A 72,089-nucleotide genomic window follows, 5' to 3' on the forward strand; every position below is an offset into this window, starting at 1 on the left:
CAGCAGCAATTGGTTTGTAAGTTGTCATTTAAAGCTGCCGTTTAAAAAAATAATAATAATATGTATATATATATATTTTCCCATTCAATATGCGCATCAATACAATCTGCACACTGACAAGTGATTAGCTAAGCTGCAGATCGATCCGTTCTCATGTAATCGATCGCTTGCTTGGGGCTATTTAATTCAGTTCTTGCACAGCATTGTGGGCAATGTAGTTCCTGGAATATGATTGGCTGGTCAGTTACTAGATACAATTGGTGCACTGCTAGGGAGAGGTCGGGTCTCACGAGCCAGAGCCAATCAGAAGGGTGAGGGGCTGTCACTTTGGAAATGCTTCCTACATTAGAAACATTAAAAATGTCTTTAAAACATTTTTATTTTTTTTAAATGCTACAAGTATTTTCTCGTAGTACAGAACTGATTTATTTAAAAAAAAACACACATTTAGGATATTGCTTGAATTGCTGCTTTAAAATGCTATGATTTAAAAATAAGTTTTAAAAAAGTTGAAGCTACATTATTTTTTAGTAGTTTTTTCCCTCCCTATATTTTCTTCCAGAGAGATGGAAATCGCTTTGTAGACACATAAATGATCTTATGTGATTAAAAGCTGCTCAGCCTTATGATAGTGCAGTCCTGACTAATGTAACATGTTTAAGTGGTTAAATGTGGGTATTTGAAAACTTTGGGGAAAATGGCAAAAAAATAAATAAATCTGGACACCTAAAAGTACAGTGATAGTCAACATAAGATAGGTTGGTTTGGGTTCCAAAACGGTTCCATGGTTCCTAAAAAGTTAAAGGTGACTGCACCAGACCATGAGTATTCTCTATATATTGGATTTATCTGTTTGCTATCACCTCCTCCGTTTTTTATTAATATGGATTTCATTGCTTTCAAGCACTGCGCCCGACACAGAGCCACAGTCTGAGAGCGAGTCTGCCGTCTGGTACCTCACCCAGAAATATGAAAGGGATCCCACAGAGATGGGAGAGGGGGCGAAATCTGACCAGGCCCATTCTCCAGTCTCCTCGTCGCCAGATGTGATGGAATTTGAACGGTAAATGCGACCAGCTCGATGTACCGTTGTTCAAGTGTCACAAGTGGCAAAGCTACTTTAAAAAAAAAAAAAATATATATATATATATATGATTACACGCTCTTCAGGATAAGATCTCCTTGTTCCTATATTGTTCTCATAAAGCAGCACGGTGTTAAATGTATTATTATTGTAATTATTCAAATTCTAAGTCGGAAAATATCAGGGGTGGCCTGTAGACTGAGCCACTGATTGAACCACCTGTGCTGAAGCAGGGATATCCTGAAAACCTGACCTGTTGATAGCCCCTGAGGACTGGAGTTGGCTACCTCTGGTCCATATGGGCCCTTTCTCCTGTTTCTAACAGTGGCATCACTGAATGCTACAGAGGAGAGAACAGGCATTTTAGTGGGCAAAATACCCCAAATCATAGTGTTGCATTTTCCTGCCATGAATACTTTCTGCAGTTACATGACGAGTTCCACATCATGACTATACTGTACTTTGTATGCAGATACCTGTACTTCTACAAGCAGACGGTGGATATGCTGGTGGAGAATGGAATTGTGTCCCCAGAGCAGGTCACCCACCCAGTGGTCTCCAAGGCCATATCCCACCTCCGGCAGGACCTATTGCAGGAGGGCAAAGCAGACATCCTCCAGGGTGGCAGCCAGCAGGTTAGGAGCGCTGCCTGCTCCTTGCCGCCTTACCCCAATAACACAGACTGTGCGGAGGTCTGTGTAAGTAGAGACAGCGGAGCCGAGAGCCAGGAGGCCAGTGGCTCTTTTGTATCTTCTACCCCTGAGGAGGTAAGTGGAGCTGCACCATGCATCGATACATAATATCATTACCGACAACTAGCACTGCCCTCATGAACCCCCACACACCTTGAATAGTACATTCAAAAATCCCGCTGGCCTGACATTTTGGATAAAACCCCAGAATTTTCCAACAAATTTTTATTTTTTCTAATAAATGTGATAGAGTCCAGCAAACCTAGAGTTTCCATTAGGAGAAATATAATGAGGGTTGGGGTTCCTTACAATGCATCTGATCTCAGACACACTATTAGAGAGGTTTGGGGTTCCTTACAATGCATCTGATCTCAGACGGGCTATTAGAGAGGGTTGGGATTCCTTACAATGCATCTGATCTCAGACACGCTATTAGAGAGGGTTGGGGTTCCTTACAATGCATCTGATCTCAGACGGGCTATTAGAGAGGGTTGGGATTCCTTACAATGCATCTGATCTCAGACACGCTATTAGAGAGGGTTGGGGTTCCTCACAATGCATCTGATCTAAGACACGCTATTAGAGAGGGTTGCAGCTCCTCAGAATTTCACAATAGAATTATAGGGTTCCTTAATAAAAATAAAAAAAGGTTATAAAACACAGCTCTAATAAATGCAGTGGGAAATTAGCAGGATGCGCTGCAATTAAGAATAGTGTAGTACACATGGAGATCACTGTGAATTGGCCATGCTTGCTAGGTAAGATTTACAGTACTTTCCAAAACCTTTTGACACAGGGTGAGGTTTCCATTTGATATCCTTGTTTTCATCAAGTGGATAATCTTCTTTTCATGAACACAAGAGAAAAGGCCCATTTCCCTTAACCCTTTCTTTGCCGGAGGGGGTTGCATTGCAACGCTCAGCCTTTTAATGTAAGAATACACGTCATTCATTGACATACATAGCACTTCATGCATCAAAGTTTTTCTTGTGGCAGATTTAAAGGGGAATTTCGGCACGGGGGGGAACCCTTAGAACCTGCATGATCGTTGCATGTGATGAGATTCGTCTTTCTTTATCCCACTCAGACTCTTTTTGAAGATGCGTTTGACCTGGCTGCTGGTTTCCTGGATCACGGCATAATTCAGAGCGAGTCCAGCCCCAGGTAACAACCAGGACAGGTGTCCCATGGGCTAACCTCCTCTCCTAACCTGTTGGGCAGGGGTGGGCATCTCCAGTCCTGGCGTACAGTAATATTGTTTTTTCTTGCATGCCATTAACATCTGTGCGCCTAACGCAGTGGCTTTCTGTGTGGCAAAAAGAAAGAGTTAGTACGGGTTAGTACGTAAGTGCACACAAGTGCAGTTAAAATTGTGTGTTCCATGTGGCAATTTTGCGACAAAAAAGACGCTTGCATCTCTTAGTACGTGTGCTCAACGCCGTCTCCAAGCCCCCTCCAACAGGTCAGATTTTCAGGATATCCCTGCTTCAGCACAGGTGGCTCAATCAGTCCCTGCTTCAACTGAGCCTCTGAGCCACCTGTGCTTAAGCTGGGATATCCTGAAAACCCGACCTGTTGTTGGGGGTTGCTTGAGGACTGGAGTTGAGCACCCTGTGTTAGTACATCGGCCCCAGCAACTTTTAATATTACTGTTTGGATGGAGCTTTCAGTGTCCGGCGTTCCAAAGCTGCCAATCCCCCCCCGAGAAACCAACCATGCTTTTCCTCCCCAAAGCTCGGCCCATGAAAGTTCTCCCTGGGACAGTGCAGGCGATTCTCTGCTTTACCGAGACATTGTTGGATTTCTGAGGGCCCGGCTGTGTTCCTGTCCTCAGGTAATTATATTTAAGGCTTCTCTATCACCTTGTTTGTGTGTTTAACAGAGGAAGAGACAGTGTGTCTTGTACCAGAAGACCCGCATTCCATCTCAAATGTTGCCAAAGGCTACAAGCCCCTGCCTCTTACCTTACAGATGCCCCTGCCTCTTTCCTTACAGATGCCCCTGCCTCTTACCTTACAGGTGCCCCTGCCTCTTACCTTACAGGTGCCCCTGCCTCTTACCTTACAGGTGCCCCTGCCTCTTACCTTACAGATGCCCCTGCCTCTTACCTTACAGATGCCCCTGCCTCTTACCTTACAGGTGCCCCTACCTCTTACCTTACAGGTGCCCCTACCTCTTACCTTACAGGTGCCCCTGCCTCTTACCTTACAGGTGCCCCTGCCTCTTACCTTACAGATGCCCCTGCCTCTTACCTTACAGATGCCCCTGCCTCTTACCTTACAGATGCCCCTGCCTCTTACCTTACAGATGCCCCTGCGCACACACATGGCTTGTGATAATAGGAATTACAAACACCTCTTCTCATCAGTTTGTTTTTTATCCTTTAGGAGGCAGCACTGCAGTTTGACTATGAGACAGTGTTGCTGAGATGTACAGAGACATTTGATGATGAAGACTTGTAAATATCTACGGGGTGGAAAGCCCGGGGCACAGGGAGCTGCTCCTGTGACTCTTTTTTTTTTTTTGCTTGTGTGACAAGCTACTTTGACTATTGGTTTGAAGGGGACATTTCATTGCTGTGCAGCCTACTTTGACAGTGTAGGGTTTTTTTTTTCTTTTTAAATCAGCAGCGCCTGTTTGTTCCACAGAAATATAGCTTGTCAAACATCATCCTTTTTTTTTTATGTATCAAATGACTTGATATGTTACATCAGTATTATTACTTCACAACCAGTTAAATACTTTCCTTGTCATTTAGAAAGACAATTGGGATATAGCACCCTCCATTTTCATAGACGATAACCAGTCCTTTAAACGATTCTCCCATCTCCCAAAGGCCCTGCCACCCAGGGGTTTATTTTCATTACGAGCCTCATTTTCACCGGGTGAGGGTGATTTTTGAAGGTGGTATCTTTCCAATAACAGAAATATACGGTGTATTCCCTGGTAATGGTATATACCAGGGGTAGCCAACTCCAGTCCTCAAGGGCTACCAACAGGTCAGGTTTTCAGGATATCCCAGCTTTAGCACTGGTGGCTCAGTCATCTGATTTGAGCCAGGAGTCCTCCCACGAGGGAGGAGAGAAGCGGTGCTCGACCGCATCTGATTGAGCCACCTGTGCTGAAGCAGGAACTAATTGAGCCGCCTGCACTATAGCAGGGATATCCTGAGAACCTGACCTGTTGGTAGCCCTTGAGGACTGGAGCTGGCTACCCCTGATATATACTAACATCCCAACTTCTTAGTCCTTTTTATTTTTGCACAGTAGATCTCCAGGGAGATCTGGCAACCCCTATTAATTTGTGCTAACAAAGTTTTGATGAGGCTCCGGTGCTACATACATTATTGCTTGTGAGAGCGCACTTCTTGTAATTAAGGAAGTGTTTGATAAATTCAGCCGGTCCCTGAGCAAATCAGGGTGTCCCCCGTTTACCCATCTGTAATTGGGTATTAACATTGATCTGCTTTTGTAAACCAGAGAATTGAATGATTTCACCCAAGTTGTGGCTCCAAGAATGCCTCTTGGGAATATACATATATATATATACATACATAATATATTTACAAATATAAGTTATTATATACGCATGCTGCACATGGTTATGAAAATAGTTTTAAATGGCAGTGCTTTATTATATAATAGGGCCATGCAATCAACGTTTCGACAGATCTTGTGAATAGAAACTGCTGCAGTAGGGAATTCTCTTTCTTTAAACAAACCAGTATTTATGAAAAAGGGTGGGTATGTATGTTTTTGCAACAGAATATTTATAATGTTAACGAACAAAAAAACATATTTAAAAAGCTAAATGTATTAAAGTGGTCTGTTTAGAGGTTTCTCGGCTTGTCTTCTTTGTGTGGGTGGGAACTGGCGGAGATGAAGGGGTACGGTGAGACTGGAAAAGCCATTGATACAGTGTCCACCCAGCAAAGGGTTCCGTAGCAACGCCTTGGAATCGGCGCTCTTCAGACAGTGGGGATTCCTAGCCTCATGTCCAGCATCATCATGCGCCGTACTGTGGCTATACCTGCTGATAACATCGCGTAGCAGCAAGGGATGCTGGAGGTTGCAGTTCTGTTTCTGATATAATACAACACTACCCAAAGGTAGTTGGAACCACAAGTCAGAGAATGTGCTGATGGTGTGAGTTCTTGGTAAGTCTGGTGGTTGTTTACCATGAGGTTTGTGTCTGGGAGGGGATATGACGTGGGGTAGGGTTGTTTTATAAACCTTACATTTCATACAATCATGCATATAGGGGGTTATTCATACAAACAGACTTTGATGGCAGATAAGAAGCACTTGGCCCTTCCAGCCTGCCCATTTTCCTTTCTGTTTAAACCTCGCGCCCTATGATCTGTGACTTTCTAATCATATTCAGGACGGAATAGGACAATTGGGCATTTTGCCGCAACCACAAACGGCCACCGGCGCGTAGTCGTACTTCAGCTCACCGTCAGAACACTTGGCTGCTTCACCGCTAAGGTAAGTCCCCTACCCTAAAACCCCTTACCGTAAGTCCTTAACCTAACCACTAAAACCCCTAAAGGTAACCCCTTCCCTAGCCACTAAAACCTTAAAGTTAACGCCCCTACCCTATCCACTAAAATCCCCTAACTCTAACCCCCCTACCCTAACCACTCAATACTTAACTTATCGTGGAAGCGGCGAAGGTTCGAGTGGCTGCAGCGGAGGGTCCATCTGCGGTCGAACGTTGGCGGTGATTTGATTGTGACGGCACGCCCGTATCCAAATGTCCCGTTCCTAATTGAGGACAGGTCTGCCCCAAGCATGTTGAATTCCCTTACTGCGTTACCCTCTAGCACAGGCCTGCACAACTCCAGTCCTCGAGGGCCGCAAACAGGCCAGGTTTTCAGGATATCCCTACTTCAGCACACCTGGCTCAATTAGTGGCTCAGTCATACTGAGTCACTAATTGAGCCAGCTGTGCTAAAGTAGGGATATCCTGAAAACCTGGCCTGTTTGCGGCCCTCGAGAACTGGAGTTGTGCAGGCCTGCTCTAGCACCTCTGGTAGGAGGCTATTCCACAAAGAAGTACTTCCTCACAGTGACCCTGAGGCAGTGACAGGCCGACTTTCGGGCAAGGCGGTTTGCCTGCGGCCCTGAGCCTTCGGGGGGGGGGGGCCCTCTCCCTCCCGTCAGCGCCATGATCCAACTTCCGCCCGACCGGAGGAGGGAGCGCAGGGCACCCGGAGAGGTGGCAGAGAGGTAGGGGTGTGTGTTTTGAGAGGGGGTGGGCTTCCTTTCTCCGGGGTGACCCTCTTCCTGAGCTTTGCGTTGCCATGGTGACCTACATCAAATGACGCTGATGGAGGTGAGCACCCTTAACTTTTTCAACCGGAGGGACCCCGCTGCCAGCATGCCGCCTTGGGCCCCGCTAAGGCTATGGTCCCAGTCATTACTGTGACACGCGCACCCGGCGGGGGGGGGGTGGGCGGCGTGTGCACAGCGCTAACCGCGATCTGCAGTCTTCAGGAGAGAGGGAGAAGTTGCGACGGGAGGGGTTTTTTTCGGGGGCGTAGCCATGACCTCACGCGGCTGGTTCGCCCTCATTGGCTGAACCGCCGGCGGGGGCGTGGCCACGGCTCCGTCGGAAGTTCCACACACAATTTTTTGGAGTGGGTGGAATCTTGCAGTGCAGCGCGGCTGCTGAATGAGCGCCGACGCATGTACTCGGCCCTGAGTGACTGGGGGGGCGGTGCTTGTGCGCACAGTGCACGCCGAGGCCGCTGCCTTAGACTGCCCCTGCTTCCTTTCATCTTCAGCGCATGACCACTAGTGCTAGCACTTCTCTTTCTCTGAAACATGCTTCCCTGGTATACATCTTGTTGAAACCATTGATATATTTGAAAGTTTCGATCACATCTCCCCTCTACCTCCTGTACATTTTGAGGTTCTTTAGTTTTTCCTGAGTTTTAGAATATAAACCATGGGCAATTGTAGTTGCTTTTCTTTGCACAATCTGAATTTATTTATATCCCTCTGGCACTATGGTCCCCAGAATTGAACGCTCTCTTCCTGCTGTTAATGCCTCCCCCTATACCACCCAGCATGCGGCTGGCTTTCCCCATTGCTTGTCTACTAAGTCAGCTGAAATACTGATTCCCAGTTCCCTTTACTCCTTGGTGGTGTACATTACAGCAGGGGTGCGCAAACTGGGGGGGCGCGGCGGGTGCAGAGGCCCCACGCGCTTCCCTAATGTATTTAAATTAAATGCCAGGGGACCACGCGAGGCCTCTGCAACTTCCCTTACCGTGACTCAGTCGGCTTCGGCAACCCTGCGTCAAACCAGGTAAAGGTGGACGTGAGCAGTGGGGGGGAGCTGGAGCAGGCAGTGGGACGCAAGGCAAAAAGTTTGTGCACCCCTGCATTTCAGTACCAGCCATCCTGTACTTTGCCCTAGGATGTTGGTAATCTAATTGCATGATTTTGCCCTTCCTACACATCAAAGAAATCTAGCCTTCGGAGAATTTGCAAACCAGCATTGTTCACTAAATTGCAAAGCACATGGACTTACTGCTTGGCAAATCGCTACCGAACTCCGACCTGTGACCTCATGCAAACATTTTGCACGGTTCTGATGGGCTATTAAACCACGTCCAGCCCTTGGACACCGAACCAGCCTGTTCCCTCTACGCGTTTCGCGTTTCTCACGCTTCGTCAGGAGGTATTAAGTTACATGCTGGGAGCTATCTTTTATTTCAATAGGTATCTTCCCATTGGGCCATGCTTATAAGCTAACTGTGCAAAGAGTGGACATTTCACCCCACACACATATGTAGCATAGATTGGACCAAGAACACAAACACATGGAACAATGATACATAAAATCACACTTTAAAATGTATAATTTTTTTAATTAAAAAACAATTTAGCAATAGCTAAGTACCGAACATTATTTAGATTGATTAGGACACTTTGGATTTTGATAAGAAAGTGGTTCCATAATGTTCGGTTCCATAATGTTCTTTTGGGGTAATTAGCCTTATGATTAAGACGTTTTAATTATAATTTTTTTAATTGTTAGTTTGCAGCTCAAACTGCTGGGAATATTGGCAACAAATTATCACAAACAGGAAAGTGTTGCAAAGATCTCGCACTGCTGGGGAGGTGGGATCAACCCTGCTACAGAAATCAAAGGATACTCAGTATATTAAAACTCATTAAAAATGGCATTGAGTTGAATTTTAAAATTAAAAAAAGGTAGTATCTAATACTACAGAACTGATTTATTTTAAAAATAACAAAAAAAACACATGTAGGATATTGCTTGGCTTGCTCCTTTAAGTGCAAGCTTCCAAGAAAACGACATTATTTATTTTATTACATAATTTTTCTGGTGACATTTTAGGCTTAGATTTGAAAGATTATCAAACACTTACAATGATGAAACAAATGCTGGAACAGAGAGGTTTCGTGGGCAAGTGCAACTCTAGCATATTTGTACAAAGTTGGATACATCAGAGGTTACCGTTTACATTACAATATGTATATTCATGTACAGAGTATGCATGCGCCTGTGGTCCTGCAGCTGCTTCTGATAAACAGTGTATAATGGATTATAAAGGGGCACAATTATAGGACAGAGCTGGAGAAACAGACACTCCCTAGCAATAAATGACTATTCTTTGCAATAGATGCAGGAGCATTAACTCTGGTATTGTCAGGTTACAACCTTCACAGAAGTCAGGAGCCCGTGTTATGTCCAGGGAGTGTTAGTTGATGCAAAGTCTCCCAGAAGCTGATCTGATATTATAAACTGCACCCAATTTATCAAAGATAAAGAATCCGGTCAAAGCCATTCGATTTTGTATTTATAAAGATGGTGTACAGATGTAACAAGTGTTATTACCCCATGTAACCCTAAATAACACATTAAATAGTACGTGTTACATCTATAAACATTGTTTTCACGACTGTCAAATAACACGCCATCATTAGTGCTATGTATCTGGTTAACGGGAGCGGTAATGTCTGCTGCATCTGTACATCGTTTGGAGAAAGGAGACTTTGATAAACCAAACCCCTAGAACTGATTCCCAACCAGGGTTCCGTGGGGCTCCTTGAAGCAGTCTCAGGGGTTCCTCCTATGGACCACAGACCCCCCCCCCCTGGGGGTGGTTTTTTTTGGTATGTATTTGGTAGGGTGGATTGAGAGAGAGTGGGGTAATTGACGGAAGGTAGGGGCGTGTGAGAGAAGAGAGGGGGGCAGGAGGGAGTGAGTGAGGAAAAGAGGGAGTAAGAGTGAGACGCAAGGGATAAATACATGCGAGGCGGGAGGGGAGAGAGTTAGTGAGACGGATGTGAGAGAAATACATGGGTAGAGGGTGGGAAATAGAGGTGGCTCGTGAGGTGTGAAATTTTGTGACTGACCCCTGTCGAACCTAATATGTGTCAGCCAGATAGGGGTTCCCCGATATTTTTCGAAATACTTCAAGGGTTCCTCCAAACACAAAAGGTTGGGAATCACTGCCCTAGAAGATAGAGACCGCAGTGCCGGGAGATTACTCCCCAAGTAAACAGCTCTCCCACAATGAGCCAACCGTGAGGAAAAAGGCAGGATTGTGTGGTTTAAAAAGTACAGTACTCTATATGTTATGTGCATACGAACGTCATGTATCTGTATATTTTCTCTGTATGTTTCCAATAAAGGAAAAAGATTGAAAAAGAAAGTACAGTAGCTGATGTCACGAAGAATAGTCTCTGATATTTCCATCCCAATTTAAAGATGGCATCCCCCTGACAAGGAACTACAGATGCAGCGGCCATTATTTTAACAAATCACGCGGTGTATACCTCGGAATACCCATGTCATGGTGCGGGATTTCTTCCAACCGTACCGCCTTGAGACGCGAGTGCAGAAAATGGCATTTATTTTGGATTTTAAACACCTGATATTGGCACAGTAGCACAGTGCTGTACACATTACAATTCATTTCATTGCATTTAATTGCACACAATCCATGAAATTCAAACAAAGCAACCACGATAAGCGCGCGTGCCTGGGGCGATTGGCCGCGTTCATGCCGCGTGGAGTACAGCAGCGCACACGAAAACGGCGCCGTGATGCCTTAAAATAATGGCCGCTGCATCTGTATAATAGCTCACATATTTCTGTTTTGTAGCGTGCAGGGAAAGTTCTAAACACACACAGCATTGTCTGGGCCAGGAAGCGTGCACCCACTGAATTACTTAGTTTGGATAAGATTTATTCCAGAAAAGCAATCAAGGCAAAAGTATATACTGTACACTGTTTAGAAAAGGAAGACCCCTTTTATTTTGTTATATCCTGCAGACAAATCCCTACATACAGTATTCATGAAAATGTGAACAATTATAGGTCCGTCACAGGTGATTATTACATTTAATTAATTTAATTACATTTAATGTGATGACCTCATCAAGTGCATAGTGAGAAAATGGTGTTTAGCGCAGAAGATAAGCACGTTAAAAAGTGCTACAGACAGAGCAAGAATTACGGTCCAAAACGCTGACATAAATGTGCTCCGGATAAAGGACGGCCGCTAGGAGGACAGAAAAAACTAATTCGTAAAACAACAGCGTATCGTTCAGGAGTGGGAGCAGCTGGATCAACGCGTCATCGTTTATGCAAATCAGACAGCGGCGTTCTCGTCTTCGGGCGCGCGTTTCAGCAGAAGGACGACACTATGAACACACTTTGAACCATACTTTGAACTCAAACTTTATAGTAATCTCAGTGTTTCTGATTAGATTTCAACAGTTTAACACATTTACGAGCTACGAAGGAAAAACTCCTATTTTGCGTTTAAAAGATATGAACCTCCCACAGTGTACCTGGTACTTGTTGACATAATAGTGACATAATTTTAGTTAAAGCAGCAATACGTGTTTCATTTAGAAAAAATATATAATAATAATTACTTACAGGATTGAATACACGGGTTTTCCAGAGCTGAACTGTGTTAATTTCAGTTCTGGGACACCCTGCCTCCAGAGATACTTACATCCATATGGGGTGCCGGTATCTGTTTTCAATTTAAATGTCCTAGCCACCTGGGCCAATAGGAAGCTGCACCAGATGACATCACAGCTTCCTATTGATCCAGGTGACGTGGGACATTTAAACGCAGCCATTATGTTAGGCACACAGGTTCTCTGCCTGCAGAGATACCGGCGCCCCCTACAAAGGTAAGTATCTCTGGAAGCAGGGAGTCCCCGGACCTGAAATCAGCGCGGTTCAGCTCCGGAGACCCCCTGCTTCAGTCCTGTAATTTAAATTTAAAAATTTAAAACCAGCTCTGATGACCCCCTGCTTTTAATAAAAAATAAATTACAAAAAAAAGTGAAACCCGCGTTGCTGCTTTAATCAGTTGACGGTACTTCTTATACAGTGTTAATCTACAGAGGTGTCACAGAGGAGTGCTACTGAGCATGGCGATATATATTTAAAACCAGAGACAGAACATGAAACACAGACAGAGCTCAGTGCACATCCAGTAAAACCTATACACGGTACAGTGCCTAAATATATATGTATAGATATCTATTAAATAAAATGGTCTTTTAGTTTAACATTTTGGCCAAAGTGTTGTAAGCCCCTGAGCCACTACACGGCAGACCACATCTCAAGGGTCCCTAACACTAATATAGATTCTTAATAACCTGTGCATTACCAGGAAGAATGATTTATAATAAATCTGTCAAAATGAGTTGCATAGTTCTAAGTCTGATTGAAGCTTTTATTAACCTGTACATTACCAGGAAAAGCACTCTGTATTAGATTTGTCACAATCATACTGCAAGCAGGCAAGTTCCCCTGAGAGTGGGAGATGCTATGGAGTGAGCTTTTAACCATTTAAATGTGGGAGGGGATGAGCTTCAACAAGATAGGAAGAGCCACTTTCCAATCAGCTAAGACCAGCTGAACAAGATTTATAAAACATACAGGACACCTGCAAGCTCATATTGAACCCCCAAAATATATATATATTGCCATGCTCAGTCGCACTCCTCTGTGACACCTATATGCTTATATATATGTTGTGGTTATTTTGGGGGTTCAATATGAGCTTGCAGGTGTCCTGTATGTTTTATAAATCTTGTTCAGCTGATCTTAGCTGATTGGAAGGTGGCTCTTCCTATCTTGTTGAAGCTCATCCACTCCCACATTTAAATGGTTAAAAGCTCACTCCATAGCATCTCCCACTCTCAGGGGAACTTGCCTGCTTGCAGTATGATTGTGACAAATCTAATACAGAGTGCTTTTCCTGTTAATGTACAGGTTAATAAAAGCTTCAATCAGACTTAGAACTATGCAACTCATTTTGACAGATTTATTATAAATCATTCTTCCTGGCAATGCACAGGTTATTAAGAATTTATATTAGTGTTAGGGACCCTTAAGATGTGGTCTGCCGTGTAGTGGCTCAGGGGCTTACAACACTTTGGCCAAAATGTTAAACTAAAAAAACATTTTATTTAACAGATATCTATACATATTTATATATTTAGGCACTGTACCGTGTATAGGTTTCACTGGATGTGCACTGAGCTCTGTCTGTGTTTCATGTTCTGTATCTGGTTTTAAATATATTCTGATATGCAAAGAGTCCAGATGGATTCTGGGGCTCAAGAGTAAAAGAACAGAGAAATATATATATATATCATGTTGCAATTCTAAGGGAGGTATTCCCTTCCACCCACAATAATATCCTGATTGTAGAGGGGCAGTAAATTCATAGGCTAATAGTATGGAGATAGCGTTTTTTCCTGATAAACTCTCCCTGAGAGCAACACTCCCAGGATACGTGTGTGACGCAAAGTGTTCTCCTAAGCCTTTAAATGTAACATACAACAATCCCCCGTTCCTTCATTGAAATACACTGTCTGGAGAGGAAACTCACTGTTCTGCATATGTGTCCCTCTGCAGCTGATGGAAGGTTGGGATCCTCCGGTGTGCGGGCCGCCAGAAAGTGCGCAGAAGTAGGCACTGTACAAGATTGCGTTGCACCACCCGCACAAAAAGGAGGTACAAAGGGTGACTCCAGCAATAACAGATTTATTTGATCAAGGTCCCTGACAAAGCGCTTGCCGCGCAAAACACGTTGGCCCATTTTACCCAATGTTTATGATCAAATAAATCTTATTGCTGGAGTCACCCTCTCTACCTCGTTTTTGTCCTGGTGGTGCGAAGCAACCTTCTACCTACTTCTATATATGATACGCCACGTCTGTAAAGAGCGGAGGATTTAACCGTGTATGTTGCTCTCTGCATGTTTACAAAGCTGTTCCTTGAAACGTAGCATCCCTTTCACTTCTTCCCAGTTGTCCTGCAACTCTGACCGCATAAGATTTGGGGGAATACGTATCAAAGTGTCACAAAGTGGGACGTCGCTCCAAGAACCGGTGCAAATCGCATCAATGTGTCAAGGCGCCTTGCAACAAAATTGCTCCACTTGTGCCATGAGCGTTTTTGGGGAGTGGTTAGAGGCGTTAGGGGAGGAGTTTGTGCAATATTATAATGAGATGCATCCACATTTGCACGAACGACCGGCGCAATTTTACGCTCTCTCTTTGCATCAAATAAATACAACAGTTTTGGGCGGGTTTAGCCTCTGTCCAAAGAGATCTGCTCCAAAAGCTAGACGTAAAACTAGAAAGATTCATACACGTCGGTGCCGGAAACTGCCGCAAACGCACTCTTTGCTTTGTGTTGTGGATGAAATGGCACCATTTTGATACATATTCCCCTTAGCGGTTGTAAAAAGCCAGAGTGTAAGGAGGTGTGGAAGGCACCTTGTGGCGATGCTTTTGCACGTGGCCCCTGATGTGAGGCACAGCCCCACCTATTACAGCGCGGCTGCCACAGACTCAGTGATTAGACTCACTGTAGGTGTGCAGGTCTCCGTTCTCTGCCGCAGCGGCCGGACTTGGCTTCCTAGGCTCGGGACAGAATGGGATGTATCGGAGCCAAGCCGCTGTGCAGAACCTGCGGCCAATACCAAACGGGAGGTCATACACGTCCGCAACATCCAAACCCCCGTCTGCAATCTCTCCATGAACCTCCTTCCATGCAATGATCCCGCGCTCCTCCTTTGTACCTAACAAACAGCAGGGAAAACAGACAAAGAGACCATGGTTTTGGTAACCAAGCATTAAATGTGTCATGGACTCTAATCACTGCTAACGTGATTTTTATTTTATTTATTTCGTTATTTTAATAGTTTTTTTTTTTAATTGGGTTTACAAGCATTAATCAAAACTTTACAACACAGAACAAAACAATAAGATACACAGAAAAACATAGTTTTACACAAAATTATTTTTAATATTGCTCATCATAATTTCAAAATTCAACACATTAACATATTTTATTTTTTTTAAAGTATTTTTATGCTCCCTGCAGTGATTCTTCAAAATGTCATATTAAGCACCACTATAAAGAAATGCATTTTCTAGTAAGTGTAAAAAGTGCCTGACTTTTCCTGTTAAACTTATTGTAGGCAGGAGTGGCTCAGTGAGTAAAGACTGGCATTGAGAGTTTGAAGCAGGGGAACCTGGTTCAATTTCCGGTGTCGGCTCCTTGTGACCTTGGGCAAGTCACTTTATCTCCCTGCACCAAAAACATAGATTGTAAGCTCCACGGGGCAGGGACTTGTGCCTGCAAAAAGTCTCTGTAAAACTAGCAGCGCTATACAAGAACATATTATTATTGTTTATATGCGGGGGGCTTGAAAGGCTCCTCTGCCGGGTGGAGTTTTAACAAATTATTATTACAATAGCAACACCAACAACCATTGTAAGTATTGGCGTATATTTATAAAGAAAATGATTGAATGCATGGAATTCATCACAGTCAGTTTATTTCAAAGGCATGATGCTGCCCTCAATGGGGTGGACTTCTGGCTGAACATCTCCTGCTCTCTTCTGGACTGCACAGTGGTGTTATTAAATTATTATTACATGAACAATGATCGTATTAATCAATCACTGGTGGGTAAACAGAGGCGTGGGCCGTTACAGTGATTTACTTGTGATGACAGTGTAACTGGACAAGGTTGTTGCACGTGCATTGAAGACCAACACATCACACAACATCCCACTTCTGCATACACTGCGTCAAGGCAGAGAGTCACTATTATATGTTACAATAATGTTACAATAATATAGGTATCACGTGTATTACTGCTGTGAAGTGCTATGTACATTAATGGCGCTATATAAAGATACACATACATACATATGATGCTGTTCTACTTCAAGTTACCTGGTATAGTGTTATCCAGAAAAAACCCAAGGAATCCCCCAACAAACATGCCTGTCGTCAAGAGCACCAGGATCACCTGGTCTAGCTGAACAATTCCTATAGGGAAATGAATGCACACTTTGTTTAACCATTTGTAGCACCTCTGTTGAGCCTCCTATATTGAAAAACATAAATATGGCATCTTTTATGAAACAGCACGGCCGGCTAACCCCAAATCTCGCTTTGCAAGCTCACTTCTCTGTAGGTTTTATTGAACCTGTTGACTGGTGGAAGACACATTCAGCAGTGTCCTGTAATGCATTGTATATACCATTAGGCAGAAAATAGACTCGGGTTGGCTAACTCCAGTCCTCAAGGGCTACCAACAAGCCAGATATGAGGGGTATCCCTGCACAGGTGGCTCAGTCATTGACTGAGCCACTGATTGAGCCATCTGTGCTGAAGCAGAGATATCCCTAATACCTGGCCCTTGGGGACTGGAGTTGGCCACCCCTGAAATAGACTATACAGTATGCTGCCGGTTTTCTTATGCATACAACGTATTGTTTATTCAACACTTTAGCTACCACAGGCTTCACCAAACCAATATAACTGGTTGGCCCATCTGACAGGACAGAAGATTTTTTTAATACGAAGCAAAAGAGAGAAAAAAATGTGATATTATGTAAATTTGTACCTTGCCAGGTCTTCTTCTATCATTTTTCTTAACTGGACGTGACTACCGGGAATCCACTCGTGACAACGGGCGGCTCTTAGAGGCTCGGCCGGATACGGGGGCAGCAGGACAAGGCCTAGCTGACTCCCTTCCCTTAAGCGAGCACTCTGGCAGGGGCTAGCGGTTACTCTATTATTGCTTAATAAACAAAGCCGCGGCCATTTATACCTCCAATCCGAGTCTGTCGTTACTTGTCTGCTATATGTGGGTATCGGTTAACGAGTGGAAGGGGGGGAGGGGTTCCCTAGGGGGGGAGGGCTTCCCTTGAAGCCTCCCTGGTCGTGTATTTGCTCAGCAATCTTGAGACCTGAGAGCCTGTATTTTGTGTGCTGCGGTGACAGATTTTGGTGCCTTTGCAAACAGATTCTATTTCTTTGTAACCTAACAAACCTCTGCTTGTCTGATGCATATTTTTAGGTTTGCAAAGATTTTTGCTGCATTTAATTCTACTGTGCAGAGTTCAGTAGGATTTCGCTCTTATTTCCGTTCTGTGCCGGAAACCTTGTGTTTGCGGTGTTTGGTTTGAAATGATTATTTGGTGTGCTCCATAAAAATAATCAAGTCCGATCATCTTTAAAGCAGCAATCCCAAAGCAGCAATCCCGCTCACAAGCCTATACGTTTAACCCATATAATATTAATATCTTGCCCCCTGAGCATGTCCTGTTCAAAATCATTATCTCTAGCTTCTGAGGTTACCATGGTAACCTTTAAAGCTGCAGTTCAGTCAATATCCTGCATGTGTGTTTTTTTTAATAAATCAGTTCTGTAGTAAGAAAAAATACTTTTAGCATTTTCTGTTTTTAAAAAAACAACTTTGAAAGACCAATTTTCTTGTATTCTATTTTAACAGCCATTTGCTAAGGCACAGCCCCCTTCATGTCCTGTCACAAGCTCTGGCACACCCCTTTGTCAGCCCTGCCCTCCCTCTAGCACATGTCAGTGCAGGAGTGCTCATGAATATTCATGAGCTTCCACTGACAGACAAGCAGATTATAAACAAATCCCAGCTTTTAATATGTCACCAAATTTCGACATATCAATACATGGAGAACGAATTGACCTGCAGCTATACAGTTCTTTAGGTAATTAGAGATTGCACACATGAAACTATTGAAGTAAAAAAATAAATGTAAAAAAAAAAAAAAAAATGACTGAACTGCAGCTTTAAATTGCGCTGGGCTCTGGGCAGCGTTCCATTTTAACGTCGTCTATCTCCGCGTGTATCTCCTGAACGGAAACAGATTTTAAAATCAACGTTGACAAAATGGTGATCGGCGGGCACCACTGCTGTAACCTTACCCGTTTCCAAAAGAGCTGCATTATCGGTCACCCATTTTGGAATAGTAAGCCCCGAAAATATAGAAAATCCAGCTATAAATATGTTTCTTGAAGAATTCATATCTGCAAACTGTCAAAAGAGAGAAAAAAAAGAGACATTTTTTTTTTTCCCCCAGAACAAGGTTGTAGCACCAAAAGTAAAGAGAAAGGCAAGAAGGGGTTTGTAAAGTCACGCGTACAGAAATATTTCACAAGAATTTGGTTCTACGTCTACCGGAGTAAAAAAAAAAAGAGAAGGTTTCCATTCACCTGCAAATTGGAGATTCCCACCGCGGCTATGACCCCAAACATCACCATGAACATCCCTCCAATCACCGGTGTTGGAATAGTGGCAAATACAGCGCCGATCTTACTGAACATTCCCATCAGTAGCATCAGAGCTCCACCGGCGATAATCACCATCCGGCTTCCAACCTTAAAGAGGAGAAGGTTACTGGCAACGGGACAGTCACAAGATCCCGGTGGCGGGGCTGTTGAGAAAATTGGAGGGAAGCTGATAGAGGTCTCGTAGATGAAAAGGCTAAATCTAAATTAAATCTAAACTAATTTAGACTAAGGAATAACTGTAATATTTGCAGTTAATAATGTTTTAAGCTATATTTGAAGCTCTTGTTTGTATATATGTACATATACATACACAGTGAATAGCATGGGATAATACACATTTGTTGCTGAATTATTGTCCTGGGCATGGAGAAAGAAAAAAAAAGTGAGAAAATGTGCAATAAAACCAACATTCTTGGAGCGGACAACTAAATGTAAAGATTGTGAAGGATACGGAGATGAGAATCGAATGGCTTCCCATGTACATGATGTAGCCATGTGTTTGTTTATCACACTGTCTTATTTTATTGTATATGTCCATTTACAAAAATAAATAAAATAAAAAGAGCAGGTAAATTAATCAAAAGTGACCTCTGTAAATGTATCTATCCACCGGACACACGGATTGCGGTTTTAGTCTTAGAGAAAGGTAGATTGTTCTGCAGGTCGTGTAGGCGAGTCATGGATCAGCGTGACAGATCGTCATAGACAATTTGAAAAAAAGACCTCACTTGTCTTCTTTAGTTGAAGACAACCACGTTCCATATTTACTAAGCGGCGCTAAGCCAGAATACACCTTAAATAAATGCTTATAGCACATCTTAGCAATCATTGCTCTGGATTGTGACCTTACATTTGAAAAGCATCCTGCTAAATGTTGAAATAAGCCAATATTAATGACGGTGCGTGTGTTGTATGGCCAAGAGTTTTACTTTACTCTAAGGCAGCATGGCACACTTACCCTGGTGATCCCCAATGCTCCCACATTCTCACTGTAGGAAGTGGTTCCATTTCCTGTGCCCCAGGCTCCAGCCAAGAGGCAACCGATCCCTTCTATCCCTATGCCCCGGTTTATAGCATGCTTGGGAGGGGGTGGTGCCCCAGAGAGACGGGCACAGGCGTGGTAATCTCCAACAGACTCCACCATGGAAGATACGACACCAGCTAAAATGCCAAATACTCCAGCCACGCTGATGGTTGGTAAACCCCACTGGCCTATAATAAAGAAAATTACTCCAAATAAAACAAAGGGATAATTGAGCAAATACAATTGAACCAGCAACAAACACACTGCAATCTGTAGGAAAAGGACAGTCTTACAATAGTGTATATATTTATTATATGTACAGGTAAAAACTTAGATTTTTGTTCAATTTCACTTTAGCCACCATTTAGCTATTGGCCTACCTTAAAAATGAACAACACGCAATTAGTTTTCACCTCTCCAAACTGTTTTTCCTTACAAGAAAATGAACGGGCTATTTTTTGGGTGCAGTTTTGATTTAAAATGGAAACGTATTTTCAATATGAATATTTCTTCTCATATGGCTTCTATTATAGTCTAAACGTAGGTATAATAAATCCCCGATGTCAGTAGCTCACATCCTGCTTATTTCCAATACTCAGGTGAAGGAATGGAGTCGGGAGGGGGTTCAGCTGCCTTGGAGCGTGGTGTCTTTAAATGTGTTTGGCTTTTGAGCATAGTGCATATCATGGACTACGGGGGACATTGTTACCGGGTTCACTATACTGTCTAGAAAAAGGAGATCTCATGTGTTATACATTGAATACACACTGTGCTTACACGGATATTACTCTGGTTAGCATCGCTGGGGGTTGCTTCTCCCACCATTCTTTGTTCAATACTCAAGTGAGATACGGTGACATACTGTACCCAGGATACCATGAGTGGGATATGAACCAATCAAGAGTGTGGTATAGACACCACAAGGTCACCACCAAAGAACAACATTCCTGGTTAACCCTTTGTGGGTTCTAATACTTTAAGGACACTAAGCCCTATCTTTCAGGTGTACGATAATACTGCTGTTTGATTGTAGGAAGTATCCATTGGAAAATTGTGTGTGCTCTGCATGCTATAACTTGTTATGTTTGGATGGTTAATCTCTGTAGCTACTGTCTGTAGAGAAGTGTTGTGAGACTTAAATATAGATATGTGATCAGATGTACCTGGGTAAGGGAAGCGGAACCAAGGCGCCTGCGACAGAACTGTCCCTTTAACGTCAGTCCGAGCAAAATACCCGTAATTCTCAGGTTTGGGAGGAATGGCGTTGGTGACGGTCAAAATTAGACAAATAAGCCAAGAAATGGAAATCCCAAAGAGCACCTGGTCAAGACAAAGCAAAACAATGTACAGTATAGTGACCACGTATTCGGTGGTTTGGGGCGTGAGTCCCAATCACAGTGCTCAATCCAAATCTGAACCTTTAGACGATAATCAATATAAGTCCACATATCATGGTAACAGGAAACTGTATCAGCCAGCAAGTAGAGTAATGAGACCCAGTGCTATATGAATGCAGCAAAAAAAGACACTCAGTGTAATGGCAGTAGTCCATGTGTCATAATGGAATAAATGTTAACATACCATTGTTGTATGGAGCTTGGCCATACCCAACCCTTGTGCTGCAGCACTATTCCAGGTCAACCTCTAGTGACCACGTATGTTTATCATCTGGGTGAGAGCGTCATGGGCAGAATTGCCCCCGGTCTCCTCATTAAAAGGAGCAGTTATACAATATCCTATATGTGTGTGGTTTTTTTAATAAATCAGTTCCATAGGACTAGATAATACTTGCTACATTTTTTTTTTTTTTAAATTCAACTCTTAATGCGATTTTTAATGAGTTTTAATATACTGAGTATTCACTGGTTTCTATAGCAGACTTTAGCACACAACCCCTGCAGTGCAAGATCCTTGCAACACTTTCCTGCTTGTGATAATTTGTTGACTCCTCTCAGTCCTAGGGAGCTTCTTATCGCTCACTTCCTCCTTTGAATATCCAAAGTAGTTATGTGTGGCGCACAGCAACAAAGAACAGGTCATGTGGCAAAGATAACGTGCCTCATAGCACGAAACGCTTAGGAGTGTTGCATCCACCACCATTTTTTTAATGCAGCTATAATAAATATTTTTCATTTGCCACATGACCTGTTCTTTGTTACTCTGCGGAACACATAACTACTTTGGATAGTCTCTGGACTCTGGACGCGGCTGCACGCTTGAGGACACATAGGGGAACACAGTGAGTACTCATTTATTATGGGCCATCCCAAGGAGGAAAGGAAGTTATGATACTCTCACCCCATATCCCCAGGGAATTATTGAGCCAATGCGTGTGAAGATTGAGAATTATACTCTAATTTAATATATTCCCCATGTGTGGTGACCTCTAAATGGATGAATTTTTGGGACCAAGCATTTGAGCTCCTGCAAATACCTATATACACTTCCTCCTTTGGTCTCCTACAATGGACTACTTCCAGCACCCACAGGGACGGCAACTTCCTTGACCTTGTCTTCACTAAAAACTGTTCCTTATCCAATTTCTCTCACTCTCTTTCCCACGCTTTGGCCATAACCTCACCACATTTTCTCTCACCCTCAACCTCCAGCCTCTCCTTGCCATACTCACACCCTGCATTCCATTGACCTTCAGACCTTAGAATCCAGCCTAAAATCACAGTTTTCTTTACTACAACCCAACTCTGACCCAAACTGTCTTGTCTCAACTTACAACACTGTCCTTGCCTCCTCATTTGCTTCATTGCCCAGTATGCTCCTCCATAACACCGACACTTAAGGCACTTCCATCCACAACCCTGGCTAAATGCAAAAGCCGTGTTTTCTGCGCTCTTGCTCTCGTTACGCTGAACGCCTCGAGGAAGTCACACTCTCTGGCTGCTCTTTTTCTTACCAAACAGAGATAGTTCACTTCTGTCACAAACAGGCATACATCCAACCCATGCCACCTATTCTCTGTCTTTGAGACCATTCTTTGACTTTCCACCACATCATGCTCCCCTCTTCCCATTACACCCCAAGAGTTTGCTGATTATGTAAAGTGCAAGCTATTCGTCAAGGAATCCCCTGTCCATTTCACACATCCCTTATTCCTAATCCTCTTCCATCTGTCTTGATCTCCTTGTCTCCAGTTACAGGGGACGATTGCTCTCCTTGACGACATGCAGCCTCAACCCTATTCCTTCCCATCTCCTGAAACCTCTCGCTTCAGCCATGGTTCCCATCCTCACCAACATCTTTTTTGTTTTTGTTTTGTAAATTCTTTATTTCTTACTTTTCATTGTTATTGACAGTTATTTGTTGTACAATTCTTCATATACATACACCATCCTTATATTACATTTGTCAAATTACGATGGTGTCGTCTCCATTGGTCATTCATTGTTATTATTAGGTAGTATATTGTTATATTGATCTCAACACCTCCTTCATAAATCTTGCTATCCCTGGAGATGGTAGGGCGCTCATATAAATATATGGGGCGAACTGCTCTATCTAACCCCGGGGGAAGTCTCATCTCCATCTGCCTACAGAATGCGTTTTCAATTTCTACCCAGAGCTTATTCTTGGAACAGTGATACCATTCGAACAATCAGCTGACCTGAGCAGCCCAGGTAGTACTTATTTATATTTGGCAGACCGAGTCCGCCCTGTAGTGTCTGAATATTTGTTCTTGTCTTTTTTGTACTCCCATACAAAGTCACCAATTTTGCTTTGAAGGGCTGTAATATAATGCTTGGGGAGTTTCAGTGGTATTGTTTGAAATATATACATTAATCTAGGCAGTGCGTGCATTTTAATGCAGTTAATCCTGCCTATCCACGAAGTGACATTTGTTACATGTTGTAAGTGATGTGTGCAGAGGTATATTTAATGGAGACCCATTAGGGGTAAATTAAATCCCGGCTTTATTGCGCCTGTTCCTTTAACAAGGCAAAACATTCAAAATAAACAAAATAAAGGTCTACTCCGCTTTGGAGAATAGCTAAACCTTTACGCCAGCCCTCCCTAACTGGGTGGGTAGCTAAGCTAATTAACACACACACACACACCCAACAAGAAAGTCTCTTATCTGTTTATATTGTTGTAGCTGTAGGGGAAGGCCTCTCTGCTCTCCTGGGTCAGCACCCTTGTGTGCTATGGAAATTTCTATGTCCAGGTATAGATTCCCCCTGTCTTGCTGTCAGCATACAGTCCTTCTGTGTGCATCAAGACATCATCTTTTCCTCTGGACAGCCCAGTTGTGGGCTAAGGAAATCTCCTTCCTGTTTCGCAAATAAGGCTTTTTCTAACAGTCCTAATCAGCCAGGTGACGTCTGGTTGATTGCCTGTGCAATTAACCAGCACACTGCTGGATTTAGAGGCAGTTTCTCTCCAACAGGGAAGTCCCTGTTACACATGTCTTAATGCAATTCTCTAGATTTTTCAACAATTACATATGTAGTTGACCTGGAATAGGTCATCTACTTTTGGAGTTATGGGAGTACCCAAGTACTTAATACTTTTATTGTTCCACTAACAACTTTTATTGTTCCAGTGCTAGTTTAGTGCTTCAGATTTTCACAAGTTCATCTTGAAATTGGAAGCTTTCCCATAAGATTCCAGTACCTTCATTATATTTGGCACTGAAATGAGTGGGTTTGTTATAATTAGTAGGATATCATCTGAGTACAGGGCAATTTTATGCTCTCTATTCCCTATTTTTATGCCGGTGATGTTTGGATGGTTCCTTATTTTTTCCGCTAGGGGTTCTACTATTAAAGCGAAAATTGGTGGGGACAGTGGGCAGCCCTGTCTTGTACCGTTAAGGATTTTGAATGTCTCTGATATTTGGACATTCACCTTCACTATAGTTGGGGTTACTATAGTGGACATGAACATGTCCTCAAATCCCATGCATTCTAGTAAACTGAATATAAACTTCCATTGTACCTTGTTAATGGCCGGAGTATAGGCCGTTTGAATATAATTCAAGATATTTATAATTCTTCTAGTATTTACATATTCTGTCTGTTTGCTAATATTTTTGCAAGAATTTTAACATCCACATTTATTATTTAGCTTTCACAGTTTAACCTGTCCTTCCCGTGTTTCGGGATAACAGTAATGTGTGCTTCGGACATATATTGACTTAAATTGCTATGTCTTAGGCAGGTCTGTAACCCTACCTTTCACCATTATCACCCTGCATACAGTGCTTCCACTGCAGCAAGGGATTCTGGAAAATGACATGCAAATGAGCACACCGTGTCACCTTTTGCCTGAAAAACCATTGTTACATGGAGCCCATATAAGCTAATGCTTGCTGTTAACACAGCTTTAAAGCACAGCATGGGAATCAGATGCAAAGCCAGAGAAACCGTTCACAGACATGTTTCAACCTTAATGGGTATCATCAGTGTGAGGTTGGTTGTACTGCTGGCTTTGCAATTTTCAAGGCTGTTGGGTTTACCATCACGTTTTAAGTTATGGTGGGTGAAAACGGCAACAAGAAACCTCCACATATTGCATATAGTAAATAAAAAGATCACTTGTGAGCACATTCAAATGTATTAGGCAGGTCTGCAACCCTGCCTTTCACCATTATCACCCAGCATACAGTGCTTCCACTGCAGAAAGGGATTCTGGGAAATGACATGCAAATGAGCACACCGTGTCACCTTTTGCCTGAAAAACCATTATATGGGCTCCATGTAACAATGGTTTTTCAGGCAAAAGGTGACACAGTGTGCTCATTTGCATGTCATTTCCCAGAATCCCTTTCTGCAGTGGAAGCACTGTATGCTGGGTGATAATTGTGAAAGGCAATGTAATATGCCTGTAAAAAAAAAAAAAGCAATCCTGTGTACTGCATACTGTGCACTGTACTGTAATTGTGAAGCACTTTGTGTCGCGTTGGGAGAAAAGTGCTATATAATAATAATAATAGCATGTTCTTGTGTAGTGCTGCTAGTTTTTTACTAGCGCTTTACAGAGAGATTTTGCAGGCACAGGTCCCTGCTCCATGGAGCTTACAATCTATGTTTTTGGTGCCTGAGGCAAAGGGAGATAAAGTGACTTGCCCAAGGTCCCGACACTGGGAAATGAACCAGGTTTCCCTGCTTCAAACTCAGTGCCAGTCAGTGTCTTTACTCACTGAGCCGCTCCTTCTCCTATATGAAATAACGTTTTTATTATGGGATTAAGCATTTTGATAACACGTCTTTATACACCTTTTAGGAGACGTACGATGTCGTGTTTAGGGCTAGATTAAAATCTATATTACAAGGCTCCTTCTCTGAATGTGTTAATAATTGACAATATGACCTCACAAACATCTTTAACTCATCTCTGTGTTCTGGTATATTTCCATCTCAAATTATTGTGCGACTGTGGCAGGACGGCCTGTAGCCGAGGTCAGGGAACAGTCCACACGTATCAGGATAATGAAAACGTTCAGTGGCTTTATTTCTCCACAGCATACATAACATGCGGGTACACTGTCCCTTTAAACAAAACAAATCCTGCTCCACATTGGGAGGACTGACTAACACACCAGGCCTATCTAGCAGGCTGGCTGGCTAAACCATAACCAAACCGTAAGTGTCTTTTAAGCAGTCAGGAAAAACAAATTAACAAGTCTTACTTTGGTTGCAGAAGTTAGCTTGATGTATATGTCTGGCTAGCAGCACATATAGCCATGTGCTCTGGTCTAAGGCAGCTACTGCCAGTAACAATATCATCTTATACCTTGCTGCTTATCAGGTGTCAGCTTACATCCTGATTATCTAGCTTCCACCTGAGTTAACCCTTATGAGTGCTGGATGAAGCACTCAGACATATGTCTCCCAGGCATAACTGATAGGGGTTGACTTCACCCTGTCACAGCGACCTATTCTTAAGAATGTCTCCCTACACCCTACCGCCCCTTCTAACTATCGCCCTGTCTCCCTCTAAACTTCTGGAACGTATTGCCTCTGTACATGCACTTCACTTTCTCAACTACCATAACCTACTTGACCCTCTCCAATCAGGCTTTCACACATAGGGTGACCATATTTTTGCCGGCACAAAGCAGTTGGCGCTTGCGCATGTATGGGCCGCACATGCGCGAAGAAACTGAGACATCTACAACATGAAGTCATGTCCTGGGACAAAGACAAAACAAATGGGACGTCTGGTCACCCTATCCACACCGCATAATATACAGAAACCGGACTCACCAAGGTAGCTAATAACCTCCATATTGCCAACTCTCAAAGAAACTACTCCATTCTGATTCTCCATTTACCTGTTGCACTTATTCACATTGTTTGTACTGTACATTATTTACTTTCTATTGTAGTGTTGTAAAGCGCTTTATAAATACAATTATACAATACATACATTTATATTCTCTGATATTTATGTCCTATTTCTGGACTATATTATACTACTGGGGCTACCCATCATTAATATCCACAATTCACCATTACCTTTTATTGTGTGCTTGTAAATTAGTGCTCACAAAACACGGCATACGGCCTGTTCCAGTGAATGGCTAATAATGCACCTTACGGCTTAGCACCGTTTAGTAAATATGGTCCTTGACTCTGATAGAGTCTGACTCTTTAAAATCAGAATTTATCTATTAAAATGTCATTTTTTGGAGCCACTCATTTGAATCCTGGTACTTTAATAGCTGTAAACGCCATGGGGGTGCTTTCCACATTCCTGTGAGTAGCAGTCAGATACTCACCGGGAAGATCTGGAAGAGGTACACCTTTGAGAAATGCCACTTCTTGGATCTGTTGTACGCTGGGATCGGCAGGGGAACGTTTCTCAGATACTGAGAAAACAAAACTATGAAGAAGGTTGTCCTGAAAGAAGCAAAGGGGACTTTTACGGACAAGTCATCAAAAGATGCAAACACATTAAAAAAAAGAGGAAAAGGACGGTACTTACCCAGAGGTTCTCAACTCCAGTCCTCAATGGCCACCAACAGGGCAGGTTTTAAGGATATCCCTGCTTCAGCACAGGTGGCTCAATTGGTCCCCTGCTTCAGCACAGGTGGCTCAATCAGAGGCTCAGTCTTTGACTGAGCCTCTGATTGAGCCATCTGTGCTGAAGCAGGGACCAATTGAGCCACCTGTGCTGAAGCAGGGATATCTTGAAAATCTGTCCTGTTGGGGGGGGGGTCTTGAGGACTGGAGTTGAGAAACTCTGGGTTAACCACTTCTCTGCCAGAATGGCCAGTAATACATTGCTCTGCAATGCGTGGCAAAGGGATTAATAAAATGAATATCAGAGGGTGGGCAACCTTTGTACACTACAATCTGGCAAATTAGCACATTAAGCACAATTGCCGCGCTCACTCACTTGATGCTCGGTGAACCGCTGGTTTGGGCTGGTGTTGAGACCTTGGCCGACAGTTTTGCACATCTCTAGTAAGTAGATTGTAGGGGCCCACAATAATAACCAAAAGAGGTTTGACTCGTGGACACATTATAGGCTTATACATGGATTCGCTGGTACATACGTGCACTTCTAGATACTCATACATTCACTTACAGATGCGTTCATACTGTACATACACAGACAGACACATCCGCACTCATACACACACACTGCCATGGGAGATTCAGCCAATCTCCTCATTCTCTCCTAGATGTCTAAAGTCTCCTGGTCATTGTTGGAGACTTGTCCATCTGGGCATTGAGGGCCAAACAAACTTGGACCCATCTGGGATTTCCCTGGGTACCCAGTGGGCCAGTCCGAGTCTACTTATATGGGTACCATACCGCGGGTCTGTTTTATTATAGGTGTTACGCTTCTTTCACTTACATGGCGGAAATACCCCAGTGGGTTCCAGCGTCACGCCCAGCGGATTCGAAGAGGGGCAGCGCAATGAGGGAGATGGTAGGGGCGATGGTTAAAGGTCCGATGAACTTCATGAGATAGCCAATCAGACCAGAAAACCCTACAAATATTTGAAAACAGGAAGCAACCATGATGGCTCCCTGAACCTGAAAATTAAAAAGCGAGAGTACGAGAGACCGGCGCTATAGACAAACCAGCGACATTGTACAACGTTTTTTCTTAAAGAGGATCACAAAGATCTTCTACGGAATGACTTTTGTGTGCATGGTGTATGGAACCAAAGAAATGTCTACAGCGACATCTATCTGCTGCCCCCACTTCTGGATGTTAGCAGTCAATGTGATTGTGTTGAAGTCAGACTGGCCCTTCCTTCCCTCGCCATGTCCCTACACGTATCAGATTTACCACCCTTACTGGTGGGCCGAATGACAATAGTAATTTTTATGGATTAAATGTAGATGGCAGCTCACATGTACACATATTTTTTTATTGAAAATGTTTAAGTTCCTCCCAGTAACCGGATACTTTGGAGTTTTTTTATGATCTTTACCTAACCTCTTTTGCGACAAGACTGTTTGCAAATTGTCCAGCACGTTTCAGCTTTACAGGACTGCACATTACAGGTGCCTGCTCTGCAGTGCGCTGCTGGCCTGACCCTTCTGCTTTCAATTGTGTTTAAGTAATACTTTAGAATGCAAAGGGAGAGAGAGCCTTTAAATGTAATGCTCTTGATATATTCTGGGACATCTTACTAATGTATAGCTTTTGATAAAGAAGAGAAGACCAAGCTCTTGATGCTGAATACATTTGTTGAGTTGATGCAATTCCACTAATTTGATGTTAGCTGGAACCTCTAGCAATGTTCACACTTAATACTAAAAAGGAAAAGACTGAAGTGATAAGTGTGAAAACAGAAGTAGTGTTCCTTTGGGTTTGTAAATAAAAAAATATATTATTAATATATGCTTTGTAAAAGCCATCTGTACCGAAACATATTTTTTTTTTGTCTTTAATAGATGCTCCACAATGCCAAACCGCTTTGTTGTTAAGTAACCTAAATTATTTTAATGCTATACTGATTTGTACATATTTGCACACTGCCAAAACATACTTAAAGCATAACCAAAATTGTGAAACAAACATTCAAATAACAGTGTAGATAAGGCACCGAATGGCAGAAAGTTATTATTTTAGGGCATCTGCAAAAGACATGTACTTTTGGGTCACACTTTTGTAGTTGGCTGTAGACATAAATATAGCCCCAGGTCTTTAAAAATCAGACTTTTTCCCATTAAAATTCCCCCATTTGTACCCTGTAATCTGTGTCCCCTGCCTGGTACAGTCACATTTTCACCACGATGCCCTGGTACTAATCATTATTTTTACACCTTACCTCCCTTATCCGTGACTGCCAGACTTCCACAAACAGGGGGGATGTGGAATTCACCAGGCTGGCATTCTGCGTCCACTCGGGACATTTCCACTTCGGCAGGGACAGCATGGCCAGGGTTGGGGTCAGGAATGCGAAGGTTCCCCCTTGTAGAATTGGCAACCTGCAAAAGCAAAACTTTATTTGCATCTTCTTGTGACGGTAACAGAACCGAGATCATGGTTCTGAACGGATACTGTGCGATCCTTACGCAGGAAACGGGTGAAAGTTCAGGCATCCGCCGAGCGAGCAGGAGAGCAGAATAAAATCAGATAGATAGATAGATCATAATAAGATGAGGGAATTTATTGCCTTCTGTTTGATATCACGATGTGTCATATGGAGTTCGCACCAGCAAGCCCCCTCTCCTCCATGCTCACCTTCATTGACCTCCAATAGGTCCAGGGTGAGCAAAGTGAAGTTAAATACTTGATTAGCAAGTGCACCCATTTAAGGCCCCCCGCTGAAAATGAACTCTGTCTTAATTTCCAAATGTACATTTCTTTAAGGAAATTGATGACATTGTGACGTTGTTGACAAAGTTCTGTTCCGTGTAAACTAAGAGGGATTGCACCTTTAATTAAATGAGTGTGTTTGTGTGTGTGTGTGCGTGCGTGCGTGTGTGTGTGTATGTGTGTGTGATGCTATATGTTTTTGCCTCCTGAATAGGGTTAATAAATAGCATTGTTTTTCTTGCGAGATACATTCAGGATTCCATGAACTTGAATAGATAATCAGATGGATTACTTATTCCTGTTAAAATGTTTCCCCTTCCTCATTCCAAGCCCTGATACAGTACATCCCCAGAGAAGTGAGACCACGTGTCTGACCTGGATAGAGTAAAACATTATATAATTTATCAGCAATGTTTACTTCAAATGGGGCGTCCCTTCTAGGGCCAAAGGGAACTACAGACACACACACTCTCACTGATTTGGGAGTAGTACAGGCATACCCTGCATTAACGTACGCAATGGGACCGGAGCATGTATGTAAAGCGAAAATGTACTTAAAGTGAAGCACTTCCTTTTCCCCACTTATCGATGCATGTACTGTACTGCAATCATCATATACGTGCATAACTGATGTAAATAACGCATTTGTAACAGGCTCTATAGTCTCCCCGCTTGCGCACAGCTTCGGTACAGGTAGGGAGCCGGTATTGCTATTCAGGACGTGATCACAGGCGCATGCGTGAGCTGCCGTTTGCCTATTGGGCGATATGTACTTACTCGCGAGTGTACTTAAAGTGAGTGTCCTTAAACCGGGGTATGCCTGTATGTACTATAAGGATGTATATTTTTATTTCTGTTGCATGAACAATGTACGTAGCACTTGGTAAAACAGATACAAATACAGGGAATTAAAATACAATAAGTGCATCAAACACAAGCACATAACAGGAAAAGCAATTTATGTTCAGAAGAGCTTACAATCTAAAAATATAAATCTTGTAAAACAGGCAATAAATGTATAACAATGTAACTACGTCATTGGGTTCCTTAATACTTTTCTATCATCCTTCACAGTCCTCCAGTGACTGTGCAGTTGGACCTGGTCCATTGGACAGTTGTGAGCTTACCTGACGCCAAACAGAACCTGGAGGAGCGTGCAGATCCCAGAGACAAAGAAGATGGTGCTGATCAGGTGGCTTTGAGTGAGGGGATCGTGGGTCAGGCAGAGTTCTTTAGACAGGATCAAAGGGATGGCAACAAGCCCACCCAGAGCAGTCAGATAGTGCTGCAGAATACAGAGAGAGTGCAGTAAGTCCATGTTGCTTATGCTTAATAGGCGGTGAACCCGTGCTCAGACATAGGGGTGCCAGGCGGATTCTCCAAAAATACTGAACACAATGGTGAAAGGTGCGACATGCTCGAGACAGAAACACCCCACCCCTCTCATCACTCCATGCTGTTTCCTCCTCTCCTTGGTCCCACCCAGGCTCCTGACACCTCCTCCTCATTGGCTGCATTACCTAGCAGCAGCCAATCAGGATAGAGGAAGCTGTCCAGCTCCCTAGCAACTGCCCTGCTCTCTCCCCGCTAATGGAAATCCCATGGCCCCCCAAGCCAGTCAGATCACTATGTCCAAAGAGGTAATACTGGACATATACATGTCCAGCATTACCTCTAATGATTTACTGGACAGTGTCCACATACAGGACAGTCCGGTTCAATACTGGACACCTGGCAGCCCCACTCAGACACCTTCTTGCTTCACTCGGACAGGTGTAAGGCTGCGTTTATAGTAATGGCGACGGCGACGTGCTCGCAACCGCTGACATCACACGCCGCCGACACTATAGTGAAAGTTACACTCGAGCAGTGCGATTTCGCTGGCGGCTCGGGGCGGTGACGTCAGCAAGGGGGAAGGCACAAAAGGCAAGATGGAGATGTGATTGGCTTGCCTCCCAGTCACGTGATGCGGCCGTCGCTGTGCATCACAAAATCCATTGACTACAGCGTTTTGGTCTCTCTGTCGCTATGCAGCGCCGTCGCGGTCTGCCCACTATGGCCATCCACGATGGACTACATGTACTTTTTTTGGCGCTGCGTGCCGTCACCATCACCATTACTATAAGGGCAGCTTTGCACTCAGGACAGCGACTGCATCCAAAATAATGTTCTCATTATAACGACTATGTAGCCATTGCTCGTTAAAGCACAAACTCACCCCAAAAATGTATATTTATTCTCTAACATGATTGTAACCGGGGGTGCGGAGGGGTCAGCTGGAAACATACAGCATTGGAACTCGGGGGGGAATGAGTCCTCCAGAGCTAGACATCCCACCCGCACAACCCCCGCCCCCCCTCTCCAACCCAGTTCAGTTCCCAATGTTCTCTCATTTAGAGAATTCGAAATGGCATCCAAACCTTTACAATGGGACTCACGATTACTATTCTGGTAAAAAAACAAAAAAAAAACTGAATCTCCCTTTGTTAAATAGAGAGTTGGGCATAATAATAATTATTATAATTGTTTGTTCTTGTATAGCAATGCTAGTTTTACATAGCACTTTAAAGAGACATTTTGCAGACACAGTCCCTGCCCCGTGGAGCTTACAATCTATGTTTTTGGTGCCTGAGGCACAGGGAGATAAAGTGACTTGCCCAAGGTCACAAGGAGCCGACGCCGGGAATTCCCCTGCTTCAAATTCAGTGCCAGTCAACTGTGTCTTTACTCACTGAGCCTCTCCTTCTCCCTACAGAATGACTGTATCACCTGTCTTGTATACTCTGTCATTTAGGGATCTATGTACTGTAGCAAGGCACATGTGGTGGATATCGGGCGCCAGATGTATCAAAGAAAAAAAATTCCCATTGCTTCCAGTGAGACATTCTTCAGTACATTTGCACCAATTGATACATGTGCTTTTGACATTAGAATATAAGCTCCTGGGACAAGAATCCATGGTGGTGACAAATTCTGAATATGATGCTGCTCACCCCGTCAGCTTTGTGCAATAATTAATTATTTTTGGCGTCTGGTTAGATCAATATGTATTTGTTTTACAGTTGGATACTATTTGAAGTATTGGGCTCAGACTCCTTTTATCAAAATAGGTCCATTTAAAAAAAAAAATCTTTAATATGAAAATAGGAGACATGAAACTTCTGTGCAGGCGACAGGCTCAAAGTACACCTCACATCTCAGTCAATTATCTGCATAGCGCAGTGCCCTTTTACCTTCCGTGATCAAAAGAAAAAGTAGACTGATAATAAGAGATAACATTGAGATTATCGAGGATTTCTGTGTGTGTATTACAGATCTGTGTACTCACAAATAATACACACAAATGTGGGGAATAATGGTGTTAGAGTGGTAGCAACTATTTTTGATCAACAAGCAACGATGTAGCAATGACACAGTTATAAAGGGTTTGGGATAAATAAACAGCCACACCACTTATTCCATAGCTGATTTATTGGGGAGGGGGAGGGTCATGTGACTGCTTATATCTGTATAATACCAACACCTTCCCTGTAACACCTTCCCTGTATCTTTGCAGGAACTGCATTAGGCATTAGACAGTGAGGCATTTAAAGTGAGCTTTTTAAGTGATAAATACAGTTAGACTATAGTTTGACTAGAGGTGACTGGGGACTGGATCTACTGCAAGCTCTTTTACTCAAGACAACAAACGGTAAGCTATTCAGATCATACTATGATCCCAAGCTTGCTAACCTGCCTATTTCAACCCCCCACCCCTTTACAACTTATTTACTGCAGTCTCTCCCAAAACTGACTGCACAATACACTGAAACCCTGACCTGACTCTAGCATTGCAATACAGCTAAACATTTGACAAGGATCAGACACACACCTGCTGTTTAGTCTGCTCACACTCACTCTGCTCATAACAGCTCCTTGCAGCACTGTCTACCTCTGGCATCATGAACCTGCTATGTATTTTAACTTTTTTCTTTCTGCTGGCCTCATGGAGATGTTACTCCCTCTACCCACTACAAACTCCTCCATCCTTGCCCACACCCAACATCACCATACACCCTGGACTACTCAGAAGCCTTGCACTATCTACTGAATGTTGGTGGAGAACTCTAAAAAAGAGCACACTAACCACTGCTCACTGAAATGGCAAACACCACAAATTTACAACTTGCAAACAACTTCCCAAATTTCTACTCATACTGTTACTCTCTTTAGCAGGTGATATTGAACCTAACCCAGGTCTTCCCATTTCAGCTCTGCCCCATGCCCCTGAGAATTCCACCTTTAAATTCCAAAAAGGGCTATCTGTTGCCCATATAAACATCTGGAGCCTGCTGCCCAAACTGGACGAACTAAGGGCATGGTGCCTTATGCATAAACCCAAAGCCATCGTTCTTACAGAAACATGGCTATCCCCTAAAACCCCTGATGCAAATATTGCCATTCAGGGATACTCCATTTTTAGGAGAGATAGGTCAAAGAGAGGAGGAGGGGTGTTATTTTATATTGCAGACACATTACAATTTACACTGTTAAATTGCCCACCAAGCCCACCCTCTTTTGAAATTCTAGTTGGCAAAATCTGCCTCCCCTTTTCTAAGCCCATCTTGCTTTCTGGCATCTACCGCCCCCCTAAAGCCCCTCTACAATCCTTGACTGATATCACCCAATTTCTTGGCTCCATTTCCTCTCTGAATGAGAAGAGGGAGCTGCTAGTTCTTGGGGATTTCAACTTCAATTGGCTTGAGCCTAAAAACCACAAAATCCAGATACAACTCAAGTCACTTAACCTATCACAACTCATTTCCCAACCTACACGGATAAACCTGAAATTGCATAACCATTCCTTGCTAGACTGGATTCTCTCCTCAAACCCCAGAAGAATCCAATCCTCTGGCATCCTTCCTGATATTTTCAGTGACCATGCAATAGTGTACTGTGTAAGGAAAATGAAACCGCCCCATTCAAGCCCTAAAGTTCTCCTCACTAGAACATTTAAAAACTTTAACCCACAACAGTTTCTGGATGACCTTACCAACTGCCCATGGCACAGAATCGATTTAATTCCCGACCCCGATTCTGCGCTCGACTATTTCCAATCCGAGTTCTTAAAACTCTGCGATACCCATGCTCCACTACGCAAAATAAGGGTACGGGGGGCCCACCTTCCATGGGTTACACCTGACCTTATAGCACTCTACCAGTTCAGGGATGCCTTGTGGAAAAGCTACAAAGTAACTGGCACTACCAAGGATCTCAATCACTACAGATGCATGCGGAACATGTGCACAAGGCAAACAAGGCATGCAAAAGCACAGTATTACTCTGACAATCTCCACCAAAATACATCAAACCCAGCTAACTTCTGGAAGGTTATCAACAATATATTCCAGCTTCCTAACCATCAACAACCAAGTAATATCACTAAGGGGGATATTACTCTGACAAACCCCACTGACATTGCAAATGCATTCAATGATTACTTTGTGGGGTGTGCCACTAACTTATTAGCGAAACGCAGCACAAACCCCAAACATGAATCTCATCCTGGGAGTATCCCTACAGTCCCACCCCCTCCCAACACTGCCCACAATTTTCAATTTAGCCGAGTATCTGAAGAGGAGATTACACAAGCGCTCCTCAAACTAAAACCAAGCAGCCAATGTGGACCCGACTTACTACAATCTAGGTTCCTACGACTTGGTGTCCCAGCCATTGCCAAACCAATTGCGTCCATAGTCAACTCTATCCTGTCTGCAGGCCATATCCCTAAGACCTGGAAAACTGCCAGAGTTGTCCCAATCTTCAAAAGTGGGGACAAAAACACTGTCTCAAACTACAGGCCAATCTCACTTCTCCCAATTCTATCCAAAGTCATGGAAAATGTGTCCACTCCCAATTAAGCGATTTCTACACCAAGACAAATTTCCCTAGCCAATTCCAGTCTGGGTTTCGTCCCAAACACTCCACCGTAACTACCCTGCTAAAAGTTTGCAATGAAATCAAGTGTGGAATGGAACGGGGACAACTCACTGGTGCAGTATTCCTAGATTTTGCAAAGGCTTTTGACACAGTTGATCATGTTATCCTGCTTAACAAACTCCAGAGCTCTGGAATAGGGAAACATGCTTTAAATTGGTTTCAGTCTTACCTATCAGGAAGATCCCAACATGTGTCCATCTCAGGCTCTAACTCCAACCCCCTGGATATCACCTGTGGTGTCCCGCAAGGCTCTGTTCTGGGGCCCCTACTCTTCTCAGTGTTTATTAATGATCTTCCCACAGCTTGTAAGGAAGCCTCAATACACATGTATGCAGATGACACAATCCTATGTGCACACAGCCATAGCCTCTCTGACCTTCAACACATACTTCAGTCTGACTTTTTGAAACTCGAAAACTGGATTTCCCAAAACAAACTGTTTTTAAACACTGACAAGACTGTAACAATGGTATTTGGGTCCAAGACTAAATTTGTAAAGCTTCCAGTGACTGAGCTCCTGATTAGAACCAACGCTAAAACCACCCTAACACCTGTCACTAGTTTTAAATACCCGGGCTTATGGTTTGACTCCCACTTAACATTCGGGATGCACATTGATACCCTGACAACCAAGACCTATGCCAAACTAGGGGTACTTTACAGGAACAAATCCTCCCTAAGTCTCCTGGTCAGAAAGCGTATTGCACAGCAGATGCTAATGCCAATTATTGACTATGGAGACATAGTATATGGCTCGGCTCCTCAAACCCACCTTAGCAAACTTGACACCCTCTACAATTCAATTTGTCGCTTTGTTCTCCAATGCAACTACAACACACATCACTGCGAAATGCTCAAAGAACTAGATTGGTCATCACTAGAGTCTAGGCGCAAAGTTCACCTTTCCTGTCTTGCCTTTAAATTCTTCATGAGCAAGCTACCCAGCTACCTGAACAAGCTCCTCACCCCTACCACTTGCAGCACTTATCACCTGAGATCAGACTCCAAAAGACTATTCATGGTCCCAAGGCTCAACAAAATATCCGGACGTTCCTCCTTCTCCTTCCGTGCACCCCAAAACTGGAACAACCTACCAGAGACTCTCATATCCACCACCAGCTTAAGTTCTTTCAAATCTAAGGCTGTCTCACACTTTAATCTGGTCTGTAACTGTTTCATACGCTCATAATATATATTTTCTTTAACTGTGCACGCAATGTCTTGTATATAATGTATACCCTGTTCATTTATGTAACTGTACTTGTAACCATGTATTATTTGTTTTACTCTGTGCTCAGGACATACTTGAAAACGAGAGGTAACTCTCAATGTATTACTTCCTGGTAAAATATTTTATAAATAAATATATAGCATTATAGAACACATTTCAGTGATCAGTCTGCCATTTTATTTCTGTGTTATCTCCCATCAGCATTTCAAGAGCACCCTGTTTACAGACGGCCTACTTTAGTTTATTTGCACTATATATTAAAAGTTAAGTGCTACATTCTACCCATTTATCTACCTGAACTCTGGGAGCTTTTGTACCGAACCTAGGGATTGCTCTCTCTCTCTCCTCTTGGTCCCATCCCCATCATACCTGAATACCCAGGAAGATACAGAGGTACCAGGGAGGTACGTCGGTCACGGTGTATGCCAACTTGTTCCTGTCTTTCTTCGGCTTTGGTCCTCCTGGGCATTTGGTATCACATGAAGACATGACATGACAATGGTTAGCCTCTTCTGTCTGGGAAGAGGGAAGAAGAGCGTGGATTAGCTGGAGAGACAAGTGCTGTACCATGCAGTGGGGGTGGGAGAGACATGTTCGGCCGAGAAACCAGAAAGGAAAGTTGGGTCGTGCCATCCCCAGATTCATAACCCATGAGAGCAGCATCTTGGATCGAGATTCTACTAACAGTTTGAAGCAGTGTTGTAGTTTTAGCCAGAAAACCCATCACAATCGCCAACCTCACACCATTGAAGGCTGTTCCACAATAGTAATATTGCATGACTGCGGCGGTTACGTACCCAACAAAAACGAATTCTCAACTGCAGAGATAGGAGGAAGTAGATCCAGAGGTGTGGGGAAAAAAAAGCAGAGCACTGCAGACCAAAGATGAGGTTATGCACAAAAACTTTGAATTAAAAACAATTTATTAGATGGGTGACAGCATGGAGGGTGGCATGTGGGTAACTCTGACACATTTCCCGCTTGTGGCGCTGACAAAGCGCCACAAGCGGGAAACACCTCAAAGAAACACTTTTACAAATAAACTATAATACTAAAAAAAATATTTAATGTTGGATTTATCTCCCTGACGCAGCAATCCCGCCTGCTCATTATTATTTTTTTCATTTAACAGAATTTGAACCCCTGAAGTTGAACCAAATTATTAGTTTTTAGCTACATGGACCCTCTGGTTCCCAAGATACTTACAGGTTTAGTTGCCAGTCTTCTCTCCCACCCCCGTTAGGGAAATATAAAATGGTAGGACATTGCAGCTTCGGGAGACGCCGCCCGCCGCCGGTAAGAGATCACATTTTTGACATTTATTTCTGGGTTAGCCTTGCGTACAGGGTGGCAACCCTGGCTGGGACTCATTTAAATATACTTGTCATATCTTCCAGCCAGGTACCTCAGGTGAGCGCCTTTTTCAGCACAGGCATGTCTCCCTAATTTATTTGGAGGGACGTTTAAGGGGATATATACACACAACTGGATACACTAAATTATTCAATTTGAAAGTCGTTTCTTCGCTCTCTCAAAAATCCGTCTGGATTGTATTATTTGAATTGATCCGTCCCAATTTTTTTTAGTACCCAATCTGCATATGGATTTTAGTTGGGGGTGAGGGGGAAGATTCGGTCCAAACGATCCGGGAAACGGATTTGGATTGTTCCACCCATCCTTACTTCAGAGACAGAAACTGAATGATCAAATACTGGGAGCTAAAATAATTCTAGCACAAAACTGTGTTATCGGTTGGAGGTAGAGTTTGTGAGATTAGACAGTACCACCTGGGATTAAGTATTAGATCCATATATAGGTTGATGATAACATGCTAGAATATCATGTGCTCTGTTATTACTTACGGACTACTAAACAAAACCTGTGATATTGTGAGTGATAGCAATATGTCTAATGGCATGAAATAAATTGCGATACAGTATGTTTCGAAATGAATAACAGCAGTGCCGAGGGGTCTTCCTGGTTTTAGATACAGTAGGTGAGTGGATTAGTTAAATTAGCAAAAAGAAGGAACCAGAATGGTCTTGAAACCTTACACTGTTTTACGCAGCACATAGGATTGTTACAGACACAGTCTCTGCCCCGCAGAGCTTACAATCGATGTGTTTGGTGCCTGAGATTTGGGAGATCGTGTCTTTCCCGCGGTTGCAAGAAGCCGATACCAGGATCTGAACCAGGTCCCCCTAATTAAAACTCAGTGCTATTGTTTACACAGCCAGTTAACTCGCTGAGCCGCTCCTTCAAAAGCCTTTTCTTCATGTTCACAAACCAAACGTAAAAAAATAACATAAAAAATAATGTATTAAAAACAGATTAAGGGGAGAAAACCCTATCACCCAGATGTGACCCCCTTCCCTTAGACACGTCACCGGCATTGGTACATTTTAGTTCTAGGAGGGATTACCATTCCAAAGGCATTTTTCTGCATACTTGCTCAGTGAGCATTTATAACCCTAATTTAACATAATACTGTACTGCGAATGTGTAGCTAATTAGGCGTGTAATTTAGCAAGTTAGCTAGTAGAAAACAAACAAACAAATAAATCATGTAAAAAATATATTAAATGCTGGATATAAGTGAAACCGACACGTTTTCTTACCTTAAGATAGAATCTAAAAGTTTGCAATTTTTATTGTGGCAATAACTGTTATTCTTACACATTTTGTTTTTGTTTTTTTCTACTCACCCTTTTTGGTTCATGTTAGACCACGTTTGATAACTTGTGCTTTCATGATTCAAATCGAACTATTAACATTAAAAAAAAAAAAAATGATCCTGTGAACAAGAACAACTCACCTCAAAAGCCGGATTATCCAAGCCACCCATTTCTTTGGCCATTTTTGCTGCTTTGGTGATGAAAGAACCAGGCTGATCTATGGGACCATCAGCTGACTGCCCATCACCTGCTCCCAGGTGTATAAGACCAGAGCGAAACCGAATCAGATTACCGTATATTGATTTGCCCGGGGAAAAACCTTACACACTCAGCCCTTCTCGTTACCTGCTCTCTTCCTTCTGAGTGTTACCCGACTTGTCAATGAGTAATAGACAGAAATACTGTATATTAATGACAGGAGGAAGTCACCCTTGATATTGTCAAGTTGCAGATTCAAAACAAACACAGATAAGCTGTGTCTGTGTGGAATACACCTTGTTTCATCCACTCTGCAGTGATGTCAGGTATTTTATTCCCGTGTCTGAGAGCTGACTTGGTCCCTGTTTAAATGCCCTGGTCTCAGTAGCAGGGAGGTGCTGTTGCTTTGCCACCCACATTATGTAACGCAATTTGAAGCCCTGCCAGGTTTCACATTCGCTGGGAGTTTGTTTAGAGAAGGTTGGAAACCTGAATGGAAGGAACTCCAAACTAAATAGGGTGACCAGATTTACAAAAGTAAAAACCGGGACACATTAAAAAAAAAATTTATAGAGCAAATGATGTCACCAACTGCGCCCCTTCTCCTTGGTCTCTCTACCCCGCTCTATCCCCCCTTCTCTCACACACACACACACCTTTCTCTCTCCCCCACCCATATCCCTCTATTCTCGTTCTCCCCACCCCTACATTCTCATTCCACCCTTCCCTGTCTCTCTCTCTCCCCCATTCTCTCTCTTTCCCCCCATTCTGTCTCTCTCCCCCCTCCCCCCATTCTCTCCCTCTCTCTCCCTCCCCTCATTCTCATTCTCTATCTCATTCTCTCTCTCTCCCCCCATTCTCTCTCTCCCCCCTCCCTCTCTCCCCCCTCTCTCTCTTCCCCCCCCTCTGTCTCCCCCCCTCTCTCCCCCCCCATTCTCTCGCTCTCCCAATTCTCTCCCTCTCTCCCCCATTCTCTCCCTCTCTCCCCCCCTCTCCTCTCCCCTCCCTCTCTCCCCCATTCTCTCCCTCTCCTCCCCCCTCTCCTCTCCCCTCCCTCCCCCTCCCTCCCCCTCTCCCCTCCCTCTCATTCTGTGTCTCTCCTCCATTCTCTGTCTCTCTCTCTCCCCCCCCTTCTCTGTGTCTCTTTCTCCCCCATTCTCTGTGCCTTTCCCTCCCATTCTCTGTCTCTCTCTCCCCTCCATTCTCTGTCTCTCTCCCTCCCCCCATTCTCTGTCTCTCTCCCCATTCTTTGTCTCTCTCTCTCCCCCATTCTTTGTCTCTCTCTCCCCTCCCCATTCTTTGTGTCTCTCCTCCATTTTCTGTTTCTCTCTCCCTCTCCCCCCCCCCCATTCTCTGTCTGTCTCTCTCCCCTCCATTCTCTGTCTCAATTCCCCCATTCTCTGTGTCTTTCCCCATTCTCTCTCTCACCCCCCCCATTCTCTCCTCCCCCATTCTCTCTCTCTCCTCCCCCATTCTCTCTCTCTCCTCCCTCCATGCTCTCTTCCCATTCTCTCTCTCTCTCTCCCCATTCTGTCCCCCCTCCCTTCCCCCCATTCCCTCTCTATCTCCCATTCTCTCTCCCCCCCATTCTCTCTCTCTCTTCCCCCCATTCTCTCTCTCCCCCCCCATTATCTCTCTTCAGCCCCCCTCCCCCCCATTCTCGGCTCTCTCTCCCGCCCATTCTCGGCTCTCTGTCCCCCTATTCTCTCTCTCCTCCCCCATTCTCTCTCTCCTCCCCCATTCTCTCTCTCTACCCTCCATGCTCTCCCCCCCATTCTCTGTCTCACTCCCTCCTCCATTCTCTGTGTCTCTCTCTCTCCCCCACCCCATTCTGTGTGTCTCTCTCCCCCATTCTTTGTCTCTCTCTCCCCATTCTCTGATGGTCAAAAGCGGAAGAACCACAAAAAAACGGAACATTTTACAGCATGCAGGGCAGCCGGGCAGAGACTAAAAAACCGGGACAGAGGTTAAAAAACCGGGACAGAGGTTAAAAAAACGGGACTGTCCCGGCCAAACCGGGACACCTGGTCACCCTAAAACTAAACCACTTTTACACTCAAAAAAAAGTAGCCATAAAAACTAGGCAAAAAAGTCAACGTTTTAATTTAGCACTTTTTAGATTTTTGTTGTTGTTTATTTTTGCTTGACCTTTTAACTGCTAATCTATAATATGGGATGTCGCAGGGGGCAGCTGGCATTTCTAGTTCCTAATGCAGGTCATGATAGTGATGTTCTTAATTGATTAATTGCAATAAATCTTTGTTTTCGAGACATTTCAGCGGTCCTAAAAACAGCATTTTTTTTTTTGCAGACTCTTCCAAAAGTCAATGTCAATTATGACGGCCATTTGAGGGATATTGGTATTCCTAGACAGAATTAGTCATCCCCTTCTCCATTTTTCTACAGAGAGAGCATCTCTTTTACTGAAGGTAAAAGACCCAAAGCAGAGACAGACCTTGGGGCCAGTACAGAATGAGCACCCACGGCCTGGAAATAGAAACAGGCAGACACAGGCAGAACGGGAAGCACCGGGAGATGGGACTGTGACAGCGATGTGAATTAGGAGAGGTAGAAGATGAAACACACTTCCTGCTGCGTTGCCCACAATACTCTGAAGTGAGGAGCGTCCACCTGGAGAAACTCACTGCTCTTATCCAGAACTTTAATAATATAGAAGAGAACCAAAAAATAGCCACAGCAGAGCTGGCTGCACACTATATCAGCACCTGTCACAGGCTGAGAAACGCCCACTAACCCCCAAATCCCTGTGTGTAACGGTTACCCAGGGACTATGTAATCATTATACCCTACCCCTGTTATTCATGTATTGTATAAACATTATACCCTACCCCGTTATTCATGTACTGTGTAATCATTATAGCCTACTCCGTTATTGGGGTAACCAGATGTCCCGGTTTAGCCGGGACAGTCCCGGATTTACTGCACATGTCCCGGCAATTATTGGAAAATGTTAAAAATGTCCCGGTTTCGGCGGCAATGAAAAAGGGGGCGGGGCCAGGATCATCAGGGGCGGGGCCAGGATAGTTAAGGGGCGGGGCCAGGATCTGAGCTGCTGTGCTAGAAATCTGAAGAGAGCAACATGCAGCTGCAGTCACAGCCACAGGGAATGCTGCATGGCTGCTCCTCATAGGGCTGGTTCATGTGTGCCAGTGTGTGTAGGTCAGTCTGTGTGTTTGTGATGGTGTGTGTCTGTGCAGGTCAGGGTGTGTGTGTGTTTTGATGAGACAGAGGCCCCAGAACGGGGTCGTAGGCTCCTTAAGGGTTGCGACGTCCTGATTGGCGTGAGCGGTGGGGTTGGGTAACCCGTCTTCTCTCACGTAGTGGGGAAGGCTGCTTGTCTCCTCCCATGTAGGGGGTGGGGGGAGAGGGTATAAAGAGGGGGTCCTCAGAGGGAGAGGAAGAGCTAACGGAATTTTTTCCCTTACCTTAGAGCAGCGGTGCGCAAAGTGGGGGGCGCGACCCCCAGGGGGGGCGGGAGATTGTGCTGGGGGGGCGCGGGCTGTTGCAGAGGCCCCGCGCTCTTCCCCCAGGCATTTAAATTAAATGCCGGGGGATCGCGTGAGGCCCCTGCAACTGTTTACTTACCGGGATTCAGCCGTCTGTGTTGCGTCGCCATGGCATTGCGTCTATTGACGCCGCGGCACCATGTGACCTGATGTCACACGCCCACGCAGCGTCATCTGACGCGGCTGAAGGAAGGCAGGGGGGCGCGAGAGCCGGGGGCAGAGAGACAGGGGGGCGCAGCACAAAAAGTTTGCGCTCCCCTGCCTTAGAGGAATTTTTGCTGCGGATCTGCACATTTTTTCCAGATTTGATGGAAGGCTCCCCGCTGTATGAAGACCACCCCCCCCCCCCGAGTCCTGCCAGCCTCACCCACGAGGCTCAGGAGCCTGATTCCGATGCTGCGGCTGCAACTGAGGATCAGGTAAGTGTCCCTGCCCCGCGCAGATCCCAGCGCCGAGGTGCAGGCAGAAAGCCCCGTCCCCCAGCCCGGCCGGGCCCCCCTCCAAGCGCAGGAGCCTGCTGTCAGGGCCCGCTCCTATCCCTACTACCCTCCCTTGTCCTAGGCTCTCACCCAAGTGTCTCACTTCCCGCGGCCACCTCCCGGTTCGCGCCCCGTCAAACCTCGCCGTTTGCTCCCAGCTTCCCCTGCCCAGGCGCGGTCTCGCCGGGCTCCCCGCTGCCAGCCTCCCCGCCCAGAGGGCCGGGTCTCTGGGGATGGCCGCTCCTCCCTCGCCAATGTCGCAAGCCGCCTCCAGACCGCTCACCCCCTTGCCGGGGAAGGCCGCGCCCCGTCCAGGGTGCACGCCAGCCAGCTCCTTCTCCACCAGCCTCCTCACACCTCCAACCACGGGGACTATCAGGCGCCGCGTGTGCTGCTGGCCGGGGCGTGCGCCAATCGGGTCCCGCGCCCCCATCTCACTCACCCCTCCGACCCCAGGGTCAGCCGGGGTCCACATGCGCCGACGCAGGGTCCTCGTCGCAATTGCTCACCTTCCTCCCATATGCACCATCAAGGGAGGGAGGGGCGCTCTTTCACCGTGCAGGCTGTGGGCTGCGGCCTGGCAGTTCCCCCAGCACCCCCCTCTCCAGGCTTCTATGAGCAGGGGGGGGGGTTCCCTGCCCAAGTTCATTTAAAGGACAGGAGGTCACAGGGAGGTCTGCTCATGCAGGCTTTTTCCTTGGCCCTACACTGCAACAGCGCCACCACGAGGCCCCTGGCGGTACTGCAGGGCGACCTCAATTTCACCCCTCAGGGCGACCTCAACCTTACCTCTCACACTTCAGAACAGACTGAGCAGGGTTACAGCCGTGAATCACCTATGTACTATATACAACCACACGCCATACCCAACCACCCCACCGACTTACCTCCAGCTGGCAGGGGCGCGGGCGGTCCGGTTTATAACTGCCCCAGTCACTGGAGGGCCCCTGCCCCTCCCACCCATGGGTCACGGGAATTTAATGCAACCCAGCCCCTGGATCCTGCATGGGAACCGCAAGCTTGGTCATCTCAATTTCCACAGGAAGCAGCGGCCAGCGATTGGTCATCTCACGCCTAGGATTCGGACCAGGACCCCTAGCCACCTTCAGCAGCGCACGGCGAGGCGGAGGACAGACGCCGCACCCAGTCGGCACGCTCTAGTTCTAGGTCAGCGCAGGGTACTGACCCAAGTGACGAGATTCCAGGGAAGGAAATAAATCCTATTTCAAGTGCTGATAATAGTGATTCGGTCAGTGACAGCGACATTTCAGGGTCAGAGAGTGCAATGCGACTACACAAAACCCCTATTTTTAAATTCCTAAAGAGACAGCTAGAAAGGGCAAGGATCTCCCTCCCCAACCCCCTATTCGCATGGATCATGCTGGGCTGGCGGGTAGGCTGGTATTTTAACAGCAGGTGTTAAAATAAAGCTGTGACCTTTTCTTCCAACCTTGTGTGGGGTCACGTTATTTGGTTTAGCATTACAAAGGAGGGGCGGCGCTTAAAGCCTTTAATGTGATAGTCAGTCTTTGTGTATGGTGTGTGTGTGTCTCTGCAGGTCAGTGGCTGTGTGAGTGTCTGCAGGTCAGTGGCTGTGTGAGTGTCTCTGCAGGTCAGTGGCTGTGTGAGTGTCTGCAGGTCAGTGGCTGTGTGAGTGTCTCTGCAGGTCAGTGGCTGTGCGAGTGTCTCTGCAGGTCAGTGGCTGTGTGAGTGTCTCTGAAGGTCAGTGGCTGTGTGAGTGTCTCTGAAGGTCAGTGGCTGTGTGAGTGACTGTGCAGGTTAGTGGGTGTGTGAGTGTCTGTGCAGGTCTGTCTGTCTGTCTGAGTGAGTGACTGTACAGATCAGTATCTGTGTGAGTGTTTATGAAGGTCATTGTCTGTGTGTCTGTGTGTCTGTGTGTCTGTGTGAGTGTCTGTGCAGATCAGTGTGTGTGTGTATTAGTTTTAGTTAACGCATTTTGTGTGTGTGTCTGTGTGTATGGAAAGTGTGTGGTTATCTATCTGTATGGTGGATGTATCAGGTGTGTGTGCTTGTGTTTATCGTGCCTACATACAGATATAGCCAATGTTATTGCATCCATTACTGTGTGGTAACTGGTGTAATAATGTTAGCTACAGATGTATGTGTGGGGGCCAGTGGTCCCTTGATATCAGGACTGAGGGTACACTTGCCCCCCAAGTAAAAATTCACCAGCCAGCCACTGGGGAAGGGGTGGGGTGAAGAGAGAGAATGGGGGGATGGGGAAAGAGAATGGGGGGGGGAAGAGAATGGGGGGGGATAGAGAGAGAATGGAGGAGGGGGGGGGATAGAGAGAGAATGGAGGAGGGAGGCGGGAGAGAATGGGGGAGAGAGAGAATGGAGGAGGGGAGTGAGAGAGAATGGATGAGTGGAGGGAGAGAGTGAGAGAATCGGGACAGGGAACGGAGAGAGAATTGGGGGAGGGAAGGGAGAGAATGGGGAGGGGAGGGAAGGGATAGAATGGTGGGAAGGGAGAATGGGGGAGGGAAGGGATACAGAGAATGGGGGGGGAGGAAGGGAGAGAGAGAATAGGGGGAGGGAAGGGAAGGATGAGAGAGACTGGGGGAGAAAATGGGGGAGGGTGAGAGAAAATAGGGGAGGGGAGGGAGAGAGAATGGGAAGAGGGATGGAGAGAGAATGGAGGAAGGAAAGGGATAGAGAGAATCGGGGGGAGGGGGTAAGGGTGAGAGAGAATGGGGAGAGGTAGAATGAATAATACAGCATCAATGATGACACTATTAGATAAATATCATTTTAATATTCATTTTTTAGTAATGTAATTTGTCACATTATGTGTCCTGGTTTTTCATTTAGAATATCTGGTCACCCTACCCCGTTATTCATGTACTGTGTAATCATTATACCCTACCCCCTGTTATTCCTGTACTGTGTAATCATTATACCCTACCCCGTTATTCATGTACTGTGTAATCATTATACCCTACCCCCTGTTATTCCTGTACTGTGTAATCATTATACCCTACCCCTGTTATACATGTACTGTGTAATCATTATACCCCACCCCCTGTTATTCATGTACTGTGTAATCATTATACCCTACCCCCTGTTATTCCTGTACTGTGTAATCATTATACCCTACCCCTGTTATTCATGTACTGTGTAATAATTATACCCTACCCCCTGTTATTCATGTACTATGTAACCATTATACCCTACCCCCTGTTATTCATGTACTGTGTAATCATTATACCCCACCCCCTGTTATTCATGTACTGTGTAATCATTATACCCTACCCCCTGTTATTCATGTACTGTGTAATCATTATACCCCACCCCCTGTTATTCATGTACTGTGTAATCATTATACCCCACCCCATGTTATTCATGTACTGTGTAATCATTATACCCCACCCCCTGTTATTCATGTACTGTGTAATCATTATACCCTACCCCCTGTTATTCATGTACTGTGTAATCATTATACCCCACCCCCTGTTATTCATGTACTGTGTAATCATTATACCCTACCCCCTGTTATTCATGTACTGTGTAATCATTATACCCTACCCCCTGTTATTCATGTACTGTGTAATCATTATACCCTACCCCCTGTTATTCATGTACTGTGTAATCATTATACCCTACCCCCTGTTATTCATGTACTGTGTAATCATTATACCCTACCCCCTGTTATTCATGTACTGTGTAATCATTATACCCCACCCCCTGTTATTCATGTACTGTGTAATCATTATACCCTACCCCCTGTTATTCATGTACTGTGTAATCATTATACCCTACCCCCTGTTATTCATGTACTCTGTAATCATTATACCCCACCCCATGTTATTCATGTACTGTGTAATCATTATACCCTACCCCCTGTTATTCATGTACTCTGTAATCATTATACCCCACCCCATGTTATTCATGTACTGTGTAATCATTATACCCCACCCCCTGTTATTCATGTACTGTGTAATCATTATACCTTATCCCCTGTTATTCATGTACTGTGTAATCATTATACCCCACCCCATGTTATTCATGTACTGTGTAATCATTATACCCTACCCCCTGTTATTATACCCCACCCCCTGTTATTATACCCCACCCCCTGTTATTCATGTACTGTGTAATCATTATACCCTACCCCCTGTTATTCAAGTACTGTGTAACCATTATACCCCACCCCCTGTTATTCAAGTACTTACTGTGTAACCATTATACCCCACCCCCCTGTTATTCATGTACTGTGTAATCATTATACCCAACCCCTTTTATTCATGTACTGTGTAATCATTATACCCCACCCCCTGTTATTCAAGTACTGTGTAACCATTATACCCTACCCCCTGTTATTCATCTACTGTGTAATCATTATACCCTACCCCTGTTATTCATGTACTGTGTAATCATTATACCCCACCCCTGTTATTCATGTACTGTGTAATCATTATACCCTACCCCTGTTATTCATGTACTGTGTAATAATTATACCCTACCCCCTGTTATTCATGTACTATGTAACCATTATACCCTACCCCCTGTTATTCATGTACTGTGTAATCATTATACCCTACCCCTGTTATTCATGTACTGTGTAATCATTATACCCAACCCCTGTTATTCATGTACTTTGTAATCATTATACCCAACCCCTGTTATTCATGTACTTTGTAATCATTATACCCTACCCCCTGTTATTCATGTACTATGTAACCATTATACCCTACCCCCTGTTATTCATGTACTATGTAATCATTATACCCTACCCCCTGTTATTCATGTACTGTGTAATCATTATACACTACCCCCTGTTATTCAAGTACTGTGTAACCATTATACCCTACCCCGTTATTCAAGTACTGTGTAATCATTATACCCCACCCCGTTATTCAAGTACCGTGTAATCATTATACCCCACCCCCTGTTATTCAAGTACCGTGTAATCATTATACCCCACCCCCTGTTACCATGTACTGTGTAATTATTATACCCCACCCCCTGTTAATCACGCCTTGGCAATACTGAAATGTTCTTTCATCATGCCAATAAGCTTATTAGATTTGATTTGCATCTACTAGGGACCTTTCTGTGACCCTTAGGGTTTCACTACTGCTTGTGTGTATATACTCTTCCAAAAGTATCAAGCTTTTTTTTTAACCATATGTGACTATCTGGCTTCTAAAAAGCAGCTGTGTTACTTTTTGCAGTTCTACAAGTCAGAATGATTGATCCACTGATTGAGTCACCTGTGCTGAAGCAGGGCTATCCTTAAAACCTGACCTGTTGGTGACCCTTGAGGATTGGAGATGGCCAACCCAGCAACAATGTAACACGCACAGGGACATCAAACAAAAGGGAACAGCGGGAGGGGGAGGGGGGAATTCTCCCAGATGTCACCTACTGTACAGTACCTAATGACTTATTACTACTGTGAAATGCTATGTACATTAATGGCGCTATATAAATAAAGACATACAATACAATACAATACTTAGAAGTATCAAATTTGGGTCAACACCCTTATGTAACCCCTTAAACATGTCACGGAGGTCCTAAGAGGGTCTGAGTTTTTGCTTCAGGTGTCCACAAATAAGATTGTAAGCCTCATGTAGAAGAGACCAGCTGTTCAGTGACCATTGAAATGCAATGCAAGAGCAAAGCTATATAAACAATGTCAAACTAGAAAAATATCACCATTTGAGGGAACACGCAGGCACCAAACGCCTGTAGGAGAGCACAAGGTAGCACTACCGAAAAGATGTGTTAAAAATCAGCAGAACTGTGTTTCCTTTAAATAAAGTCCCTGTCGCTGATATTCTATTTAGTAGTGTGGTTTGTTTTCCGGAACTTTCGCCTTAGCGAATCGTTACCTTACATCAGGGGTGCGCAAACTGGGGGGCGCGTGAGATTTTGGGGGGCGGGCAGGCGCGGCAGTTACAGAGGCCCCGCGATCCTCCCCAAAGCATTTAAATTAAATGCCCGGGGACCGCGCGAGGCCTCTGTAAATTCTCTTACCCCGTCTCCGACGGCTTCTGGGCGATGCGTCGCCATGGCAACACGGCGTCAAATTAAGCCGCAGGGTCACGTGACATCGCGTTGTCATGGTAAAGCGACGTCACATGACCCCCGTGGCATCATTTGACGCCGGAGACAAGGTTAGAGAGGGGGAGAGGAGGCAGGGGGGGTGCAGGGAAAAAAGTTTGCACCCCCCTGCCTTACATCACTGCACTTCTCACTCAATACTGAACTGCGTGGTCTAGCACATTTGACCTCGGCCGTTTAGCCGCCACTCACCTGACCACCGGGACCTCTCTCCGCTGATTGCTTTGCCGTCATGGTAAACCCCTAAAATATTAACCCCAAATACTAACGCTATATCCTAACCTAATCCCCGATCCCCGACCTAAAAAAACCTTAACCATTTAACTTAATCACCTACCCATATCCTCTAAACCCTTACCCTAAAACCTCTATCCTTAACCCCGTACCCTAACTGCTAAAACCACTTAAATTAACTTACAGCCGAATGTCCACCAGCGGGCGGCTGCACCGAAAAGTCACGCAGTGCCCAAACGTCAGCGTGGTCGCACCAAAACGACCACGTCGAAATATCCGATTCCGTGAACATCCATTCCCCGAGGTCCCTGTCCAGGATGCTATGAGGCCGCTTTCCCCATGTAAAGCCTCATCCCCACTGCTCGTGCAACGGCGTACGCGGTGTGAACAAGAGACGGCCCTCTATGGGGCAGGCCCCAGTCAGCACCTGCGCGCGCCTGCATAAAGTGCGACGGCGTGACCGCATTTTGAGAAGACAAGAATTTTGTCTTTTACTGCGGCCGGCCAAGCGATGGCTACGTCACGGCGGCGGTTCAGTCAATGAGGGCGAAACAGCCACGTGACGTCATGCCCCCGCCACACCTCCCTGTCGCGAGTGATCTGAAGTCCTGAGATCGCTCAGGTGAAGGGCACGAGCGCCTGCTAGGCGCGCAGGCGCGCTCACTGGTGCCGGAGCCTCAGATAAATGTTCTGCTCCATTAAAGCTGCCGTTTATATTCAATATGCGCATCAACACAATCTGCACACTGACAAGTGATTAGCGAAGCTGCTGATCGATCTGTTCTCCTGTAATCGATCGCTGAAGATTCGGCTCGGGGGCTCCTTATATCACTGTTAGGGCTTTAGAAGACTACCCAAGATGCAAAGCTCTGTGGGGAAGATCATGTGACCAGGCAGACACCAGATATAATTGGTGCACTGCTAGAGAGAGGGCCTCTCTGTTAAGACCTTTAACATTCAGGGATACTAACTTCAATGGAACTTGGCTAGTCATTTCCAATATCGTGTCTCTCTCTCTCTCTCATGTGAAAGTTGTGAACTAAAGACTTTAATGGTTGTAGGAAACAAATGGGTATTAAAAAGGAAGGGACTTGCCCCCTCCGGGGACTTGGGGAATAACAAAAAAAACAAAAATTAAACCAGTAAAATGTGTGTAAACAGCCACTCATCCCAGATATGCGGCCAGACCCTACGTGGGTCTGGCTGGCATATAGCCCTACTGGGGGCTACCTGACATCGGGCATGCAGCGCTCCCATCCTGCACTCCCCCCCCCACCTCTATCTGCTCCCCTCCCCTGAACGCACCTTCTCCATGGCCCACTTAGAATATAAAATGGCCTATAGGACATATTTATCCCTGACAACCGTGGTACAGATAAACATAAAAAACCTCTTTTTTTTCATGTTAGCGTGCACTTATAGGGATAGGCTTCCCGGGTAGGAATATAAATATAAAAACCCGGTTTTCCTATTTTATCTCTAAGTGTTCAATGTCTATTAATATTACATTTTCGAGCAGTGATTGCTCTTGGCTTCTCCATGAGGCTTGGTGTCCCCCTGTATCTCAAAACAAAAAAAGACCCCCAGCCTTTCTAGCTCTTTGGGCCAAGGCCCCCTCACCCATCCCTGGGGCGTTCGATCCGTGGGTTCACACGTTTCATCCACCGAACAGTTGTAGTAGACCGGCACCCAGGGGGCTGGCAGCAGACTCCAAACCGTATGTAAAACAGACCCTACAACAGATTGGAGAAAGTATAGAGGGAGACAGGGGGAAAAGCGGAGAGAAAAGAGAAAACAAATATAGCTACACATCCAGGGTATCGTTCCCCGGGTTGCCGGATTGCCAGTCGAAGAGATGACCGCGAACCCGATGAGAGACCCACAACATCACAGTCGGTCTTAAATCTTGTATTTCTGGGCAACCGCACCATCAGCCAATCGATCGTCATCCGTGTTGTCTTCTCGAGGTCTTCGGTGCTGGCCCCCGATCCATCCCTGGGCGTCAGAGCCAACGCCAGCAGAAAAGATGCCGATTACGCAGGGTAATGGATCGAGATCTGTCTGCCTTCATGATTTACCACCAGGCGGAACGGAAAGGCCCACCGGTAACGAATACCCCTTTTCTCCGGGAGAACCGCCGTTACAGGTCGCAGACCTCTCCAGGTCCAGGTCGCAGATCCTGGAAAATCTGAATGGAATCATTTTCATCTGTTTCTGCCGCCTTTTATAATCCTTTCCTTGGTTGCATATCGGTGGAGTCTTAGAACCACATCTCTGCTTTGTTATAGGGTCATCAAATCTCGGACCCAAGGCTCTATCCATCAAAAGATCGCCATCTTGTAGCTGAGGGTCAATTGATGTAAACAGTCCCTTAAGATATGTCTGATGGGCTTCTGCAGATACCGTCTCAGGGACATGACGGATTCGTAGGTTCTGCCTCCGCTCCCTGTTCTCCAGGTCATGTATGCTGTCCCTCATAGCTGTAGGGATATGTCCATCTTATTTTATTAGTTTATTTGTCTCTCCCCCGCTCTGGACATTCTAGATTTTTGGAGCACCACATTGGAGATTCACTGCTCTCACTCTACATGCATATGAAAAGGTGGCACACTGTGTGTGCTCATTTGCATGTCATTACCCAGAACCCCTGGCTGTAGTGGAAGCACTGTATGTGTCCTGGAACCTCTCTGCATGTTTTGTTTCTCTGTTCTGAGGCAGCCATTGCTGCTCAGTGTAGTTGCAACATTGTTGCTACAATGTAGCCTTCCAGAGGCTTCCTAGCCAGTTGCCTTGACAACCCCCCTGTGCCAAAAACACCCTTGGTTTGGCTGTACTCCCCTGCCATGTTTGATAATAGGTTTAGCCGCAGCCTTAGGCCTCGGCCAGGGTGGCGCTGAGCGGGCGCGTGAGCTTACCTGCTTACCGAAGCAAGCAAATTTGAATCTGTCTCTCGCTCGCACGTCACGTGAGGGCGGACCAGCTCCGTGACATCATTCCGCGCCCCCCCAATCGCCCTCCCCCCCCCCCCCCCCCGCACGTGCACCTAGCAGGCCACAAACCTCCCGTTCGAGCAGGGAGCGTGACTTCACCGCGCATGAGTGCCAGCGCGCCCGCTCCCTGCCTGGCCGCAGCCTTAAACTGCCTGACCCTACTCCATTGCTACAGGGAGCAGGAGGGCCAAAACAGTATGCCAAGAGATAAAGGGGAAAAAGCAGGGTTGCAGACCTGTCTGAGACACGTGAATGTGCCCACACAGGGTATTTTTATTTGTTATATGAATGGTGTGTGGGCTGCGTGCGTCACAAACCTGGTCTGCCTCGTGATACTGAAGAGAAGTGCAAGTACTTCTGGTCCAGGAGGTGTATGTTGGGAATATTTAAGCACCCAGTATATACAGTCCACGGATGACAAGATTAGTGGGAGTGTGAAATCTTGGTTTTTCAGGCAATTAACTCCTCCGCGACCAGGCGAGTCAGCAACTTATTGAGAAGATAAACATTTGCTGGCCGGGACATGAAGACTGGCAGAGAGAGGGTGCCTCTTAAACACCGCTAGGCAGAGCGCTCAAGAGATATGTGCAGTGCGTTAAAAGGTTTCTGGTTTTGGAAGTCCAGTAGAGTTAAGTGGCAGAAGGGAGACGGTCTGGACCAGAGAAGCGAGAAAGAGATCATGTGTAACAAACTATCTTTAATCACTTCGCTGTACGGTCCCCTCTGTCAGGAATAGGATTAGAATTTCAATGATATACCCAGGGTACAGTGAAAAGGTCACAGTGCTGCTGCTTAGTGTGTATCACAAGTGATTTAAAGGGGCAGCGCTTCCCTCGACGAATGTGAACAAAGGACAGTGGCATGTTTAATCGTTTCAAGCTGCAGAACAAGCAATATTCTACATGTGTGGTTTTTTTTTTATTAAGAAATCGGTTCTGCACAATGAGAAAATATTTGTAACATTTAAAAAAGAAATGTTTTTGAAAGGCATATTTAATGTATTATAAATTTGTCGCGAGCATGTTTTGTTCCTACTGTATAGCAACCATTTACAAAGTCACATCACCTTCCCCTTCTGAAACAGGCTCTGGCACACCCCATTTTCAGGATATACCTGCTTCAGCACATGTGGCTCAATTCGTCCCAGCTTCAGTCTGCCACTGAGCCTCTCATTGAGCCACCTGTGCTGAAGCTGGGACTGATTGAGCCACCTGTGCTGAAGCTGGGATTGATTGAGCCACCTGTGCTGAAGCTGGGATATCCTGAAAACCTGACCTGTTGGGGGGCTTCAGGACTGGAGGTGAGCACCCCTGGGGTAACCCGATGAAGGACCCGAGAGGTCTGAAAGCTTGTAACATATCAACTACTCGTCCAATCAAAAGTATCATACCCCCCCTCATACCCCCCCCCCCTCATACCCCCCACTCATACCCCCCACTCACTCTCCCTCCTTTGTTACTATATGGAAGAAAAGACCAACCCAGCTCCCCACCTTTCTTTGCTACATAATGATGCTGTGTTTTAGAAATATGTTATAAATAAATATATTGATGAACAGACGTAGGTGCCAATGATGACTATTGTTGTTTATTTGTAAAATGCTAATGTACTTTGCAGCGCGGTAACATTGGGTTACAGAGAGATGGAAATAACGTAAACAGAGTTACATACCAAATAAGGACAAACTCGAAGACTGAGCCACCTGTGCTGAAGCAGGGACTGATTGAGCCACCTGTGCTGAAGCAGGGATATCCTGAAAACCTGACCTGTTGGTAGCCCTTGAGGACTGGAGTTGCCCACCCCAGGCTTAGTATAATGATATAGGGCCGGGGGCATCTATACACTTCGCCTCCTACAGAAAATGGAAGTTAACCCATTCACTGCCAGCAATGAAATACCCAGCTCATGCTAGTCCTGTCCCACTTTGTCATTAAAATCTTAGCCGCAGTGTTGAGGACCCCCCCCCCCCCAGCAATGAACGGGTTAAACATTTAGGGGCCTATGCAGAGAGCAGCGCTGTAAATAATTGGCGAGGGTAATAAAATGTAGCTTTATTGGCGAGTTTTTTTTATCTATATGCAGAAATGTGCGAAATCTGCAATTTATACCATGAATGCGTGTGGCGAGTTTAAAAGGGAGAGATGCGCGCAGCTGAAATGTGTGAGAAAAAAATCGCGTTTTTTTTTTTTTCCCTATGGCCGGCGAGCTCCAGCTTCTTGCCAACTTTTGTTGGCGGAGCTAATTGTAGAATATCGCGCCATTTTATTGGCGCGAACAGCCGCTAGATGGCGATCGCGCCTTTCTGAATACGGACATTTTTAAAACTGGCGAGATGTAGGTTCTCGCCACCCGCGCGGCGCGATTTACAAATAAAAAAAAAAATGGCGCGTTTTTCTTAACTCTCCATTATCTGCTTTTCTCTAGGCAAATTTTGCCAAAAAATGGCGATATTTACGTTTGCGCTGCTCTCTGCATAGGCCCCTTAATTAGGCTGATACGCAACAAGGCGATCTATTCATCTGAACACAGCACCTCTCCATTTCTGCACATATGAAGGGTCCTTTCTAGCACCAAAGTAACATGTGCTAAAGCAGGGGTGTGCAAACTTTTCTGTTCATGCCCCCCTGTCGCCTCCTTACCTGCTCTCTGGCTTCATCGACAACACGTCGCCAGAGAGCAGGTATTTCATTAAAATGCCTTGGGGAAAAGCCCGGGGCCTCTGTAACCACCCCGCCCCCCTCCCTATAAAATCCCGGGCCCCCCCCCCCCCCCCCCCTCTGTTTGCGCACCCCTGTGCTAAAGGTTTAATATGAAGGACTGACACGATGTTTGAATGTATTTTCAAATTGGTGTTTTTTTTACTTTTAATGTCTCCATGATCACCAAATGCCAAGGTATTTGCTGTTGTTTTTACCATCTTTATCTAACGTCTGTGCAGGAGAATTATTCATCCAGAATATTTCCCTTGTGATATTTTGTTTGGCTCATAATGGCAGTATAATTGGTTTTGAGAGACAGTGAGAGAGAACGTAATTAATTACCACTCAAAATAATTGGATTTGAAGGGGGGAAAAAGAAACAATTCAATTTTATGTCTTTTCTGCACTATTTTAAAATTTCACTTTAATTATAAGGGCACATTAAAGTTAACCCTTTAGGCCCTGCATACACGCCACACACCCCATGCTGTGAGCTGCAGTGTTTTGTTTTCTCCTTCTCTCTATGCAGTGGAAGAAATACATAAGACAGCATAATATTGGTAGTGTAGGACCTACTGAAATGTGGTTCTAGGCTTAAAATATTTGGGCCAAAGTATTGAACTAAATGACCCATAATTATGAAGAAAGAATATAGATAAAATATATAGTAATGTACTACATAAATTGTCATTGGATGTAGTATTGGTCTTTTAGTCTCTTGTTGCATACAATTTTATACAGGAAGCAAATAAGTTTAAAAAAAGACAGTAGTATGCAATGATGTTTTTAATATATATATATTTGTTTTTTTACCTACAGTATGTGGCACTGCCTTTTTAAATGAAGTCACTTAAAATCTGCAATTCACCAACCCTTAATACCCCCGAAATAATCTCATCTGCGGCCAAGAGCTGCTGACCCGGTGTTACCATCCGTGGTTTATCGGATATTTAAAACGGTCAGTCCCATATGGGAAAGTAACTATAAAAAAATATCGATGAATCTAAGTCAATTACATGGTTTGCATTTTATGAAAAAATTAATGTTAATATCTTTGAGTCCGCTGAATTTTTGTGTTTATCTGTTTGGCTAATGACTTTACAACTGTACTCACCAAAGAGAGTAGATCAGGACGGTACCGCCCCCACCCCCCCAAGTTATTTAAAATGACTTGTACTTTTCCGATTAAAAAATGTGCCAATCACCTGCTTCAAAGAAAGTACCAAAATAGTGGGGAACTCACCTTAAATATGGCGTTTTCCAGTCCATTGCAAGCTTTGGCCATTTCGGTAGCTTTAAAACCAACTGACGAGAACACTGGACATATATTATAATAACTGTTCATCGTCTACACATCGAGCTACATAACCAAATGTTCACGTGGCCTCTGCCTCCTCCAGTTCCGTTGAGACTCATGTGAGCAGAATTACTGAGCTCCATGCTTAATTTGCTGATCCGCTGGTAGTTCCTTCTGACTGCAGCACTGAGTAACAATCAGAAGTCTCTAACCGCGCACCCCCCTCCCCACCGTCTGATATGTTTTTGTCAGAAAGGAAAGATTTCCCACCTTTTTTTTTTAACCCTTGATTTCTCATTCTACATGAAAGGTACAGCACTCCCGCTTACCCATTTTTATTGTTTCAACTTGACCGATTTCTATTCCGGGCAGCTGTTTGGTGGTTTAGGTGTTTTCTTCCCGTTTAGGGAAATAGAAATGGCTGTCAAATCTCGAGCGTCCCGTTGGCAAATAGGGTGCCGCAATGTCATTGGGGGGTTGACGTTGTGGCTTCCTCTTGGACAAATGTTTAAATGTCCAGGAAGTAACACCGAAACCGTCCTGTTTCAGGAACCGGAGGGTTCCCGGAGCTAAACAATAACACGGTTCTTATCCGGAGGACCCCCCCCCCCCGATTCAAATGATGTAACAATAATGACTATTGAAATTCAGTAGAGTTGCTGCTTTAATTCCATTCAGATTATTTGGGACCGTAAAAATTAAGACCACCAAGGGACTCGGAGTGTTCTGCTTTACCGAAATACCGCATTACGAAAGTCCCCTGGCTGCAAAACCAGTGCAAAAAACAGAGCCATATTCATTAAAGGAGAAAGGGAATCCAGTTAGACGCAATGGGAGTTTCTCCTTTGATAAATCTGGGGCAATTCTTTTGCATGAACTGTGCCCCAGTTTTGAAGCCGAGAGACTATAGTAAATAACCCCTCATTACAATCCCATATAGGATTAGACCTTCAACTCCTTCACTGCCAGATTTGTGTTCTCTGGAAGCAGAGGGATTATGTCTAGAGCAGTGTTTCTCTACCAGGGTGCTGACACCCTCAGCCAAGGGTGCTTGGGGACACCCTGGGGGAAATACGCTGCTCAGGTGGAGCATCCTGCGTGGTCTGGAGGCTGAGAGGCTGTGGTCTGCCTCTACTTCTCACTTTAATCTCTCAGCCTGGCACAGAGGAGAGAAAGGAAAGGTGGGTGACAGACTCCCCACCGTGAATGTGAACTGTGTGATAGAGAAAGGTGATTAATGAGTGTGCTATGTTGGGGGGGGGGGATGGTTTAAGGAAAAGGGTGAGTGTGCTCTGTGACAAGGGGCGGGGGAGGTGAATGTGACGTTTGTTGAGAATAAGGTTGTCATGATAATGTCATGAGGTATCTATTTTAATCCATTTAGTGCTTAAGGGGTTAATGAGCTACAGTGGGAAGTTAAAAATACAATATATGTTGGGTCTATGACAAGCCCAGGCTTGTTCCAGGTTGTGCTTGGCTTCAAAGAGGCTTGATTGAAGTTGGGTACGAAAAGTACAAGGAGAGGTTATTAGGTATGTTATCACCTTTTGCAGACCTAGTGGTACAAACTGATATAGTCTCAAGATAAGGGCGGTTGTCTTGCCAGCCGTGGGAATAAAATATTGGCCCTGTGAATATGGTCCCTGTGACAGTAAGCACTGTATTTTTATATATATATTAAAACATTTAATAAGTAATGTTTTGGGCTCTGAATGAACTGTGACATGCTCTGGGGAGAGTATTTACGTATTCGGACACATTTTGCAACAACTGATTTTGGTGCGTTAAAGTGCATAGTTTTTTCTATAATAAACAGGGACCTAGGGCCCTCGCAAATATTACCTTTACATCTCATCATATTTGCATACCCCAAGTGGTGGCAGTGGATAGATATGATTTGCAATTGAGTGGGGGTTAATATTAACTCACGGGAGGTTCCTTGCGGAGGAGAAAGGTGAGTTGGCTAGAGTAGCCATGTGTATTAACCCTGATTGCATATCTAAGTCACGTGCTCACTTGTGTGCTGTTCGTTGCGGTGGTATATTGGGACGGATTTAGGAGAGATATAACTAATTTGAGGGACCTTGGCAAAGGTGAAGAGTGAGGCTGCTTACGGGTTGTGTATTAATACTTGTCCTGTAGAGGAGATATTGTCCATTTGACAGACCTCTGAGGAGGTGAAGAATGGTAGCGCTTGCGAGCATCAGTATTAACCCTTGTCCCGTATGCAGGTTGCGGGCTTGCAGGGTGCCGTACGTGACAAATGGTGGCAGCGGTGGGATAACAATTTGTATTTTTGTTAATATCGAAAGTTTTTAGTGGTTTACGTTTATGCCTGTGGGATAAACGAAACGATAAAAAGTGACTGACCTGTGTGAGTCTTGCGAGAGATCACAGCTCAGTACCCCAAAGCTATTACTCAGTGCTGCTTTTATAAAACATACAAGCAGATAGTTTCGTCCCCTTCCCTCTCTAGTTTTTCTTTTGCTATGTTTTTATTTTGCGTGAAGTGTAGTGAATATGGCTGCTTCATACCAACGCCAGACAAAAGAGACGCTGATGGCTCTGTGTGAGGAGCGGGATCTCCAAGGTCTGGGAAAAGAAAGATGACAAAGAGCAAGATGCTACACTGGGCCAGGATGACCACAGCAGTGGAAAAGAGTGTGGCTTAGCCCTGGAAATCGCCCATGAGTGCCTGGGACCAGTAGATGTTGCAATGCGGTCGCAGCTCATCACCCAGTCCCACAAGTCACAGTAGTAAGCTGGGGGATAATACTTGCCAATAAACTGTTCGTTTACACTTCTACGCTTTTCGTTAGTAAAACTTAGTGTAAATGAACAGTTTATTGGCAAGCTTACTACTGTGACTTGCCCGGTTCGCCTCCAGCTTTGGAACTGAGCCAGCGCGGGTTTGTCGTGGTTACGGCAAAACCCTGTGACGTGTGTAACTGATTTAGGATAAGTATCTATCGCTTTGAATCCAGAACACTGGACTCAAGCAGAGTCTTTTGCTAACAAATAGAGATTAGAGTTTACCATTGACCCGGGCCTCTGATGAGTTACAACCTATTTTATCATCACAAGACATAAAATAAAGATCGTAAACAAACAAAACAAAAAACCCTTTCAAAGCATTCATTTACCAAGGAAATGTTCAATGTTTAAAAAAAAAAAAAAAGTAAATTAAAAATACTTTTATGTTCAAAAAAAAGTTTTTTTCCCCCAAAGAACAAAGGGAAGGGGTCAGCTGTCCTGTCAACACGACCCGTAGTTCCCTTTCCTCCTGTACATCTGGGATGGCCAACTTCAGTCATCAAGGGCCACCGACAGGCCAGGTTTTAGGGATATCCCTGCTTCAGCACAGGTGGCTCAATCAGTGGCTAAGTTGAAGACTGAGCCACTGATTGAGCCACCTGTGCTAAAGCAGGGCAATCCCTAAAACCTGGCCTGTCGGTGGCCCTTGAGGATTGATCTACCTGGGCTGAAGCAGGGATATCCCTAAAACCTGGCCTGTCGGTGGCCCTTGAGGATTGGAGTTGGTCACCCCAGCAGTACATTTGAATGAGTGCATTAGCTGTATCTGTACTGCAGGTGTGTAGGCTCGTACTGCAGGTGTGTAGGCTCGTACTGCAGGTGTGTAGGCTCGTACTGCAGGTGTGTAGGCTCGTACTGCAGGTGTGTAGGCTCGTACTGCAGGTTTGTAGGCTCGTACTGCAGGTGTGTAGGCTCGTACTGCAGGTGTGTAGGCTCGTACTGCAGGTGTGTAGGCTCGTACTGCAGGTGTGTAGGCTCGTACTGCAGGTTTGTAGGCTCGTACTGCAGGTTTGTAGGCCTGTGACCTCTCTGCAGCTACACAGAACACTCTGGCTGTGCTTAGAGCCCTTTATTGATGGACAGGCAAGAAAAGCTTTGCAGCCAAACAGGAAGCCTGCTCATTGTGCAACAGTGCAGCCTTTCTTCCACTGATGCTAGGGTCAATTCGAAGCAGTTCATAGTATAAGTACTGCTCTTGCGTACACTGCTCATTGTAATACAAAGTAATAACTGTGTCTTCCTTTAATACAATGTGACCGTTCTATAGTAACAGGATACACACTGATGTCAAGTTTTGTGTAAGGTTGTGCACAGCCTGGGCCTGTTATAAAAGCAAAACATGTGAAATCTTGTATGTTAAAAAAAAAAAAAAATCTGTTTCCGTAATAGTTGAATAGAGTTGAAGGCCTCTATATACGCTTACACTGCAGCTATCTATATCCACACACTGTCGCCCCCTCTGTGTACACACACACACACACACACACACACACACACACACACACACACACACACACACACACACACACACACACACACACACACACATCTACACTGCAGCTACACACACACACCTACACTGCAGCTACACACACACACACAACTACACTGCAGCTAAAAACACACACACCTACACTGCAGCTACACACACACACACACACACACACACACACACACACACACTCTGCAGCTACATACATATACATACACAAACACACACAGTGAGAAACTGCAGCTACAAACACACTGCACTGCCACTTACATTGCAGCTACACAAACACTCTGTCTCGCTCCTCAACTCAAAATGAAGCTCTGTTCATGGAGGGAGTGGGAGGAGTCACTGCCTGCTGCAATCTGACCAATCCCCTGCCCTGTCTGAAAGCTGTTTCTGCCTCCTGACCAAACCCATGCCCTGTCTCAGAGCTGTTCTGACAAAAGGAAAAGCTGATTGGCTGTAAAGAAACACATTGAAAATAAACACATTGCAAGCTGCAAAAATTCCGGGCATTACTGAATGAATAATGCCTGGAATTTTAACCAATCAGAGAGGAGGGATTTCAATAATGCCTAGAATTTTACAGCTTTAGCCTATCATTTTAGATAATAGTGACTGTGCTTTTTTTTTTTTTTTTTTTTATTCATTCAACTCTTAATGTAATTTTTAATTCGTTTTAAAGCATCCTTTGATTTCCATAGCAGCTTTTAGCCCACCTTCCCAGCAATGCAAGATCTTGGCAACACTTTCCTATTAGTGATCATTTGTTGCCAATGTTCCCAGAAGTCTGAGCTGCAAACTGTAACAATAGATAATGTTACCTTAGTAATATTAGGATACATTGTAGCTGCTGAGTTACACGGACTGAAGGATTGATTGAAACTGAAAGGTGGCCATTATGTTGGGCAAACATTCAGGATTTTGACAGATTTACACCCGTTTAACCAAACGTTTGCCAGCTTTGGGTAAGAATGTAGAATTATACGTTGTCACATGCTTTAAATACATACAAATAAGAAGAGAAAGGGGGTAATGCAGTATTGCGGCTTTAAAAAATGTTTATTAGTGGTGCAAGTTTGATGGAAGTATGCAATATGCAGTATCGCTACTAAGGCTGAGCTTATAGTGCCTTGCGACGCGACGTCACTCGAAAACAAATACATTGATTCTGTCGCCAGCGCTTTTAGTAAGAGCGACGGCGACGGAGTGACGGAGCGGCAAAAAAATTGGTAGCCGGGTCTATTTGATTTTTTAGAGACAGTCGCCACATGTGACTGTCTCTAAACCAATCAGAGACCGGGGCCCGCCCCCTTTGGTGACGTCATTGGCGACCGTCGCTAAAAACCAAATTATAACTATTGCGGGTGGCGACGGGTGACGTCATCGGTCGCGTCGCCGTCGCCAGCACTATAAGCGCGGCCTTACTCTTCGATTTTGGTTTTTAAAAGGAAAGATATTTATTTCATACAGTTTCTGTCCTGTATTTGCTTTTTTTTTTTTTTCAACTTTTTATTTTCATTGTTTTCCAAGCATACAGCGGTGTAAATACATTTTTTGGCCAATATGAGCTGAGGTTGCCACATAACTTGCTGATTCTCTTACACATAACACGTTGACTCAGGGGGGAAAGGGTTGCGCCACATCGGGGAAGACACATGTGGGAAATGGGGGGGGGGGAAGGGGTAACACGAAGGGGGGGGCAGAGGTGGGGTAGGGGGGGATGGGGAGGGGGTGTTGACCCGTATTCCACAGCTTCTTGTAACTCCTCGGAACTCTCGGCTCACGCCGTGCAACCCAGTGTTGGGCTGTTCTTGCCACGTCCCCTCTCTGGTCTGTGTCTGGGGCTCGTACTCCCCCTATTACCGTCCGGAACACGTCGAAGGAGAACTCACCTTCCATTATTACAGCCAAATGGTGGCATTGCTCACCCCTGTGATGTCAGTCTGTACCAACCAGGGGAACCAGACTTTTTGGAAATTTGCGCCAGTGTCGTTGACCAAACTAGTCAACTTTTCCATCTGGCAAACAAACCAAATTCTGTTCCGAATCTTTTCTAACGATGGAGTTGTATTTTGCTTCCACAATGCTGCTGTCTCACACCTCACCGCCGTCGCAAAATGAGCGATCAATTTGTTCCCCGCTCTTGACAGGCCCTCTAGTGGCCGATTCAGGAGAAATAGCCAGGGGTCTAGAGGAATTTCAAGGCCCAAGATCCTCTCCAGCCAATTCTGAATCTGTTCCCATATTGGGCGCAGTCGAGGGCAAGACCACAGCATGTGCAGCAGGTCTCCGTACTCTCCACATTGTCTAGGGCACAAGGGGGAGTAACCCGCGACAAATTTTGATAATCTAACTGGGGTGAGATACCACCTCATTAACACCTTATATGAGTTCTCCTTCAATGTCGTGCAAATTGATGTTTTTGCTGTCGCCTCGAGTATGTCTGTCCAGTCTTCGTCCTCTAAAGTCTCCCCTAAGTCCCTCTCCCAGTGGGTCATGTAGTCAAGACGTGTGTTGGGGCCGGTCCCAGGATCGACTACCTCTCTGTACAACCTAGATGTAAGTCCCGAGATGTTGTGCCCTCGTGCACAGAGCGATTCAAAATTTGTCACTTTAGGACGGTTCTTGTATTTGGTGTAAAATGCCCGGATCTGGAGGTATCTAAAAAATTCTGTGTTGGGGATGCCTTTGTCAGCCTGAATTTGCGTGAATGTTTGAATAGTGCTCATGCCCTCCAGATCCCTCAACCTCCCGTAACCCTTCTGCTTCCAAACCATAAAGTGTCCCTCGTCCAGCCCTGGAGCAAAATCTGGGTTGCCGAATAGTGGTGTCATCAAGGAGTACTTCTTAGTTAAGGCGCATTTGAATTTAGTATCTTCCCAAATCGAGAGTGAGTTAGTTATTGAGGATAGCGGTCTCGAGATTTTCTTTAACCTAAATTTTGGGTACCAAATCAGATTCTGAATGTCCAATGGGGCACACAGCTCGCTCTCCAGTTTCACCCATCTACGGCGCTCCGGATCTACGTGCCATTGGATAATTTGGCTCAATTGTGCCGCTTTGTAATATGAGAACAAGCAAGGTACCGCCAATCCGCCTGCTGTTTTGGGTTTAATCAGTGTTTTTGCTGGAATCCTAGCTTTCTTATTGTGCCAAATGAATTTAAAGATCTGAGCCTGCAAGTCACTTATCTCCGCTCTATCTATGGGTATGGGGAGTGTCTGGAAAAGGTATAAGAGCCTGGGCAAAAGGTTAATCTTCACGCTATAAATTCTTCCAATCCATGAGATCCCGAATGTCGCCCATTCCTTCAGCTCTCTTCTCAAAGATTGCAAGAGTTTGGGATAATTTGCTTTATATAGTGATTTGACCTCCTTCGTGAGATTAACTCCCAGGTATTTAATCATTTTGGGTTGCCAATTCAGATTGAAGTTAATCTCTACTAGTTTTTCGGTAGTTTTGGGGAGGTTTAGGCTTAGCGCCTCTGATTTTGATTGGTTGATTTTAAACCCCGAAACTGAGTTGAATTTGTCCAGGAGGTCAAAGAGGTTGGGTAGGGAGACTAGGGGCTTTGACAGTGTCAGGATAACATCATCGGCGTATAACGCGGTTTTGTACTCCTGAGACTGAATGTGGATTCCCGTGATGTCTTTATTGCTGCGAATGTGATTTGCAAGTGGTTCCATGCATAGGGCGAACAACAGTGGCGAGAGTGGGCAGCCCTGTCTTGTACCACTTTTAATGTGCAGCGAGTCTGACGGGTACCCTTGATGGATTACCCGCGCTGTTGGATTTGTGTACAGCGCTTTGATTGCCCGTATTACCGTTTCCCCCATTCCAAATGCTGCAAGCGTGGCATCCAGGTTTGGCCAGTCGATTCTGTCAAAGGCTTTTTCCGCGTCTAAGCTTACAATCATCCCCGGGATCTTGTTGGCATTTATGTAATCTATAGTATCAATTATCCTTCTAGTATTATCGGCCGCTTGCCTACCTGCGATGAAGCCAACCTGATCTGGGTGAATCAGCCTAGGCAGAATCGAACTCAATCTATTGGCCAGTAATTTGGAGTAAATTTTAATATCTGAGTTAATTAAAGATATTGGCCGATAGCTTGGACAATTGGTGGGATCTTTGCCCTGTTTATGGATCACTGAGATGGACGCTTGCAACATCATGTCTGAGAAGGAGCCCCCTGTCAAAATATGGTTGAACATCCTCAGCAAGTGCGGGGACAGGATTCCTATGTATTTTTTATAATACAGGTTAGAGAATCCATCTGGGCCTGGAGCTTTAGCAGGTTTAAGATTAACAACTACCTCTTTTAGTTCCTCCGCTGTGAACTCCTTACCTAGGAACTCCCGCTCCAACCTTGTCAGTTTTGGTAGGTTTGCTTTGGCTATAAATTCGCCTAAAGCCTTATTTGTTTTAGCGTTATGCCGAACCTTCTGGCCATCGTATAGCTTTGCATAGTATGCTCTAAACTCCTCGACTATGTGTTTGGGATTGGCTGTTATCTCTCCCGTTCTAGTCTTAATCGCATGGATTGTGTAGTTGTGTTGTTTATTGCGAATTTTCCTCGCTAGCATGGTATCTGGCTTGTTCGATTTTTCAAAAAATTTCCTCTTTGTCCAACTCAGTTCTTTCTCAGCCTGGGAAGTGAGGAGGATGTTAAGCTCTATTCTAACGTCCTTCAACTCCTTCAATGTATCTGCGTTCCCGGATTGGATATGTTGTACAGAGAGCTCATGGAGCCTCTCCCGTAATAATTTTGTTTTGGCTTCCCTCACTTTTTTCTTACCCGCTGCTATGCTTATCAGGACCCCTCGCATAGTAGCCTTGTGAGCCTCCCACAAGGTGACGTGAGATTCCACACTGCCGGAGTTAGCTTTAAAAAATTGTGAGATCTCGGTTTTAATTCGTTGAGCGGTCTCTGGGATCTTTAATAAAGACTCATTTAATTTCCAGTTTGCTCCCGGGCTGATCAGCTTAATCTGGGAGCACCTCAGCTCAATCGGTGCATGATCAGACCATGAAATATCATGTATCCCTGAGTAGGTGATCTGAGGGACCAGTCTAGCCGACACCAAAAAATAGTCGATCCTGCTGTAGCTGTCGTGTGGGTTTGAGTAGAATGTGTAACTCCGCTCCCCAGGGTGTTGTTCCCTCCAAATATCCACCAGCTGATTCTCTCTGATCCCCTGTCGGAGAGCTGTGACCCCGTCCACTCTGTCCCTATGTTTCGTCTGTGTTCTGTCCATATCTGGGTCCAACCGTTTATTAAGGTCCCCCGCGAGTACTATACTGCCCTCTGCGACCCTGCTTAGGATGGCGAAAAAGGATCTAAAGAACTGCGGGTCATTCTCGCACGGGGCATAGATTGAGGCCAATGTCAGTTTACTGTTTTGTGTCGTCCCTATCAGAATCAGATACCTGCCTCCCACATCCCTTTTAATCTTCTCTATTTTGAATGGGAAGTTATTGTGTAGGAGTATAGCCACCCCCTTCCTTTTTTCTCTTGCTGAGGCTAAGTAAAACTGTCGGTATTGGGCATCTAAATATTTGGGGTTATGTCTGGCCCGGAAGTGTGTTTCCTGTAGGAACAAAACATCTATTTTCTTTTTCTTATATTCAGAAAAGGCAACCCTCCGCTTCTGCGGACTATTAAAGCCTTTCACATTTTGGGATAACCAGGTTACAGACATTGGGGAGTGTGTATAGATCTGCTTACCCTATTCTGTGCCCTCATACGGGTGATTTTGCCGGACGATGGCTGAGATTCCTTTAGACAGCGTGACTCCGAATGCTCCTGCAGTCGCTCCATGTGGGGGGTCGGGATAGGGGGGAGGGGGATACGCACAAAAACAGACAGGGGAGACAACACAACATGTGGTATAGACAGCATCACAATAGACAACAATATAAACTGTTCTGAGCTTATGCCCGCCCTTGCTGGTTTGAGCTCATGTGCCCGGGGACCCCGTGGTCTTGCGTCCACCTCACCGTTCATCACTGCAAGGCTCCAGTTCTGGAGACAGTCCACATTCCCCGGGTCTTGCCCACCTGACCCCAATGTATCCAGGTCAGTGTGGTTGAGGCCCATGCCTACTACCAGGAGAGCGGAGCTACCTCCTACCCCCCCGCGCTGTGGAGCATTATCTGATGTGTCACTAAATACCCACATAAAGTATACCATTAAGTAACTCTACCACCCAGCTTTCCTGGGAAACCCAACTTGTTTCGAAACTTCAACTTCAACTTGAAACTTTATCTTCTTTCCCCCCCCCCTCCCCCCTCCACTCCCTTGATTGGGATAATGAACCTGTTGTGCTACCCCTGTTTTAACTCATTTAGCTGCCTATCCTCTTTCCTGTGTTGTTATTTGTAATTTTGTTTTCCCTGCTTTTGTAATTTTGACTCCTCCTTTGTGCTTTCTTTACCATTCCCCTTCCACTCTCTGCCCTCAGTTCCCTCTCCTTGCCCTCTCTCCCCCCTCTTACCCTCTCCTCATCTGCCCTCCTTCTCAACCTCCATCCACCCCCCCTCCCTCCTCTCCCTCTATCTGTGGAGCCTAATGCTCCGCGTGTCAGCAGCTTCTGCCGTCTCCCCCTGCTGTGATATGGGGCTGCCTTGCCCAGTGTGTCGCCAAGCCTCTCCTCTGGCTCCCCTCCCCTTGTCTCAGCGCCCCCCTCCCGCTGGCCGACGGGACCCTCGGCTGAGGAGTGCGCGTACCTCTGCCTCGGGTCCTCGGCAGTTCTCCCCTTCCCTTCCGGGTGGCGCGCCGATGACGTCATGTCCGGGCGCGCCGATGACGTCATGTCCGGGCGCTCTGTTCCGGCCGACGTCAGATCCTGCTGCATGCGGATCGGGTGAGTGGGGCCTCCCTCTTCCTCTGCTCCTCCCGAAACTCCGCCCCCGCTTCCTCCCCTCCCTCCCACTTGCCTGGCAGCAGTCTGTTCGCGCCATTTGAAACTCCCGCTTCTTCCCCGGCTCCTCAGTGTAGCTGCAGAAGGCGCCATCTTGGGGGCCATTATCCCCTGACAGTAATACGATGCTTCTTATGCTGCTAACGGGGGACCGCCATCTTTCATTACACAGGAGGATAACTTGAGAGCTGCTTCAAACTGCAGCAACAGGTTGGAAAAAGAAACTTAGTCTCTATAGCCAATAACTGTCACTTCTAGGGGGCAACGTGTCCTCTAGGAGAATCGGGGGTATAACTAGGGGGTAATATCCAGTCCAATCTCCCCTCCCGACCTTAGGGTTTGTTTTTATTGTTGGTCTTCCTGTTCTCGGCCGCCCTGCTCACTCGTGTCCAGGAGGTTTCTGCAATCGGGCGCTGCTCTGATTGCTGCGGGAGCTTGTCCCCAACTCCTAAGGATTGCAGGAGTGCTGCCCCCTCCTCAAGATGCCTTATGGTGCGGGCTTTGCCATCCTTAATGACGAGGAGTCCAAAGGGAAAAACCCACCTATAACGTATGCCCCTCTCTCTCAGTATTTTTGTAAGGGGCTGTAGTGCCTGTCGTCTGTGTAGAGTAGTGGGGGAGATGTCCTGGTAAACAGCCAGCTTCACTCCCTCGAATTGGAGGGTGGGGGATGCCCTTGTGATTTTACTAAGCGCCTCTTTTATTTTAAAATAGTGAATGCGCAGGATGACATCATGTGGGGGATTGTTGGGAAGAGGTTTCGCTCGCAAGGCACGGTGACATCTGTCCAGTTGGTGCTCAGAAGGGGACTTATCTGGCAGCAGGGACTCCATCCACCTCTCCACAAAGTCCTCGATGTCCGTGACCTCCTCAGGTATGCCTCTCAGCCGGAGATTGTTCCTTCTGTCCCTGTTTTCTCCGTCCTCTTGCTTCTCTTCCAGCTCGAGCAGCCTTTGTTTTATGTGATTTAATTCTTGTCCCGTGTGCTGGTGACACTCCATAGAGACATCCATCTGCTGCTCCAATTCGTGGGTGCGTTCTCCTATGCCCTGTATGTCCTTGCGCAGCCCATCTATTTCACTACGGAAAAAGTCTTTTATTTCCGTTAGGAACTTAGTCATGTCCTTCCTTAGGACGGGCTGCATCCCCGCATCCTCCTCTGGGTCTCCTCTGCCCTGCGTGGAATCTGTGTCAGAACTCCCCCCTGCAGACATGGCCATCTCGTCCCTGGCCTTTACTTGCTCTGTGTGCCAGAAATAGGATCTCAAATCCAGGGACTTTCTCTTCGTGCTTTTTGTCGTGGCCCGAGTTATGGGCATAGCCGCCGCTTCAATGCTGCTGAGGGTATATTTTGCGCTGAGTTTGGGTGGGTTTTTCTGGTATTTATTTATATAAATGCGCTGGGGATCGGAGGAGCTCTCAGCTTAAGCAGCCATCTCCCAGTCCGTCGCACATGTGCCTCCCTGTATTTGCTTTTAAAGCACGTATAGTGTGGACATTTTTCCGAAAGGTCCAGAAATCTTTCCCCCAGTTTTTAATAATTCTTCAAACCAGTCACAGCACTGCTGCTTTTCTGAGACGCTATAACCGCTGCTTTAAATTGTTTTCTTTTCGTATTGTAATATTGAAGTTGGTGTTCTGTTAGGGCAGGGGATGGCCAACGCCAGTCCTCAAGGGCCACCGTCCGGTTTTAAGGATATCCCTGCTTCAGCACAGGTGGATCAATCGGTGGCTCAGTCATCAACTTAGCCACTGATCGAGCCACCTGTGCTGAAGCAAGGATATCATTAAAACCAAACCTATGGGTGGGCCTTAAGGACTAGAGTTGGCCGCTCCTGTATTAGGGCATCATTGACTAACACAAGAGTAAAGATGCTCACCCCAAATTAGCGTGTGTATATATGGGTGATCCTCAGCTGCTCCTCAAAGAAACCACCTGTAAACCCCCTTAGTGGGATTGCTATTGCCCATAGCAGGGGTTAATAGGGAGTTAACAGGTTAATGTTTAGGGAAGGCCAGATAACTGTAACCAATTCCTTGTATCTTATTTTATGTTGCCAGAGCAGTCCCTGTCAGGTGACCAAGCCATCCTTAGTTCCAGAACTTAATGGAACTGGCACCTGCAGGCGGAAGATCTTTTTAGCTAGTGATTTATTTATTTATTTATAAAATGTGTTACCAGGAAGTAATACATTGAGAGTTACCTCTCGTTTCCAAGAATGTCCTGGGCACAGAGTTAAGATGACAGATAATACATGGTTACAATACATAGTTACATAAGTGAACAGGGTATACATTATATACAAGACATTGCATGCACAGTAAGAGATACCCTATTTCCTCGCTTCTAAGACGCACCTTTTTTCCGATTTTCACATGTCTGAAATCGGGGTGCGTCTTAGAATCGATGCATTAAAAAAAATACAAAATAAAGTGTCCACATTACTAACCCCCCTCTTTTCACTTACCATGTTTCAGGAAAGGTCCTATGTCAGCGGAGGACGAAGCGCGCGGCGGCAGGAGAGGTCCCACGTATGCAGGTGAATGAAGATAAGAAGGCAGCGGGTGGCGGTGGCGGCAGGAGATCATAATAGCAGGAGAGCTGAGCAGGAGCAGAGCGGCATAGGGTAGTGCACACTGTAAGCAGAAGTCAGACACCGGTCAACTTCCGGTGTTACAGTGTGCTCCTTCCCAGCCGTTCTGCTGCTGCTCAGCTCTCCTGCTATTTTGATCTCCTGCTACCGCACGCCCGCCTTCTTCTTATCTTCATTCGCCTGCAGACGTGGGCCCTGTCCCGCCGCACTCCCGCCCGCTGTCCATCTTCAACAATCTGCAGACGGGTGACCTCTCCTGCCGCCACCACCGCCGCTTCATCCTCCGCTGACATGGGACCTTTCCTGGAACATGGTAAGTGAAAAGGTAATTTTCCTCGATTGTAAGGGCCAAATCCATGGTGCGTCTTACAATCGATGGCGTCTTAGAATCGAGGAAATACGGTAATATAAGTTATAGGCGTATGTAACAGTTACAGACCAGATTAAAATGTGAGACAGCCTTAGTTTTGAAAGAACTTAGACTGGTGGCGGCTGTGAGAGTCTCCGGTAGATTGTTCCAGTTTTGGGGTGCACGGGAAGAGAAGGGGGAGCGGCCGGATGCTTTGCTCAACCTTCGGACCATAAACAGTCTTTTGGAGTCAGATCTCAGATGATAAGTGCTGCGTGATAAGTAGTGATGTCTGTATCTTGCCCAGTTACAGGGGCAGGAT

At 45.2% G+C, this 72,089-nt stretch overlaps 2 protein-coding genes across 3 annotated transcripts in view; one reads left to right on the forward strand and one right to left on the reverse strand.

The window, feature by feature from the left end:
* Positions 1-4,706, forward strand: part of STRA8 (stimulated by retinoic acid 8) — a 14,088-nt gene extending 9,382 nt beyond the window's left edge. Inside the window, exons 5-9 of the mRNA XM_075602565.1 lie at positions 905-1,063; positions 1,557-1,851; positions 2,864-2,940; positions 3,511-3,610; positions 4,164-4,706. Of these exons, the coding sequence (XP_075458680.1) occupies positions 905-1,063; positions 1,557-1,851; positions 2,864-2,940; positions 3,511-3,610; positions 4,164-4,238 (706 nt within the window). The 3' untranslated portion in view covers positions 4,239-4,706. The remainder of the gene's footprint in view (positions 1-904; positions 1,064-1,556; positions 1,852-2,863; positions 2,941-3,510; positions 3,611-4,163) is intronic.
* An 8,651-nt stretch (positions 4,707-13,357) lies between these two features.
* LOC142496134 (solute carrier family 23 member 2-like) lies at positions 13,358-57,764 on the reverse strand. 2 transcript variants are annotated; one of them, XM_075602566.1, is made up of 12 exons: positions 57,539-57,764; positions 37,773-37,919; positions 31,321-31,478; positions 29,703-29,862; positions 28,274-28,455; positions 27,189-27,309; positions 20,617-20,773; positions 19,388-19,641; positions 18,352-18,516; positions 18,064-18,172; positions 16,048-16,143; positions 13,358-14,881 (listed from the first exon to the last, which is right to left on the reverse strand). In XM_075602566.1, exons 1-12 carry the CDS (start codon positions 57,638-57,640, stop codon positions 14,652-14,654), a joined length of 1,881 nt encoding a protein of 626 aa, XP_075458681.1. In that variant the 5' UTR covers positions 57,641-57,764; the 3' UTR covers positions 13,358-14,651. The 2 variants fall into 2 exon arrangements, with proteins under 2 accessions (XP_075458681.1, XP_075458682.1); XM_075602567.1 differs by lacking the exon at positions 57,539-57,764 and adding an exon at positions 40,219-40,739.
* Positions 57,765-72,089: the final 14,325 nt, after the last annotated feature.

This window comes from Ascaphus truei, chromosome 5, assembly GCF_040206685.1.
Source record: "Ascaphus truei isolate aAscTru1 chromosome 5, aAscTru1.hap1, whole genome shotgun sequence".
NCBI lineage: Eukaryota > Metazoa > Chordata > Amphibia > Anura > Ascaphidae > Ascaphus > Ascaphus truei.

Bases quoted from the DNA above. Each gene is read 5' to 3' on its own strand.
- LOC142496134 (XM_075602566.1), bottom strand. From the start codon at position 57,640: ATGAACAGTTATTATAATATATGTCCAGTGTTCTCGTCAGTTGGTTTT. The intron at 37,920-57,538 runs GTGAGTTCCCCA...CCCTCTTCCCAG, and splicing joins TGGAAAACGCCATATTTAAG to ACAGAAGAGGCTAACCATTG. The intron at 31,479-37,772 runs GTATGATGGGGA...TGTATTCTGCAG, and splicing joins GTATCTTCCTGGGTATTCAG to CACTATCTGACTGCTCTGGG.